The sequence below is a fragment of the Cornus florida genome, unplaced genomic scaffold (assembly GCF_030987335.1).
Source record: "Cornus florida cultivar Cherokee Brave unplaced genomic scaffold, ASM3098733v1 CherokeeBrave_3.0.0_Hap2_Chr07, whole genome shotgun sequence".
NCBI lineage: Eukaryota > Viridiplantae > Streptophyta > Magnoliopsida > Cornales > Cornaceae > Cornus > Cornus florida.
Genome location: NW_026775577.1, coordinates 82,487,787 through 82,559,875, shown reverse-complemented (window position 1 = coordinate 82,559,875; position 72,089 = coordinate 82,487,787). Strand labels below are relative to the sequence as shown.

Below are 72,089 nucleotides of genomic sequence, written 5' to 3'. Positions count from 1 at the left end.
CCATGGGGGGGAGCCGGCTCCCTTGAACAGATACCCCTTCGAGGGTATTTTCGGTATTTATTTTGCCCTTGGGGCCTTAAACAGAGTTTCTGGAAAATAAAGGGGGTTCTAAATACTTAAAAAATTTACCTATTGGGACATTTAAACAGTTGGTTTATGCTAGGGTTTAATTCTAAGGGGCATCATGAATATAAACAATAGTAATGTGTATGCTGTCCGGAAGAAAGGAAGGGAGACGGAAAGGCTAGTTGTTTCCGCAAATTCAATTAACTGATATAACGGATATTGTTGGGATTTTATAGCAATGAGATCTAGGATATATATGAGTCTCAAGAGGTTGGTTGGGTTGTGGTTGTGGTTGACATGTAATTTTAAATATATATAGTTGCATGTTGTACGGAGTGGAGGAAGTTCTAACTATTGGGTTGTTTTCACCAGTAAATGGTCTAGTATATTGTACCATTGGGGACTTATATGAGGTACAGTTTGACTTCTCTGTGTTATACTGTATCAAGCACAGGTTTTAAGTTGGAGGATTAAAAGACGTCATATGATGCAAACATAAATTTTTATGCCGTCGGGGGGTTAAGGAGGTTTGCATTACTAGTCTTTGTTTTAATGATTTAAATGAACTAGTATAAGGTTATGGTTTGGGTTGAATGGTATATTGTGCTCAGTTCATAAGTCTGATAATCATTATACTCTGCTATGGTTGTTAATTGATGAACTGATTTAGTTTCTGTTTTGTCAATTGGATGGATGTGGATAATTTAAATTGTTTAACAGTAATATAACAATTTAACAGGAGTTTTATGATTATAATCATATACTGGATGCATAATAGGATCTTAATAATACCTGTTTTCTATTATGCTGGTTCATGGATATACTTGATATTCTAATGAATGTGCATCACTGGTGGATCATTTGCATTATATGTACCAGTATGGGACGATGACATATCAGGGATGGATTAGATCAAAAAGCTAAGTCCTACCCCTTCATACATACGGAATGGATTAACTAAAATAGTCAAATCCTACATGGATGCATGTCCTATTAACTAAAACAGTTGAACGACATAACGGATGTTTGTTTTATTTTTCTGTATTAGGAAAGAATTTATATATATATTTATGGTACCGTGATACGAGCTTGAGCCTTCTGATCACAGTTAGGGTGCATATATTGCAAAGGTTGAGTAGCTAGATATAGCTAATGTTCCCTGGTAGGTCTAGGTACTTGGCCGCTGAAAAGCGTGTTTTATATGTCACCTTCTACCCAGGCTGAACTATGTTATAGGCTAGTGAGCATCCTATAGTGTGTATATATATATATGGACTATGGTAGATATTGCCGAGCTATCAAGGATGTATCTGCGTATCGGGTTTATATACGTATTGTAGTAGATTGGAACTTGCATGTGGGCCTGACCCACTTCTATTTTTCAGGTATTCGCCAGTACCAGGCTTAGAGTTTGATCGTGTTTATGCAGATACAGACACTCACTCTTCCGGTTACATAAGATTTCCTTTCTATTTTGGTTTTGGATTTTAATTCTGTAAATTTATCTAAAGGTTTGGAATTAGGGGTCCACTAGGTGGATTCCCGAGTTGTACAGATTTAAATTATATTAATTTGTTATTTATGGTTTGAGGATTTTCATTTTAGTTTTCTTTCAGCACATTATTATCTTATTCTTAATTCAGTTTTATTCTTGCTTGTTTACATATTGATTATTTGGTATCCCTCGGATCTGTGCTCGGACTTGATCACCCGTGACTCTAGAAACGAGGGGTATCATAATGCATATCAAGCATCATCATTTTATTATGGACTTGATCACTCTTTTAATCATTCTTATGACTATTGCCCTCTCCCACCATTTTATGATGAACAAACTTCACCACCTTCTGGGTACTCACCCGAATTTCAAGAAAAAGTATTAGTTCTACTTGATGCACTTAATTCACAAACTCAATTTATTCTTTCACATTCTCAAATCTTAACTAAGCTTGAAGCTCAAGTTGAGCAAATTGCAAGTACTCTTTCTCATCAAGAGGATAAGGAAGAGGCAAATGAACAAATGGCAAGAACTTTAATTTATATAGATAAGGATGAGAAGAGTGAAGATGAAGAAGTAGCAAGTGAGCAATTTAAGGAATTGATGATTCCACCAATGGCTAATCCAATAGAGCACAACATGACTAATGAGGACTTTCCTTGTTTTGATCATGATTTTATCCCGGCCTTTGATACTTTAAATAGTGAGGAGATGTTGACCACTAGAGAGGTATGAGAGGAAGAGAAGGAACTTGTTGAACAAATCCTTCCTTCTATTATCTCCAAAGACCCTCTTGAGACATGCCTATTTGAAATGTATAAAAATTGTGGTTTTGACCTTGAAAGCTCCAAAAATGAAATGAACTCTCTAATGGACTCCTTAGTTAACTTGGAAGGTGAGGAGATGGTAATTTTTGAAGAAGAGAAAAAGGATGAAGAGAAGGTGTTTCTTGATATTCCAAATGAGTCTTTGAAAGACATTGACTTGCCAATTCACAAAGGAAGTGATTCTTTAAATACACTTCAAGAGCATAAAAATGAGGCAAGGCCAACTATTATTGATTTTGTTTTTAAGACCATGGATGAAAGCAACGAAATCATCTCTTTTACTTCTTTTCAAGTCATTCTTTTGGAGAATGATTTCATTGTTGTAAGTGAGGCATTAAATGAGAAAATGGAAAAAAAGGGTCAATGAGGATGTTTTATATCCGGTCTTTGATTCTTTCAACTAGTGAGCCGAACCAACATCTTCCTAGATACGTTAAAAACTAGCATTCGTAGAGTTTTCAAATATATTCCTCTCCCAATTATTTTTATTTTTCACTTCTTGCGGCATCTAGATATGTTCCATTGAGCTTCATTGAATATTTCATGCATGTTAGGCATAAGAAAAAAATTATGCTTTAGGAAAAAGTGTCAAAAGTTCCAAAAAAATTTCAAAAATTTTTCTGCCCAGTGCTAATTCGATCGATCAAAAATGTTCTTGATCGATCGAAAATGTTCTCAATTAATCAAAAATTTTCTCGATCGATCGCCAACCACGTCGAAAATTTTCTTGGCCCAGGGGCATCCTTCACAAAATTCTCGATCAATCAAGAATTTTCTCGATTGATCAAAGCATTGATTCAAAAAAAAATCCATATTCTTCAAAGTATCATTCCGTCTAGTATAGTGCATGTTTATTCTCATTTTCATTTCTTTATTTTTCTTTCATTTTGTTTCTTTACATGCTTTCATAAAAAGAAAAATAAAAATATATTTCACCATTGTGCCATTATGTGTAGTCATGCTACTTTCATGTTTTATCTAGAGCTTGATCTCATATCTCTCTTTCATCTTGTGTTATATTGCCTTACAATGCTTGTTTACTTATCTTTATCCCAATGCGATAGTTGATGTGAGTTTGCTAGTGTGGTTATTCAAGTAGGTTGTTGATTTCAAATTTGGGGTGTATTTTTTCCCAATGAATCATTACCGGACTTTATGTCCTTGCCACCACTGTATATTCTTTCCATCTTTTCCATTGTTCTCATTACACATTGAGGACAATGTGCAGTTTAAGTTTGGGGGTAAGGTGACTTTGTTGCATTCTATTTAAAGTTTTGATCTTTAAATGCATGATTGAGATTTGAGATCGATGTTTGCGATGATTTTGTTCTTCTGAGGGCCATGATACTTATAATTTAAAATTTACTTAACTTTTGAGTTTAATACTCTTTCTATGCCTTTTGGAAGTCATTTTGGGGCAATATTTTTCAAAAGATTGACATCTTGCTTACTTTTATGGTCCACATCATCTTGATCTTGTGATTATTTTGAGATTCACTCTAGAGTTCTACACTAGCACAGGCACACACTAGCACTCATTTGTGGGGTACATGCTTTGTTGATTATTTATTTGGTTATATCTCAATTGAGCTAGTAGTGTTTTGAAAGCTTTCATTCTTGACAAAGGTAGATAACAAACCCTTTTCACTAAGTAGTCGAGATTCTAGCCTCATCAAGCATTGAATTTCTCGCGCCGAAAGGTGGAGGGCCCAAACTCTAGGTTGAAAAAAAAAAAAAAAAAGTGAGGACTTCTTACCAAAAGTGAGGAGTATGAAGTGTTAGATGGAGATTGCTTTGATTTGAAACCTAGTTGATTTGAGCTTGTAAGTCCTTAGGGGTGTCTCTACACCTAATGCCCTAAAGCCGTCTGCTTTGGGAGTCATTGACCTAACGCTTGCCTCATGAATCTTCTAGAAAGCTTAAGAGATGATTACATTGCACCATGCTTCCATCTTTGATCCTTGAAAAAGAAAAAAAAAAATCGAGTGAAAAGAATAAGTTCACCTAGTCAAATAAACTTTAATAAAAGGTTCATTCTTTGTCTTGATAATCGGTACTAGATTTGTGTGCTAGCTTAAGGCCGGTTGTGACCATTTCATTAGTTGGCTAAGATAGCAACATATTTGATGTCGGTTCACTTAAAAAGGATTCTAGAGTCGTTTTGATTTGCATGATCATCTTGCTTGATGTGTGGAGGACCATATTTGCTTGCATGTTGTTAAAATTTTGAAGAATTGGTTAGAGATGGTTGAAAAATTGTATACTTGAGGTACTTTTCTCCCAATGCTTGTTTGGAATGTTGGTGCCTCTTAAGTGAGAAAGAGCTTAATGTTTGTGGGTATCATTTCTGGAAACCTTCACAAGACTTCACCCATCTACTAGGGGTAACCTAGGGGTTTAAAAGGCTTATTGCATACGCTAAATGCAATCGTGTTCCCTACGAAAGTGGCGTTATCCTTTTATTGTTTTCTAGTTTATAGTTGTATAGTTGCTTATTTCTTTCTTTGCTTTATAGTTTAGGGGTGTGATAAGTGCTCAAATGTTACACATTTTAGCACCTAATTTAGGATATTTTAGTCCATTCATCTATCTTACTTTCCCGTTTTAGTTCTAAGTTGTGTTTTTGTCCATTTCAGGTTAATAAGGTTCAAACAGGCTAAAAAAAAGCCTACTAGCTCCTTTTTGGAGTCAAGAAGAAAATTCAGAAAAAGTTAGAAAAACTATACTGGACAGTCTTTGATCGATCGAAGAAATTCCCTATCGATTGACAAGATTCTCGATCCATTGAAGTGATACGTCAGCGCCAGCTTAACAATCTGGATAAGGCCAAGAAGATATTTTCATGCCATGTCAACTTCAATTGATCGAAGTAAGTTTCGATCCATCGAAGCCATCTTCAATCCATCGAAGATCCTGCTGGCAGTGAGCTGTTTTAATTCCCAAGCGCATCCGAATTCCACCAACTTTTGTAGCTGCGGGATTGATAAAAGGCCTATTTTCTGACTTGTTCACTACTCTAAGAAACCTATATAAAGGGGGAATTGCACCATTTGTAAAGATTCTGAATTATTTTTTTTTTATTTTTACATTGTAATAGTTAGTTTCTCTTTCTAGAAAAGTTAGAGATTAGGGTTAGAAGAAAAGAGAAAAGTGGAGGCACCAAGAACACATCTTAAGATCTACACGCACTCTCTCTCTAGAATTCAACAAAGAAGAAGAGGAAGAAGATGGAGCCATGTTTGGGGATTACCTTTGAGGGTTTCAAGATCACACCCACCTCCTCCATGATTAGCTAGACTTCTCTTTGGGGCTTAGATGAGCCCCAAGTTTGTAAATCTAAACCATTTTTTTTAACTTTTGGGGGGGATTTATCTTGTGATTAGTGTTTTAGCCTTGTGAATTTAATGAATCTTGGGTTCTCCTTTGATTTATATGGTTAAATACTTCCATCTAATTCTCTATGTAATTACATGTTGTCTTATGTGTGATTATTGAGGAATTAATCTTTACACTAGTTTTTCTATGTTAATTGCATGTCTATGTGCAGTTGATTAAGAATCCAGTGATGGCTATATATGGTTTTCATTGAATGGGTTTGTCAATTAATTTGATGGGTTATGCTTATACTTGATGGGTTGTTCTACAATTTAATTCATGTTTGTAGTTAGGTAGACAATCTATACTTGATTTGATATTTCATGACTTATTATTGCAAATTCTATGATTCTTTAGATTAATGTGTGCTATAATTGTTACTAGTTTGATGGGTCATGCTTAAGATTGATGGGTTGTTCTATACTTAGTTTAATTGTTGGTTAGGTAGACAATTCATACTTGAATTTGATGGTCCATGCTTAATATTGCAATTGGTAGTCACATTTTGTTCACAATAACATTTTCCCTAAATTAGTTGAAAATGAATGGTTTGGTGAACAAGCTTGGTAGCGATTCCAATGCACCCCAAGATCTCACTTTTCATTTCTTAAATCCCTAGCTCAATTTTAGTTTTATTTTAATTACATTTTCATTAATTGTATCTTAGTATAATTAACCAACCTAACCATCATTTGCAATCAATTAATACATTAGAGTCGAAGTTAAAATTCCAACACGTATAATCTCTTGGGACGATCCCTTCTCACTCACACTACATAGTATAGGTGTTAAGCGGTTTATAAATTTAAAGTATGATGCCCACTTGACACTAATTTCCAAACTCAAAGTGTTGTGCATTATTTTGTATACACGCTCGGGTCGGATCAACTTCTACATTAGTTTACATGAAGAACCATTTTTCACCAAAACTGTCAGGAACCCTACTTTATACTAAAACTGAATTTTTACATTTTGATTTAATTGGATTTTAATTTTTTTGTATTTTTTATTGAATCCAAATAGGGGTACTTCCTTATTTACATTGTAAACTTAAAGTAAATGAACATATAAAAATAGTAAAGATATTGTTGTCAATTAGATGACCAAAACAGAGAAATACTCATTTTTTCATTTACCCCATCTAACCGATCAGATTAGCCCATGTAACCGAGAATATGTAACGACCCGATCATTTGCCTTCCTTTCTTTTTTCCTGAAATTTTACGAACGAATTTTTTTCATTTAATTTTCTTTTCTGAGCTCTGTTTCGTTCCGCTTAGTGTCATCTCGAGTGCTCAGAATTGGTTTCTGAGACTCTTTCATGTGGATTGACAACTTCCTTTGAGGACCGAGTCATTTTCGTATTTTTCGTTTTTCGGACACTATGCGCTATTTCGTTTTTTCCCTATTATGTCATTTTCCCTATTTCGTCTTATCTCCGTTTGTCAGTTTTTGGCACAACCTCATTTTTCAAGCTTGGAGTTGGTTTTTGACTTCAAGTATCCTTATCGTGAGTGATTTCCACGAAATACGTATCTTTACTTTTGCAAGAAAGTACTCTGGTTACTCCCGGTGCCCATAGGGGCATGGATGCATAAATCTTTGGAATTAATTTCATTTCTTGGGGTGTTTTTCATAAATATCTTTTGAAGATATTTTATTTCAGGGGCATCTAAGAAAATATCTTTTGGAAGATATTTTCATTCTGGGGCAACTTCGCAGTTAACCCTTTTTGTAGGGGCCATTGTGCAATTAACGAAAGTTATTGCAAAATGTCTCATCTGGAGCCTGGATCCTCGTACGGGATTCATTTTCACTTTTTGTTGACTTATAAATTTATAGAATTCCGTTCTGGTCGTTTTTCTCCAATTTCAGAGTTTCTGGACCCGGTTGCCGCCAAACTTGTTCAGAGCATAACTTTCTGCTCGGGACTCAGTTTTTGACGCCGTTTCTTTTGTTGTTTATATTTTCTTATTTTAAATCTTTTTTATTCACGAAGTTTTTCCGTTTGAGCGCGTTTGCTCAAAATCCACTTTTCTGGACCTGGCGGGGCCTTTTCGGGGTACTTTTTGAGATTTCTATAAATAAGTTGCCCTAATTTTTAAAATCAGACTTTCAGACCTTCTTCCTCCTCTTGGCTGGCAGCTATGGGAGCCCAAGGGGCTGCCTTCACTCTTTCTTCTCCTCTACTTGATTTCCTTGGTAGAAATCCTTTGGCCTTAGCGTTTGTTGTTCCCCTCGTCGTGCTCTACCATTATTCCTTATTAGATTTCATTTTTAACAATTTCTTGAGTTTGGCTTTGAAGTCAAGTTTGGATTTTCATGGGGCTTTCTTCGGATTCATGTAGATCGTGTTGTCCCCGGCATAACCCTTCGATTTCGGCAGATTCAGAGCACTTTTTTTTCAATGGGGATTTGAGGTCTTCATCTCAAATTGAGGTAGGAGGTATTATAGGTTTAATTCTTGTTACATAACATGCTATTGATGCTTATACAATTTGATTGCATGCTTAAATATAAAATCTAGAGATTTTATTATTTGATTTTCTTGTATTGGATTTGATTTTCCCAGTTGCTTATGACTTGTTTTAAACATGTAGCATGGTAATATAATACTCTATAATATGGTCATTGACATATATTAAATTGAGGGAATTTGAACAAGTATTAAAGATTTTATTTAATATTTATCTTGAATAAAATATTAAATCATATAGCCTTAGCTAGCTTAAAATCAATATGTGTTAGTATATTAAATTAGGCCTTTGCATGCTCTCTAACATAGTTGAATTTGAAAGTAATTGGAGGTGTTTTGAAAATTAGTAATTATTAATTAATTTAATTAATTAATTTGCCCCGAGTGCACTATTCACTCTATTTGAATTCCGACTTGATATTCTTGATTTACATGCCATATAGCTTCACATATATTTGATTTAGAATATTCGGTTAGGTTTTGAAACCTTTCATTTAATTAAATTCCTTGTTTAAGATTTAATGCTCATGGTGATATACAACTTGGAATTGAATTGTGGCATGCTAGAAAATTAAGTTTTAATATGATTGTTCACATATATTAAATTGGGATTAATTGTATGAGAATTGTAACTTTTATTTTATATTTAACTTTAGTGAAAGTTTAATTCACATAGTCGTAGATTGAATGAAATAAACTTGTAATGTGATATTACATTAGTTCTTGGCATGTTCTCTAAGATATGTTAAATTGAGAGCATTTGGTTAAGTTTAAAAATCTAGAGATTTTAATTAAAAGAATTAATTAAAATTTATTTTGTGGTCCCATTAGCTTAATTAAGGTTTTAACTTGATATTTGTATTGATCATGACTTGTTTACTTGCATGTATTAATTTGGGACTATTTGAAGTTGTTTTAGAACCTTGGGATATAAATTAGCATGATTTAATAAAAGTTCTACCTTGTTGTTGTATTTAAACTCACGAGTTTATGTTTTCAATATTGAATATATTGTTATCTTGGGTAATGATTTGCACACTTCATATTTAACATCATTCATGCATAGCGTGTAACGAATCGCACACTGAAGATTCGACATTCATCATATCATATTAGTTGTGGATTTAGAGCATATATTGTATAGGTTTCCAAAATTGGTTATGCTTGGTAGATAGTTGATAATCTTGCATATTCCTGTTGATATATGCGTTGTTGCACAACTTGTTGATTTTGGAAACTTGGGGATGTCGTTGTTTGACTATGGCTAGGACGTGGTTCTAGTACGGGGGATAGTCCTTCTATATAGTTTAGTGCGCACATAGGGAGGTTACCCATGGGCTAGTAACCCTAAAGTAACTATGTTGTCGGTCTGATCCGGCGTGACGTCCGAGTATCCACTTTGTTTGATTTCGCATTTCATTTTCAAGTTGATAACTAGATAATGTTGTAACTTGTTGTTTCTTATTTGTTGTTCCATTTTAAGTTACAGGATGTTAACTTTGCGGAATTGTGCTTTATTCATTGTATTGGAAGTTCCAATGTTGGTTAAATTGCATCGATATTGAAAATCGTGTTTTGACGTTCTAATAAAGCTTAGGATTGATCCTATTGATTCATTTATAACATAGACGTTAGGTGGCATGACCCACTTCTGTTGTTTTCATGCTTTAGATTCCAAGCTGATAGCTTTAAGAAATTGTATTTTGTTGCCTTGTATAATATGCTTTTATGTGGTTAGACTGCATTGAAGTTGTAATTTGCATTTTGATTGTTCAGCATGGCCTAGAATGATTCCTTAGACTTATTTAGAACATAGACGTTAGGTGACATGATCACTTTAGTTGTTTCTGTATTCGAGATCGCAAGTTAATACCTTTAAGAACCTATATCTTGTTACTTTGTATAACATGCTTCCATATTGTTTAAATGCCATAGATGATGTGATTTATGCTAGAAACACTCTAAGGTAGCTTGGGATGCTCCCTGAGTCTCATTTCGATATAGACGTTAGGTGGCATGAACCCTATTAACATGTTTCACCTTAAGATGATAAATTTGTAAAATGCTAGGTCGATGCATGCTCATCTCCTACGAGTAGCTTTATGTTACTCACCCTTACGATACTGGGGCATATTTCAGGTACAAGAATCAAAGTTGAGGTCTTCATCATGCTTGGATAGTTTGTGGACTTGGAGACTTCCATTTTTGTGAAGGTTGGCTCGGAATGCCAATTGTAGTCTTATATGTTAAAATATGTAAATTTGATTCCATGTATGTAATGTGTACTTAAGTACACTTCTTTCAATGTATTTAATATGTATGAGACGAGGTCGGAGGCCAATGACATGTATGTTGTATTCTATACAACTTTTTAACCTCATAAAATATTATGAAAACCTTGAAAAATTGCAAGTCATTGCTTCACCATGGTTGCATCGGGTGTGGGAATTCCATTTTCATTCTTTTATAGGATCTTATTAATCTTGTATGAAGTGTGGCCAAGGGCCAAACGGTCATTTAACTCCATTTTACATTTTTGGATTCCATGTTTTCCATTCCAAGTCCATTTTTGCCTTTTTGCCCGTTGGGGGGTCGGATTTTGCATCGGCTATATTTTTAAGTTATGGACCATTGTAGCGTGTCTAAATAGGTAAGTTACTTTTGCGTGCATAGTCGTTTCCAGGCAAAACCTCATCGTTTGTGTTTTGAGCCTCCTACGATTTCATTTTGCGTTTTTGTTGCATATTCTGATCTAGGGGCATTCTAGACCTTTTAATTCAGTTTTATTTTCTTTTTTCAACATTATTGAATAGAAAACGTGATTTTAGGGGGGGTTTCTTTTTTGTGTTTTTCCAGAAAATGTCGTCTTGGTGCCGGAAATCAATCGCAAAGTTCAGCTTTTTGTTTTTTTTAGCAGCTTTTTGGACCTCAATGACCAGATTTCATAGAGGAGCATTTTGGGCATTCTACATTACGTTTTTTTTTAATTCTCTCACAAGTCACGTAGAAAACTCAATTTTGAGGGGGGTTTCTTCTTTGTGTTTTTCCAGAAAAATTCATCTACTAGCCCGTTTTTACTCTCTGTTCTGGTTGTTTCTGGAAAAAAATGCTTGTAGCAGCTTTTTGGGTCCATCTTGACCTAGGCTGTTCAAGGGGCATTTTAGGGACTTTACATTGTATTTTTTTTGGTTTCTTCTGCATAGTCGGGTAGAAATCGTGATTTTAAGGGGGGTTTCTTCTTCGTGTTTTTCCAGAAAAACTCGTTTAAGGGTCCGTTTTTAGCCTCGGTTTTAGGGTCCGTTTTTAGCCTCGGTTTTGGAAAAAAAATTTCATTGGTGCTTGCTGTTCTTACCCGGAAAATAAGTCTAATTTTTTGAAACTTTGAAGCTTCATATTTTCTTCGTCCCGACTCCAAATCAAGTAATTTTTGAGTCTAAGTTTATTAGTTTTTGCTTGTCTATCCAACGGTATTCACGGTTGCATCTAATTCTATCTGAAAAGACTATTTTATCCTTTGTAAAGTACCCTTACCGCACTGATTTTAAACTCAAAGGTTGGTTTTTTTGAAACTTTAACGTTTCATATCTTCTTCATCCGGACTCCGAATCAAGTGATTCTTGAGTCTAGATTCATTAATTTTTCCTAGTCTATCTATTGGTATGCTCAGTTGCATCCAATTTTGTCTAAAAAGACCATTTTACCCCTTGTCAATTACCCTTGCCGCACTGTTTTGAAACCCGAAAGTTGGTTTTTATGAAACTTTGGAGTTTCATATCTTCTTCATCCAGACTCTGAATCAAGTGATTCTTGTGTCTAGATTTGTTTTGCTGTCTTTCCAGTGGTGTGCTCAGTGGCACCCAAATCCACATTTTTTAAAAATAACTATTTTGCCCCTAGGGGCTTATTTGTCATATTTTTAACCTTTTGCTTCCGCATCAGTTTTCATTGAGTTCCACGACCTCATGGAAGATCACTTTGATTTCTTAGAGTCTTGTTTTCTGTGTTCGCTTTCGCTTATCGGATCCGTTATCGGGTCAACCTTCGGTTCATCACAGGACACGCTGGCCTAAAAGAACCAGGGTCGTCACAGAATATGACAAAAACGATGAGATAGCTGATCATCACAAGTTATACATGTGATCAAACAGTTCATTAATCTATCCGATCAGATGGACCCATGTTGTCGATCAGATGAAACATCTATCCGATCACTTGCAGATCTAAGATTTGATTTAACTGATCAGATAAGTCCAAGTGACCACACGGGTGGTACTTGTAATCGATCAAATGGACTAAAATTTTAAATCTGAGAAAATGAATTCATATCATACGGCTATCTTCTTCAAAGGGGTTATAAATACACAATGTTTGTACATTGTGGGCATGCGTTGGAAAGAAATAGAAAAACCTTCTTTAGTATCAAACCGCTTTTGTTCTTTATCTTCTCATCATCTCATACATATCATTCATAGAGTATTGAGCTTCATTTGTATGCATTGATACTCTAGTTCTGAGCTTTGATTTAGATATCAATCTTTGAGAGATATATTCTTGTGCAACAAAATTCTATCTACAATCTATCGTAAAGGTTGGCGTGACCTAATAATTGGTGTGATCCTGCAGAAGTCTAAGAGAGGATTGTTCTCTTAGCAAGAAGAAGTAGAAGCGTTGTGCTTCTTGTACCGGTTTGCCCTTCCACCTGTAAGGAGGTGCCATAGTGGGTTTGGAAAAGTTTCAAGAGGGATCATGAGCTGAGTAGTAGAAGTTACCGAACCTCGCTAAATCGCCGTGTTATTGTTTGCAATCTCTCTTCCCTTATCTCTTTTACAATTGTACTTTAATTGATTATGTCTATATCTTGATTATTGCATAATTGTTATAAGTTATTTATTAGAATTTGCAAATCTATTAAAACCAAAAATTGATCATTGTTTGCCATAGACTCTATTCACCCTCCCTCTAGAGTTAATAATTGTATAACACCTCCTATGGCCGTCTCCGAATCTAAACTCGAAATCGGCCTCAAAAATTCAAAATGCCCGGAATCAAAAACAAAATCAAGGGTTTTGCTCCCCATGGTGTTCCCGTCATATCTCTCTTTTATGGCAACTCGCAAATCTGACATATGCTAGATGAAATCAGGTAAAAACCTCAAGAACACAAAATAAATAAATAAAGGAAAAGAAAAGAAAAGAAAAAGGAAAAGGAAAGGGGGGAGGGGACCTCGGCTGCCAAGTTGAATCCCCTCTTTCTCTCCTAACATATACATACATATATATATATATATATTTACACAGAGCATCAAAAGTCTCCCATGGACTCACAAAAGTTAAAATTGTGAAAATGTCTAAAAATTAGAAAATATTTGAAAAATAATAACGCGAACGGGCCCAAATAAAATATGATGTCTAAAACATCCCTAATTAAATATATAGGTCTTATATATCCTCAAAACAATAAATGCAAAGTGTTGAAAAAAAATTTCGAACATTTAACCAGGTTTGGTCTCGCTTGACCGAACCCGAAAATGATGAAAAAAGAAAATAGTGAAAAATGGAAAAAGGAACAAGGAACAAGTCCTTACATAGCGGCAAAGACTGACCCCCCGGTCAACGAAAGGGTGTGGTGGGAACTCTTGTGGTGATTGTGAAACAAGATGGTGGTGTTGGGGTTGGTTATGGTTAGTGCCAGTGATGGTGGTGGTGATGGTAGTGGGTGGTGGAAGTGAAGGAAAGGATGACATCGACTGACTCTTTGGGCCGCGAAAGAGGTGTGATAGGAGTGGTAGTGGTGATTGTGAAGCACGATGGTGGTGTTAGGCTTGGTTGTGGTGGGTGGTGGTGATGGTGGCGGGTTCGTCAGTGGGAGGCCGGAATAAATTTTTTCTCTCTTTCTTTCTCATACATGTTACCAAAATATTGGGATGTTAGCCTCGTATCACAACATTTTCTTAATGTGCATCATAACTTTCTCCTTATCGGCATTACAATATTTTCGTAAAATGCATCCTAAGTTATCCACACCGACCCGAACAGATGTACCGTCACAAAAGAGAGGATTTTTATCCGTAGGAGCCCATGCAAGAAAGAGGCCTAAACCATACCGAAAACAACAACCCTGCCATATGCAATTTGTTGGCCACTTTGAGTGAAACCAGTTTTCCTTGGCTTCAAAGAGAGAGAGAGAGAGCAGGCACCACAGATCTACCTTATGCATTGCGCCACTTAATATATATATATATATAGGGTAAAATACAGTAACACTCCCTGAGATTTGTCAAAAGGACACTCAGAGAAAAATTTGCCTATTTTGGAACAATGACACCTCTTGAAGTTTGATACATTTACCAAAGTCACCCCAATAGTAATAAATTGACATTTTTACCCTTTAACTTTTATATTGACTAATTTAAATATAGAAATGACCTTTCTAACCTCATATCTATAACAATTTCTTTCCTTCCATTCTCTATATTTTCTCTTCCTCAGCCCCCAACACCAACACACACTGTCACACATATACACACATACTGTCACACATACATAAAAAATGAAAGTGGAGTATTTAAATATTGCTAGGGCTAAATCATAACAAATGTCCTAATGCATCCAACAACTAAAATCCATATTTTGTAGATATAATTTTTCAAGTCTCACAGAATTTGACAAACACTACAGATAGGAGGGATTGGACATAAACATTGAAAAATTTAAAACCAAAGTCAGAAAAATTACATCTATAAAAACAATGGAAATTTCAAAATAACTTGCATCATCAAATCAACCCACCAAGTTATTTGGAGAATTTAATAAACATAAAATGCCCAAAAGTTAAAACTTGGTTTTGCTCAAGGAACACATCAAAGTAATTAGATTTATTAACCGAAAAAAATATCAAGTAATTGATGTATTATTATTTAAATAAGTATGAATGCATCATTTGTGTGACAGTACGTGGGCATATGTGTGACAATGTGTGTTAGTGTTGGGGGTTGAGGAAGAGAAAATAGAGAGAAAAGAAGTAAATAAATTGTTATTGGTATAAGGTTATATAGGTCATTTCAATATTTAAGTTAGTCAATATAAAAGTTAAAGGGTAAAAATATCAATTTATTACCATTGGAGTGTCTTTGATACATATATTAACTTTTAGGGTATCATTGTCCCAAAATAAATAAATTTTTTAGTGTGGTTTTAGCAAACTTTACCGGTGTCACTGTACTTTACATGTGTTGTTGATACCTATTATTTTATTCTTTTTGTATTAAATATCTATAACACCTTAAAATTATCCCATTGAAATTACAGAAAAAATTTATTAGTGCCCCATAACATAGGTTGCTCCCCTAACATAAATTTCTGAGTCCGGAGAGATTCAATTCAATTCATGGGAGGGTGGAGGAAAGTAGGACGCATATTCCACTGTAGACGAGCTTTCCGAGTCCCTCCTCTATTTAGTCGCTTTTTAGTCTGGTAAAATTTGCTTCTTGGATTTTCTGAGTGTTAAATTTTGATGCGATCGATTTGGTACCGCTGAATATCCTTGCATTTCTTTCTTGCCAGATGTGGTAAATTGGTGCACGCAGAAGGTGCCATTTTGTTGATGGAGTTGACGGTTGGTTTCCAATGGTGGGATGCCCATTGAATTAGGGCATTCCATGATGGTATGGTGGAGGCTGTGTAAAATCCACTACTTTCAAATCCATCTAACAACGTATCAGATTGCAAAGTTTGGAGATTCGCTTGAGCATGAATTTGTGCCTGGGGATGGAGATCAGGTTGAGATGGAAGCCACAGCACTCTAGGTATTGTTAGCGCCACATTGCTTAGTTCTTGACATTTGTGGACAGTTTTTAACTATGTAAACTTTTTATTTTTATTATTATTTTATTTATAAAAAAGATCGTTGATTTGAAGCAGACAATATCCACACCAGTTGTTGCTATCTATGTTGTTCGGATAAAGCACAGACTTCATAACTCTCAACTTATGAAGCTTTTCAATGCACCGAGAACATATACATACGTTTGGGTTACAACTTACAAGCCAGCTGGCCATTCCAACACATTAACGACGACGTATTAGGAAAAGAGCTTATATAACAGCAAATACAGCCAATAAAAGAAACCGTTAGTCTATTTTAAGAAAATTCTGACTTGCCAACTATTTAATGTAACTAACTTACAAATAATCATAAAGATTACTTCCATTTTCCATCTTCATCTTGTTCACCATTTCATTCCCCCAGAGTTTCTTCAATTTTTTTTTCCCTAGGAAACTTGAAGGGGAATGAATGTGATCCGTGCAAACATTATTCAAGTAAGTTTAATTAATTTGCCTCTTTTAATATCATTTATGTTTTAGTCTCAATGTTTGTTGTTATATCGTTCAATCCCGTCCATCCCATCAAAATATATATATTTTTGTTTTTAAATTTTTTTGTAAAACCAAGGTTCATTTAATAATTCTAAATGTTTATAATTTTGATAGTGAACATAGGCTGTTTCAAATCCAAGGAATCTAACAAGTTTGGATATAAGAGTTAATTACTTTTTCCTCTTATTAGATGACTCATCTAACCTGTTATAATTGTTGTTTTTTTTTTTTTTCTTCAGAAAAACGTTTGACAGTATCATCCGAAAATGATTACGCGGTTGGTTTTTGTTCTCTTGTTGATCCATTCAACTATAGCAGCTGAGAAAGCAGAGAAACGTACCCAAAAGCTCTCACCTATAGCAGCAGAGAAAGCAGAGCAACATCCCCCCAAGCCCTCATCTACAGCAGAGAAAGATCCCCACAAGCCTTCAAAATGGATGACTCTTGATGGTAAGTAATGTGTATTAATTTCTTGCTATCTTAATTAACTTAACTGCAAGAAATTATCCATTTACTTTCATTTCTCTCTAATTTGAAATTTTTAGAGAATGAAAACTTTAGAATTAGAAGGAAGCCAAAAAGTGGAATTTTCCTTGGGCACAGTAGGAAGAGATATGGGAATAAGATTAGCTAGAGCTAGGCTGGCACAATTTCCGGTGTAGTTCCGACAAAGCCCATTTCAACTTTCAGAGATCCATTCCAGATTGGAATCGACCTCGTGATCAAAGCCCACTAGATCTGCTCGTGACATATGCCCTTTTTGAAACTCAAAATTCATCATTTTGGGTCCCATATCTGCGTTTCCCAATGCTACTAGAAGAACACTGATTTTTTATGGATTTTTGTTGGAGTTTGGAACAAACTCGGATTGTTATAATATTTCTTTGTTAACTTAATTTCACAGTTTTTAGAGTTATTAGGATTGTATTCCCTATTATTTCATATCCGACTTCTGATATTAGGATTGTATCCGACTTCTGATATTAGGATTGTATCCGACTTCTGATCATATCCCTGTGGTGTTAGACTGTGGTGGATTGAGAACGAGGAGTACTCCTTTTCGCTTTGAAAATATGTGGTTACGAGCTGAGGATTTTTAGGGATTTGTGAGGACTTGGTGGGAGGCTATCAGGGTGGATGGTAATCCGAGCTTTATTTTTGCAAAAAAGCTTAAGGGGTTGAAACATGAGATTAAAAGGTGGAATAAGGAGGTGTTTAGGAATTTGGAGTGGAGGAAGAATAGGGCTTTTGCGGAGATTGCTGAGATTGATAGGCGGGAAGGTGTGGGTGGTATTGATGAGGGTCAGAAAAGTAGGAGGTATGTGTGCCAGAAGGAGATTGCTGCGATAGCAGTGGTGGAAAAAATCTCTTGGAGGCAGAAATCTAGAGCCATATGGCTTAAAGAAGGTGATAAGAATACTAAGTTTTTTCATCAGCTTGCTAATGCTCATAGGAGAGGCAATCACATTGGGAGGATTACTATTGATGGGGAGGTTCTGCTTTGGGGGGAGGATGTATGTAGGGGGATTGTCTCTTTTTATCAGGGTTTGTTTACGGAGCCTTATTTATGGAGACCCCGATTTGATGGTCTGCATTTCGACGCTATTTATGAAATTAATAGAGATGGTTTGGAGATTCCGTTTTCTGAAGAGGAAGTGCTGAAATGGTTTTACTATGAGCTTTCTATTGGAGAGTTGGGTGGTGGTTAGGGGAGAGGTGATGGCTACGTTTCATGCCTTCCATATTTAGGGGAGGTTTGAGAACTCTTTGAATGCATCGTTTATTACACTTATTCCTAAGAAGGGGGGAGCTTCAAATGTAAAGGACTTTAGACCTATTAGTTGCTGGGTTGCATTTATAAATTAATAGCTAAAGTTCTAACATTAAGGTTGAGGGTTGTTCTGGATGATATCATTTCGGAATCTTAGAACGCTTTTATAGGTGGGCGTTAGATTCTTGATTCAGCTCTTATTGCTATTGAATGTGTGGACGGTTGAGGAGTGGTCTCCCAGGGGTTCTGTGTAAGCTTGACGTTGAGAAAGCTTATGATCATGTGAATTGGAAGTTCTTGTTGTATTTGATGGATATAATGGGTTTTGGGGATAAATGGAGGTGTTGGATTGAGGCTTGTTTATCTTCAGCCAGATTTTCGGTGATGGTTAATGGGTCTCCGACCTGGTTCTTTGGTAGCTCGCGAGGCTTGCGCTAGGGGGATCTTTTGTCTCCTTTCTTGTTCATTATTGTTATGGAGGCTCTTAGTAGGTTGATGGGGAGAGCGGTGGAGTTGGGTTTTATTAAGGGGTTCAGGGTGGGTGGGGGTGATGTTTCATCATATGGAGGGTGGAAAGGTCCATTTGAAGATGGGTTTCGGCGGGACCCTCACGAAGAGATATCCCACTTATTGTTTGCGGATGACACGTCGGTGTTTTGTGAGGCTGATTTTTCCCAGATGAGGTATCTGAGATCGGTGCTGAGTTGTTTTCAGGCGGTGTCAGGATTGAAAGTGAATGTAGGGAAGAGTGTCTTGATTCCAGTAGTGGAGGTGCAGAATATTGGTGAGTTAGCTTCTGTGCTTGGATGTGGAATCAGTAGCTTTCCGATTACATATTTGGGGTTACCTTTCGGTGTTTCTTCAAGGAATGTGGGTGTTTGGGATCCAGTGATTTAGAGGGTTCAGAGGAGACTTGCAGAGTGGAAGAAGCAGTATTTATCGAAAGGGGGGAAGGTCACTCTTTTGAAAAGCATGCTATCAAGTCTTCCTACTTATTTTTTATCCCTCTTCCGGATACCAGTTGGGCTTCAAGGAGAATTTAAATATCATCTTATTCGGTGGGAGCAGAAATGTCGGCCAATTCAGGCCGGAGGTTTAGGGATAAGGAGGTTGGTGCCATTTAACAATGCTCTTCTTGGCAAGTGGTTGTGGACTAAGAAGCACGGACACGGATACGGGACACGGACACGACACGGCAAATCCAAAAAAATTAGGACTCGGACACGGCGAATAGTATATATATATATATATATATATATATATATATATCAGCATTAATAATTTTAAAAAAAAACACTGATATGTTTAGGTTGGAATATATATATATATCACTGATATGTTAGTATATATATATATCAGCATCTTTAGGACACGGACACGGCGAATTGTGGCATCTTTAGGTTAGTATATATATATATCAGCATCTTTAGGATAGTACAAAACAAAAAATAGAACATATTAGCATTAAAAATTTAAAAAAAAAAAAAAAAAAATTAACATATCAGCATTAAAAATTAAAAAAAAAAAAAAAAAAAATCCAGAAAAGTGTGTTCGAGCCGTGTCTGAGCCGTGTCCGATCTGTCTGAGCCGTGTCCGTGCTGTGTCCAAGCTGTGTCCGAGCCGTGTCCGAGCTGTCTGAGTCGTGTTCGAGCCGTGTCCGAAAATTAAAAAAAATAAAAAAATTCCAGACACTTTTTTTGGCGTGTCCGACACTTGTCGGGGCGTGTCCGACGCGTGTCCGTGTCTGACACGTGTCGGACACGGATTCTTCGCCCATTTTGGAGTGTCCGTGCTTCCTAGGTTGTGGAGATTCGGAGTGGAACGTCATAGGTTGTGGAGGAGGGTTATTTTGTGCCGGTTTGGGGAAGAAACGGGGGGATGGTGTTTGTGTTTGGTGAGGATTCCTGTTGGTGTCAGAGTTTGGAAATTCATTAGGAAAGGTTGGAATGAGTTTTCAAAACACATCAGATTCAGAGTTTAGGAGGGTAGGGATGTGCAGTTTTGGGAGGATATTTGGTGTGGTGATTGTACTCTTGCTTGTGCATTTCCCAGATTGGTTAGAATTGTTGTTAATAGGCATGTTTCGGTTGCTAACTGCTATTGGCTTGATAGCGGGAGGGTTACTCGGGATGTGCGGTTTGTGCGAGCGTTTCAGGATTGGGAGTTGGAGGACATTTGTGGATTGCTAGATCGGTTGTATCGGCATGAGATCCGTGGCAGGGAGAGAGATTCGCTTGTTTGGGTGCCTTCTTTTTGGGGAATGTTTGAAGTGAGATCATATTTCCGATGCTTATCAGATACTACAGGGATTATGTTTCCGTGGAAATTAGTGTGGAGATCTAAGCTGCCACTTAAAGTGGCGTTCTTTACTTGGACAGTGGTGTGAGGCAAGATTTTGACGCTTGATAATTTGAGGCGGTGAAGACAAATCACAGTTAATTGGTGTTGTATGTGCAAGTGCAATGGGGAATCGGTGGATCATCTTCTGTAGCATTGTCCATTGGCTTTGGATTGTTGGTGTCTTTTGCTAGGAATGTTTGGGGTTTCGTGGGTTATGCCTCGATCTACGAGAGGTTTGATGGAGGCTTGGAGAGGGTGCTATGTGGGAGGTCATGCTCGTGGGATTTGGAGGATGGCACCCTTGTGTTTATGGTGGTGTTTGTGGAGGGAGCGGAATAATAGATCCTTTGAAGGACATGAATCATCGATTGCTGTTCTTAAGTCAACTTTTATTTCATCTTTATGTTTTTGGGGTATGGGTAGGTATTGCTCCTCACCGGAGGAGATGACTGATTTTATTTCTTCTTTGGGACCTTAGGCTCCCTTTGTTGTCTGTGGGACAAGTTCCCCTTTTGAATGAATTTGCTTATTTATCAAAAAAAAAAGTATCCCCTATTATTTCTTCAGTTTTTAGAGTTAGTGACAAGTTGGGTTATGTTTAGGTTCCCATCCCAGATAAATAGTATTTTTGTTATTGAGCAAAATTATCATCATTCATCAATAAAAAATCAGTATTCTCTTTGCTGAACTTTGTAAATTCAAAGTTGTTTAATTGCTGACTTTCATAACTACTGTTCTATCACCATTAATTGGTAATCAATTTTTCAGTCTTTTTGATGTCTCTTTTTTTATTTTATTTTTAATTTTTTGTTATGTAAAGAACGGATTAATATTCCTTCAGAAACCCATCCATTCCCTTACAAAACTACATCTCACAAGAATTACAGCCGCTTTTTACCCAATACAATTAGCATCTTGACACAATTTAAACTATCTGAGGTAATGCAATCATCACAAATAACTAAGATATAAAATAAAATAAAATAACATAAAATTGAAAGAAATGACTGAGGCACATAAACTACGCCGAGACTTTGCGAATCTGCAGATCACCCATATGAAGTGCATTGTTATATTGCATGGGAGGTTGCACAAGTAACTGTAAAATTGATGCCATTCCTCAGTGTGTGAAAAAACATTTAACCATTTTTTGCTGATGCATTCATGATCTTTGTACAGCAAAGGTAATCAGTGATGGACCCAGAAAATTATTTGAGGGAGGCGATCTTGAACTACCATAAGATAATTTTTTTTAACTACCATAACAAACAAAAATGATAACTTCTCAATATTCTTTCATAAAATACATATTTATATAAATTTTTTTTAAAAAAGGAGGAAGGAAGAAAGAAAAGCCAAATACATGCATGTCCTTTAAAAAGGCAACTCCAACAGCCCCATAATATGAACCAGAACACTACAATAAATAGTCAACATCCCTAAAACCATGAAAATTACATGAAAAAAAGAAAAAAAACATGAATTACAGAACCAAGAGAAACTCATAGGAACCTCAATTTCCCAAACCCGTGAAAATTCCCAAAATAGCAAAAAAAAAAATCCCCAAACTCATGAACTGATAAACCTCAATCCTTCTTTGGGGAACCCACATAGTTTCCAATGTTCATCTTATCTACTTATAACAAATTCAAATTGAAAACTCTTAAAGGAAATACAATAAAATATATTTGGGAGAAATTTAAAAATGAAATAAAATAAAAGAGAACGAGGGTTGTGTTGCCAACAATTAGGCTCCATTTGACTTGTCAAAATAAAAAAAAATTATGCTCCATTTGATTAGGTAGAGGTAGCAGAAAAGGAAAAGAAAAAGGAAAAAAAAAATTAAAATTTGAAGTCTGGTGTGGAAATGAAATTTTTTGGGAAACTAGGATCCTGCTAGTGGTTGATTTTACTCAAAATGTTTCCTGTATATAAAACACATGAAAATTTTTCTTTCCTGCAAAAGTTGTGCATTTATATTTTAGTTTCCCATTACATCCATATCAGTTGTTTCTCACAGTTTACTGAACTGTAAATTGCTCAGTTTTTATTATCATGGAATAGTAATTCAATTGTTTATATATTTATATGTCTATACAAAATTGATTATAGGTTTGTGAAAATTAGGGTTAGGGGTAATGCTGGGTTTGTCGGGTTTTTTTTTTTTTTTTTTTTTTTGGACTAGTAAATGAGGGTTTGACGAAATGGGTTTGGCGGAGTCTATGGCTCTTAATAGTCTACGTGGAAAGTGTGTGTTTGGGGCCTCCATGGCTATTTGTAAAGTGGTGTTTTTGGCAGATAGAAAAGCGGTTGATACTTTTGGGTGCTCTGAAATGGCTGAGAATGTTTGTGATGAGTTGGTTTCCAATGGGGAGGCTTGTGATGGGGTCACTGTTCATGTGGGTCGAGATGTTCAACTTCGATTGAGCAATGAATCTGCAGCTGTTTTGGTGAAGGAACTGTGGCTCCATAAGGCTCTGAAGGGGCTGAATTGCTTTCTGAAGCTGGGGATGGACAGGGACGAGGACAGGGAGATTGATTCCGAAGGGGTTTTTGGGACCCCGAGGGCTGTTAGTTTGTCGTCTGCTTCAGAGGATGAATGGGATAGGCTTTCGGTGTCCACAAGGGGCAAGGATTTGGGGATTGTTCCTTGGGTGAGCAGTGGGACTCCGGTTGATGAACAACTTCTTCCATTGGCATGATGGGTCCAGAGGGGGAGAGGGGTGAGGGAGCCGATGTTGGGGGAGGGGTGGATGGTACTGCTGAGGTTGAAAGAGAGGAATGGGTGAGGGAGAATGCTGGTTGTGTGGGAAATCTTGTTGGGGTTTTCTATGGTGGCAGGCATAATCAGGCAGTGAGCATGTTTAACGATATTGATTCGAACCAAAAGGTAAGAAGTACGAGGACTCCTGCAGAAAAAAGGGGGAGGGAGATGAGGGGTCTTATTTCCTATGATAATTATGATGGGAAAAATGGAGGATTGAGGGAGAGGGGGAGAGGGAGGAGGAGAGGGAAAGAGAATAATATTATTTCCTTATGAAGTTCCGCATTTTATCTTGGAATGTCCGAGGTCTAAATGATCTGGAGAAAAGGAAGGTGGTGAAGTTAGGGATACGCAAGTGGGGTGCACATGTGGTGTGTTTGCAGGAAATGAAACTTTCGTCAGTGTCGGATAAGGACATCAGGAGCCTTAACGGAGGAAGATTTGTGGATTGGGTTGCTTTGGATGCTTCCAGTGCTGAAGGAGGTATTATTGTTATGTGGGACAAAAGGTGGTCTCCAAGCTAGATGTATTGGTTGGTGTTTTCTCTGTGTCTTGTGCCTTCTCTATGGAGGAGGATGGCTTTCATTGGATCTTTTCGGCTGTTTATGGGCCAAATGACGATGATGTTCACCACCAGTTGTGGGAGGAACTTCTTTTTGTTCAAGATAGGTGGCCTTTTCCTTGGTGTGCAGGAGGGGACTTCAATATCATCCATTCTCCTATGGAAAGATCTTCGGGGGGGTAGGTGGACTCTGGCAATGGAGCAGTTCTCTAAGTTCATTGATGATTGTCAATTGATTGATCTACCTTTGGAGGGAGCTTCCTTTACGTGGTCCAGTGGTAGAGAGGTCCCCACTCTCTCTCGCTTGGATAGATTCCTTGTGTCGGGGGTTGGGAGGAGAAGTTTCCGGATGTTGTCCATGGCCCGTCCTATGTCTGATCATATTCCTTTGGTGTTAGACTATGGTGGGATGAGGAAAAGGAGTTTGCCTTTCAAATTTGAGAATATGTGGCTTAGGGCGGAGGGATTCTTGGAGATGGTTCAGTCTTGGTGCGGAGTTTATGTTGTGGATGGGTCCCTGAGTTTCTCCCTTACCTGTAAGTTGAGGTTCCTTAAGGATGATATCAAGTTATGGAACAGGGATGTCTTTGGTAATTTGGAATGGAGGAAGAATCGTGCTCTTTTAGAGATTGCTTATATTGATCGGAGGGAGGGGTTGGGTTCTCTTGAGGAGGTTTTGAGGCGAAGGAGGAGTGAGTGTCAAGCGGAGATTGTTGAGATTGCTTTTCAGGAGGAGATTTCGTGGAAGCAAAAATCTCGTGCTTTGTGGCTGAAGGAAGGGGATAGAAACACGAAAATTTTCCATCGGCTTGCAAATGCCCATAGAAGGGGCAATCATATTGGAAGGATTGTGGTGGATGGTGAGTTATTGTCTAAGGAAGAGGATATTTGTAAGGGGGTTGCCTCTTTTTTATCAGAATTTGTTCACTGAAACCTCGAATTGGTGTCCTTCCCTTGGAGGGCTTCAGTTTGATGCGATCTCCGGATCAGAGAGTGAGGGGTTAGAAAGGCCCTTTTCTGAAGAAGAAGTCGTGAAGGTGTTGAAGAGTTGTAATGGGGATAAAGCCCCAGGACCCTTGATGGTTTCTCTATGAGGTTTCTTCTTGAAAGTTGGGAGGTGGTTAGGGGAGAGGTGATGAACACTTTCCATGCTTTTCATTCTCAGGGCCGTTTCGAGAAGAGCCTGAATTCAACGTTTATTGCTTTTATTCCTAAGAAGGGGGGAGTGACGGATGTGAAGGACTTTAGACCCATTAGTTTGGTGGGATGCATCTACAAATTAATTGCTAAGGTTTTGGCTTTGAGAATGAGGGAGGTGTTGGATTAGATCATTTCGGACTCCCAAAATGCTTTTGTTGGGGGGTGTCAGATTTTGGATTAGTTCTTATTGCTGGCGAATGTGTTGATTCTAGGTTGTGTAGTGGGGTTCTAGGGTCTTATGCAAGCTAGACATTGAGAAGGCTTATGATCACCTCAGCTGGAGCTTTCTTCTTTCTCTTCTTAAGAGAATGGGTTTTGGGAAGAGATGGAGGAAATGGATTGAGTTCTGCATTTCCAGTGCTAGATTTTCGGTCCTCCTTAATGGTGCTCCAACAGGTTTTTGTGGCAGTTCGAGGGGGTTGAGACAAGGGGATCCGTTGTCCCCCTTTCTTTTCCTGATTGTGATGGAGGTCTCAGTACAATGATGGTAGGGCTGTGGATCTGGGTTTTTTTGAGAGGCTTTAGGGTGGGAAGAGATGTCGTTAGCCAGTTGGAGATCTCACATTTGATGTTTGCTGATGATACCTTGGTTTTTTGCGATGCTAATGATTTCCAGATGAGATTCTTGAGATGCATTTTGATCTAGTTTCAAGTTGTCTTGGGTTTAACGGTGAATGTGGGGAAAAGTGTTTTGGTGCCGGTTAGGGATGTTCTTTAGATCTCAATTTTAGCCGATACTTTTGGTTGCAGCATTGGTTCCTTTCCCATTAGCTATCTGGGACTGCTTTTTGGGGTTGCATCCAGGAGAGTGGGTAACTGGGACTCAGTGGTTGAGAGATTTGAGAAGAGGCTGGTTGGCTGGAAGAAGCAGTATTTATCTAAAGGTGGGAGGATCACTTTGATGAAATGCACCCTCTCGAGTCTTCCTACTTATTTACTATCCATCTTCCAAATTCCTTCTAGTGTGGCCAAGAGAATTGAGAGGTTACAATGGAATTTTCTATGGGGAGGTTAGGGGAAGAGTTCAAGTTCCATTTGGTTAGATGGGAGTGTGTCTGCACTCCAATCTAGATGGGGGGTTTGGGTATGAGAAGATTGGTGCTGTTTAATAGGGCCTTATTGGGGAAATGGCTTTGGAGATTTAGGATTGAGAGGCATAGATTATGGCGGAGGGTGGTTTTGAGCAAATATGGGGAATTGAGAGGGGGATGGTGCTCTGCGGAGATAAGACTTCCAAGTGGAGTGGAGGCATGGAAATTTATTCGGAAGGGTTAGGATGGATTCTCACAACATATCAGGTTTCATGTTTGGGACAGAAGGGGAATCCGCTTCTGGGAGGACATTTGGTGTGGTGATCGTTCTCTTGCCCACTCTTTTCGTAGACTTTTTCGGATTGCTTAATCGTCAAGCTATGGTGGTTGACTGCTATTTCCTTGATAGTGGCAGAATAGTTTGGGATGTTCGATTTTTGACGCATTTTTCAGGATTTTGGAATTGAGGGTGTGTGTGGTTTTTTAGAGCTCCTGTATCGACAAGAAATTAGGGGTATGTTTCCGACCCTTAGGTGTGGCTTCCTTCTTGTTAGGGGCGCTTTAATGTTAGATCTCTTTATAGGTGTCTTTCGGATACTCCAATTCCTCCCTTTCCGTGGAGGGCTATTTGGCATTCTAAGGCTCCGCTCAAAGTGGTGTTTTTTGCATGGACATCCATCTTAGGGAAGATTATGACTCAAGACAACCTAAGGAGAAGGAATCAAATTGTGTTTAACTGGTGCTTTATGTGTAAGAACGATGAGGAAACAGTTAATCATCTTCTTTTGCATTGCCTAGTGGCATGGGATTGTTGGATGTTGATGCTGGGATTATTCGGGTATCAGTGGGTTATGCTGAGGTCTCCCAAATGCTTTATTGAGGCTTGGAAAGGCTGTACAGTGGGGGAGTTAGGGATTTTTGGAAAGTTACACCTTTATGTGTTTGGTGGTGCATTTGGCTTGAAAGAAATAGGAGATCTTTTGAAGGAAAGGAAAATACTATTGGGTCTTTGAAATTCTCCATTATTAGCACCCTTTTTTGTTGGGTTAGTGGGAGAAATTGTAAATCCATAGAGGAGTTTGTTGATTTTTTGGGTTCTTTGAAGGTTTAGAGGCCCTTTGTTCTTTTGTAGCTCTTTTAGGATGCGTTCTCCTTTTGAAAGCTCTTTTATACATTATTTACTTATAAAAATAAAAATAAAAATAAAAATAAAAATTTGTAACGACCCACTCCAGCATATGGTATGATATTGTCCGCTTTCGCCCGGGTCCGCACAGATAATATCATACCATGTGGTGAAGTGAGTCGTTACAAATGGTATTAGAGCCTGACTCAGCACGAAGTGTGGCCGACGGGATGTTAGGCCTCAAGGGGGGTGATTGTGGTGACGGATGCAAGAGGTACTGGAAGGCTATCACACTGGGCGAGTTACAGGTGCACAATCCCACATTGCCTGGGTGTGGAAAGGGGAAGTGCTATAAATGTAGGATTATTGTGCTGACGTATGTGGGCGGGTGTGTCGTGGGAGGGTGCAATAGGCAGTGCAGGGTGAGTTATAGGTGCACAATCCCACATTGCCTGGGTGTGGAAAGGAGAAGTACTATATATGGGGGATTTGTACACTCCTCCAATTGGTACGAGGCCTCTTGGGGTAAAACTCAAGAGCAAAACTGTGCGAGCTCGGGCCCAAAGCAGATAATATCATACCATATGGTGGAGTGGGTCGTTACACTATTGCATGTTTACGTGGGAGTCTATGTGTGTTTGGGGGCAAACAAATATTCACAGTGGTTGTGTTTATGGGACTTCCCTCTAAGTTTGGATTTGTTTAAGTGTGGATTAAAATGTATTAATGTTTGGGAAGGGGTGGTGTTTGGTTACTTATGCTTTGGTTGCTCACTAAAATATTATTATTTTTAATAATTCTTTATTTTACTACTCCGTATTTGTTGTTAAAAATGGAAATAGACAATTGGGTATGAAGAGGACTCATCTAACAAATTTATTTATTTATTTTTTATATTTGAAATCATTAGGGGTTTTGATAAGTGCAATCATTTTCTTTCTACTTTCATACTATCCAAACTAATTAAATAATATTTTTCCACAACTTTCTTGACAAAATTTCATTCTAATCAAATAAATGCATGCTGGAAACTTAATTTCATTTCCCTTCGCTTCACTTCACTTTTAGTTTCCATCATCAAATTCCATCTAACTTAATAGACCCTTAAGATATTCATGGGAGTGAGAGAGAGTGAGAGAGACGTTGATGGGCTACGGTTACCGCTAAGTAGAGGCCTAGGAAGTAAAATTTTGAGAGTGAGCGGGTGAGTTTGAAGACGCAAAACTTAGTGGGAGCGAGTTTATATATGGGAATTTTAGCAAATAATTTGTGGGAGCATCATTGAAATTTTAATAAAATAATAGATGTGAAATGAATATATATATATAAAAAAAAAAAGGGGGGGTGTACGCCTCCACTGTTTCAGGGTATCAACTTAGTGGTTAAATTAACTGTTTGTTTGTTTGTTTGTTTTTTTTTTTCTTAGTTGGTACTCACACACACATGCCTCCACTGAGGCTTGAACCCCTGACCTCCCTTTGGGAAGTAGGGGTCTGGTACCGGTAGGCCATTGGCGTGTTGGTAAATTAACTGTTTGTTTTATTTGTTTTATTATTAATATATTCTTAAACTAAAAGAGGGTAAATTTAAATTATGTTTTTGAATTAATATTAATTGTATTTTTTGATTTACATTGACCAAAAAAAAAAAAAAAAAAAAAAACTGACACACCTACTTTGCAGGGGAGAGTCCTCTTGTAATAGCGCGTGGTGGATACTCAGGGCTTTTTGCAGAAGGGGGTGAGCTTGCATATAAATTTGCACTACAGACGAGCTTGCCCAATGTGATACTGTTCTGTGATCTACAGCTAACAAAAGATGGTAAGGGCGTGTGCCAGTCGGGTGTAAGGCTTGACAATTCAACGATCATAACTCATGTCTTCCCCAATGGACAAAAGTCCTACAATGTTAGTGGACAGGAACTTCGCGGCTGGTTTGCCTTGGATTATACGGCTGAACAACTACTTTCTAATGTCACATGTAAGTCTATATTATTCTTTTCATTATATATTTAATTAAATTGTGTGACATATAGAAAAATTATTTCTTGCTTAACGGATAGCAAGAAATTTATCCATACCATGTATGGTAACTGTTGGATATAATTGTTATATATATATATATATATATTGGTAATTACGTTTTTTACACTTAAATCATATTTAACGTTTACCATGCTTGGTGTGGAGAAGTTTTTTGCTCAGCGGTGAGTAAGAGATCATTACTTGTTATGTATGTATATACACACACATATGTACTGCCATGCGTGTCTCAACAAGAATGTATTTTCCTTTTGAAAATAATATTGGATGTATCCCACATTTTTATACGTGAGTAAGGGATGACATCATCATGACACTCAGATGCATTAGACTTTGGAATGCCCAATCAAGGCTCTTTTGTTTGTTTTGTTTTTTGGATTCCAAGCAGCAAAGGAAGTACATTAATTATTTAAGTTTGTACTCCCTCCATTCCATATTACTTGTCCATCGTTTGCCTTAATAAGGGGACATGCATTGTCCTCTTTTCAAATTACTTTATTGTCCTTTCAAAAGTAAAAGGGTAATTATAGAAGATTTTTGAAAATTTAAAAGGGTAATTATAGAAAGATTGCATTTATTTTGTTTGACTTTTCAAAAGGAACAATTAATTTGGGACATGCTAAAAGGGAAAAATAAACTAAACGGAGAGAGTATATAAATTTCCAAATTTACTTCACTATTCAATGTCATGGGTTTTAAGGGTCCCACATGGGACGGTCTTGTAAAGATGGTATTGTTTGGTGAATTTTTTTTTTCCTAGTTGGTAATCACACACACGCGCCTCCACCGAGGTTCGAACCCCTTACCTCCCTTTGGAAAGTAGGAGCTTGGTACCGCTAGGCTACTGGCCCGTTGGTGTTTGGTGAAGTTTTAGAACTGTGAAAGTAAAAAAGTTATTTTGAGAGATTATAATTATCTAAAAACGGAGTTTTTTTTTTTAACTACGTCTTACAGATTAGGAATTTAGGAGTTAGTGGTTAACGGTTATGCAGTTAGTTTTGGGCCTTCTAGTGGTCTTGACATTCTCAGTTAGGCCTACGTTTATGGACTAACTTTTGGGTCTCTCAGCCCACTCTTGTAATCTCTAATATATTTATACAATTAACTTTTCAAAAGAAAAAAAAGAAAAAGAAAAAAGAAAAGGAAAAGAAACAAAGCTCTTAATGTTTCATTATTATTATTTTTGTTTCTTTTCCTCTTGAGGGCTTTCAAATCATATATACAATTTTTTTTTTTTTTAAACTTGTTATATTCTTCCACAGTGACTCAGAATGTAGGTAGTCGACCATTGGAGTTTGATGGCCTATCGCATATGCTTCCCCTTGAAGCCTTAGGAAAAATTACTAAACAACCAGCAGCAGTGTGGGTGAATGTTCAGGTCGGTCTGTCTCTCTCTCTCTCTATTTTTCTCTCTCTCTCTCTATTTTTCTCTCTCTCTCTCTCCCCTTTAATTACAAGCTGCTCGCATTCTCTAGTACCATACATGTAATCTAAAACTTTCTCAAAATAACTAATAATATATTATCAAAAACACACGTTTAGCTAACTGTGCATATATATATACACACACACACACACACACACACATGGAAATTACAACAAACACACCTAGCTCATTACCCACAACATGATCGCGGGCAGCTCGAACTCTCAACCTTCTTTTTTGAATGGAGAGATCATATCATATCATCTGGACTTAGGCCCTGTTTGGTGATGATGTCATTATCAATTTTCTGCTGCCATTAAAAAAAAAAAAAAAACAAAAGAAAAGAAAACCCCAAAATGAGCTGTCAACTTCTTTATATTTTTGAAAGCACCAATTTGGTGCTGCAGGAAGTTTTCTGTTTTATATTGTATAGTAGTGGCTCAGCTCCGTTTTTCATGAATTGCTCAACAGAATCATTGCCTCCGTTTTTCACAGAAATAACAGCACATCAAAAAGGAGAAAAAAAAAAAAAAACAGTGTTACCAAATAGTCCCCAACATGTTTGATCTTTTTTTTATTATTGTACATCATTCATTTACACGCGTACTAACATACATTTTTGAATTCTGATATGTTGCAGAACAACAAATTCTATACTGACAACAAGCTGGACCCTGCATTATGTGTTCAAGATGCAATGAAATCTATGCCCATACTGTACATTTCGTCTCCGGACATTGGTTTCTTGAAGCACATGAGTGGCAAGTTAGGGAACAACAAACCACCACAAACAAAACTAGTTTTCCGGTTCCTAGAAGGTGGTGCAGTGGAACCCACAACACAAAAACCATATCTTTCCATACTCAAAGATCTTTCTTCCATAAAGTCATTCGCTTCGGGAATTATCATCCCCAAAGAATACATTTGGCCCGTCAATAAAGACCGCTATTTAGAAGCTGCTCCAACTAGTCTGGTAGGCGATGCTCACAAGGAAGGTCTACAAGTGTTCGTTTCTGGATTTGCAAATGACATGATAGGAGCTTTTAATTACAGCTACGATCCAACAGCTGAGTACCTCCAGTTTATTGATAATTCCCACTTTTCAGTTGATGGCTTTATCACTGATTTCCCTTCCACTGCATCCGAATCAATTGGTAGGTACACTAGCTACTATTTTCATTTTTTATGATTAATTAGCTATCTAGTATTTTGTATTTGTATATATTTTCTGTACGTCCCCAATGTACATGTTTCACTTGCTAATAATTGAAAATTACAATCCATTCTCTTGGTTGCAGCATGCTTGGTGAATAACAAAAATGCAAGCAAGCCTGATAAAGGTAAAGTAATTAAAATTACTTACTGATCTAATGTAATCGCATGTGAACTTACCTAGCTCTGAAAATAATTTATATGTACAATGCAATACAATAAAGAGACGTAATGAATTGTAAGAGCTGCCTACCTGCATGCATGCATAGCAGTAGTTCAGTTGTTGATTTTAGGAATATATATGTATATATTTTTTGTTTTAACCAGGAAAAGCTTTAATCATAACACACAACGGAGCGAGTGGGGTTTACTCTGCCTGCACTGATCTGGCTTATGAGCAAGCAGTAGATGATGGGGCACACATAATAGATTGCTCGGTTCAAATGTCAAAAGATGGAGTGCCATTCTGTATGCATTCAGCTGACCTCTCGGGAGACACTACTGCATTGACTAGTTTCACATCTAAATCTGCTATGGTCCCTGAAATTCAAAAACAAAGTGGAATTTTCTCATTTGATCTCACATGGACTGAAATTAAAACCTTGAAGCGTAAACTTCTTCTTCTTCTAAGCCTAGCTAGCTCTCTGAATTAATTCCCTCCCAATTTAATTATTTCATTATACATATTTTATTTATATGATATATATTATTGGATCTTGACTGATGGATTGTCTTAATTTCTCTTTTCAGCTCAAATAAAGCTACCATTCCCACAAGAGGGCTTATTAAGAAATCCAGCAAATAAAAACCAGGGTAAATTTATGACTCTCCCAGAATTTCTGGATTTTTCCAAGAAAACGGCTGTTGAAGGAATCTTAATCAACATACGGGTATATATTAAGCTAGCTTTAATTTGTGTTTGGTCAGCATGTCTTATATAGTGCTTAATTTTCACATTTAATATGAAAATTATATAATATGCATGCCTAGCTATTAAGGGCATTTGAGATCTACTAATTAATTGTTTCAGCTAAAAAAATAAAAAAATAAATGGTATATATATTTTGTGTCTTGAAGTATCATTAATCTAATGCTAGCTTCCACTGTTCTCCCTAAGAATGCTTCGTACTTGGCATCAAAGAAGGGTCTTAGCGTAACTGATGCTGTTGCTTCTGCTTTGAGAAATGCCTCATTTGACAAGGAATCCACCAAACAAGTTTTGATCCAATCCGATGACAGTGCAGTACTATCTAAGTTCAGTAATGTCCCAACTTATAAAAGAGTATTGTCTATCGATAAATCAATAAGTGACGTACCTACGAAAACGGTGGAGGAAATCAAGAAGTTCGCGGATGCAGTTAACCTTCGCAGATCCTCCATCATTACAACTTCCCAATTTTACACCGTCAGTAATACAAGCATTGTTGAGGAAATGCACAAGGCAAATGTATCGGTGTACGTATCTGTATTCAGAAATGAATTTGTTTCATTAGCATTTGATTATTTTGCGGATCCAATGGTGGAGCTGGCTTCTTTCATTATGGCGTTTAAAGTTGATGGGATCATAACAGAGTTTCCAGCAACTGCAACTGCATTCATGAGTAAGTGTAACTAGCTATAAAGCTTTTCATCACTATGAATTCAATGCTTCATTTAGTTTATATGTGAAATTCTATTTCCAACCACGAAGTACATTTTGAAATCTAGAACATGTCATTAAAAAAACTACAAAAGGGAATTAAGTAGGCACAAAACTTGACCAAGTGAGAAATTAGCTTTGCACAATGATCTAGAAGAGTAAGGAACATCTAAATATGCAAATTAATATAGCATAAATAATATTAAAGACTTACATCCTGCCTACATATGAGTGTAGCTATGCGCTTATGGGGAGGGTCAGAAGAGTGCAACCCTCCACAGGCTGTTTTCTTGTTTTAAACCCGTGACCTCTGCAGGTCACAGTGGAGCAACCTTACCGTTGCACCAAGGCTCACCCTCATTGTCATTATAAAATTGTGTACAAGAAAAGTTTCAAAAAATACGTTACAGAATTTTGTACAAGAAAAGCTTCAAAATCCAATGCAAGTAGTACTAAATCATTGAGTAGATTTAGCCACAGATAATGCAATAGTCTATGATTGAATTGAGGAATTCAGTAGCATGATCATTTGTTCTATTACTCTCCTAAAATTGTTACTCGGATCAAGAAGCATCTTAGGTTGGTCAATGGATGTTTGTTGTGGAAGTCCTTTGGTGAACATGTCAGCTAATTATGAAGAAGATATGATGATTTGAACTTCAAATCGACCATCAAAATCCAAGTGTAAACAAAATGATAGTTAACCTCAATTATCTTTAGATAGCACACGAAACTAGTATAATACCATATAAGTAATTGCTGAGGTTGTCACAGTGAACCACCATACTTGACTTGACCAAGACAAGGAGGTCCTTATGAGCGTAAGATAACCAGAGTAATTCAGAAATACTGACAACCAAAGTATTTTGCTTCAGCCCTTGAGCGAGAAAACTTAAGTTATTTCTTCGAACCGGCCCTTGTCATAACATTTTAACATAAGAAGAAGATATACTAGTTAGTGGTTAAGCCGTGAATACTAGTCGGGCTACCAGGCCAATTATCATTTGAATGAGTAATTATGAGGTTTCTTTGGCATAGGTCAAACATCCCAGTGTTAGCTGAGAGAAGAAAGGGTGCTATAACAGCTAGGCTAATAAGAATAGGTTATGGACACTATTTACAAAACCTGGTGCTTGTCAAAGAGCATAAATAGCTTTTTGAAGCTTGGATACATAAGATGGTGACCTTCAATCTACAAAACCTGGTGCTTGTTGCACATAATATCCTCTTCTTAAGAAGACCATACAAAAATAAAATTTTTACATTTGAGCTGCCTGGTTCTGGATTGGCCAATTAAATGATATGGCGACAACAGAGTTCAAATTGGGGCAGTTTAGTAACAGTGATGGATGTGTCACCAAAGTCAATTCCAGGTTCTCGATGAAATCATTTAACCAATAGTCGAGCTTTATCGTTTGGTTTTGTATACCCACTTGCAACTAACTATTTTCATTAGTAGGTGAGAGGAAACCAAGTCCTGGTGGTTTTGTTTCGTAAAGCTTGTTAGAGTTTATTTTTGATTATTAAGGACATTACTGTAATTTTTGCTTGCTTAATATCAATAGGAGAGGTGGTGTGTAGCACCTAATACACACATCAGATTCTCCTCCTTCTCCTTCTCCTCTCTAACCCTTAAACACACTATTATTCACTTTAATTTGGTATCAGAACAAGGTTTTGAATCCAGGAACACGTCCAGAGAAAATTTCTGTAAATAAGCAGGTTGATAGTCAAAGTCCACATGCTGATGTCAGCATGATGTCATGTTGATGTCAGCATTTACAGGTCGAAAACCCTCTCCTGCATTTTCTGATAATTATGGTGGTGTTTGTTCTCCATTCTGAGGTTGTTTGAGTTGACTTTCCATTTTTCGTAACTTTTTCTGAATTTTGGTCCATTTTTTGTTGATCCGTTTTTGTGGGTTTTTTGGCTGCTTCCTTTGCTTCAATCCAACACAGAGGGATGCGTCTGTTGACTTTAAGAGATAATCAATTCAAGAGTACAGTATAAGAAGAAGAAGAAAAAGAAAAGAAAGAGGAGGATATAAAAAGAGAGATGTGGAAAGAGAGAGAGAATGAAAGAATGCTTTTATCCTTCCACCACATTCTATTTATGCTAATAAGTTTCAAAAATTACACATAAGCACCCAACATTATATAAGTAATAACAAATAAGCCCCTGACAACACTCCCCCTCAAGCTTGTGTAAAGATATCTATCATACCCATCTTGACTAACATATTTTGCAAGCAAGTTTTGCTCACACACCTAGTAAAAACAACAGCAACCTGATCATGTCTGTTGACGTATGGAGTCCAAGTCAGCCCAAGCCGAAGCTTTTCCTTGATGAAGTGTCGATCGAATTCAATGTGCTTTGTCCTATCATGTTGAACTGGATTGTGGGCAATGCTAGTAGCAGCCTTGTTGTCACAATAAAACTTCATTGACCCGCGAACAGGATAACCCAACACCCAACATAGTACGTAGCCATAACAACTAACAAACTCCATGTCCCATGGATCTGAACCCAGCCTCTGCACTAGATCTAGCTACTACAGACTGTTTCTTGCTTCGCCATGAAATAAGATTACCTCCAATAGATGTGCAATATCTTGAAGTAGATCGTTGATTTATCGTAGACCCTGCCAATCAGCATCAGTATAGGCTTCAACACACAAGTGGCCATGACGGCCAAACAATATCCCTTTACCAAGTGAACCCTTGAGGTAGCGAAGAACATGATGAGTTGCCTCAAGGTGAGGTATACGTGGAGCATGCATAAATTGACTAATCACACTAACAACATTGGCAATATCCAGGGGCGTGAGAGGTAGTTAAATCAGTCTCCCAACCAGTCGCTGAAATCTTCCCACATCATTTGATGGGTCTCTATCTACACCATTAAACCTATGGTTCTGCTCAGTGGGAATATCAATAGGTCTAGCTTCAAGCTTGCTTGTTCAGCCAACAAATCTAACACATAATTTTGTTGAGAAATGAACACCCATTTCTTCGATTTGCACACCTCAATGCCAAGAAAGTATCTCAATCTCGAATTTTGTCCCCAAGAATGACTTCATTCGATGAATCTTTTCTGGATCATTTCTAGTGATAACAATATCATCGACATATAAAATAAGGGCAGTGGTGCAGCCTTGGTGCTTCTTGATGAAGAGTATGATCTGCTTGACTGTGTGTGTACCCTACTCTTTTCACAGCAGTGCTGAACCTCTCAAACCAAGCACGTGGCGACTGCTTTAACCCATACAAAGCTTTATTTAGCTTGCACACTAAATTCTGACCATTGGCAAGCTTAAACCCTGGTGACATAGTCATATACACCTCTTCCTCCAAGTCACCATGAAGGAAGCATTCTTTACATCTAGCTAATGTAAAGGCCAATTCAAATTAGCTGCCAAAGAAAGAAGGACATGTATAGAGTTCATCTTGGAAACTGGAGCAAATATTTCAAGATAATCAATCCCATAGGTCTGAGTGAAGCCCTTTGCAGCTAACCGGGCTTTCTATCTCTCAATTGTCCCGTCTGCATGATACTTTATTGGGTAGACCCATTTGCAGCCTACTTGTTTCTTACCCCTAGGTAATGGAACAATATCCCAAGTACCATTCTTCTCAAGGGCCTTCATCTCTTCAAGTATGGCTTCTTACGATGGAGTTTGACTGAGAGTATCTGAAACACTAGAAGGAACATAACAGAATAGAGAAGATACACGAAGTGAAAGCACGATATGTTGCAGATAAGGCATCATAGGATATAAACTGAGATATGAGATGTTTTGTACAACTATGAACAGCTTTACGATAGGCAATAGGGACATCAAGATCAACATGAATGCTATTGGGAAAAGAATTAGGAGTATGAATGTCAACTGAGGAATTACTTGGATCGAGGGAGGCTTCTTGGTCCTGGGGTGAGTCAATGACTTGTTTTGCCCTCCTAGTGTAGACAATTAGTTGTTTTCTTGCTGCAAATCATTAGTGTTAGGAGGACTAGACATAGGCACCTTAGTAAGAACCTCCCTCTGAATGAGAACCTCTCCCTGAATGGGAACAGGCAAAGGAAGGGGGCATTCCCTCTGAATGGATGATGGATTCTCTACTTGTATAGTAGTCTCCCCCTGTAGAGAATCTCGAGCAGTGGAAAAAAAAGGAACAGACTCGAAGAATGTAACATCCATGGAGACAAACTAGTGGTAGGGTTATAACACCGATACCCTTTCTGAGTGGCGGAGTATCCAAGAAAGGCACATTGGATTGCCTTAGGGTCCATTTTGACCTTGTGATAATGAATGTGAACATAACAAACACAACCAAACACTTTCGGAGGGACAATAAACAAGGTAGTGTGATGGTGTAAGACAGAGAAGGGGGATTGATAGCCAAGAACCTTAGAAGGCGTGTGATTGATAAGGTATGTTGTTGTTAAGGTTGCATCAGCGCAATAACTTTTAAGCACTCCCATCCCAATTAGAAGAGAACGAGTCACCTCTGTAATGTGACGGTGTTTTCTCTCAGCTACACTGTTCTGATGTGGTGTATTGACACAGGAGGTTTGATGGACAATCTCGTTATCAGCAAAAAAGAAGGCAAGACCACCATACATAAACTTTCCTCCATTATTAGATCGAAGGATTTTGAGGGGATAACCAAACCGAGTACATATCATCTTATGAAAGGTTTTAAAAATGGAATGAACTTCATCTTTGCGTTTCATAAGATAAAGCCAAGTATATCGACTAAAGTTATCAACAAACACAACAAAGTAACAAAGTAGTAGATTCAGGACCCCACACATCAGAATGAACAAGCTACAAGGTTGTACTTTTATTAATACTAGTAGGATAAGAAATACGACATTGTTTGGCAAAACGCATGTTTCACAATTTAACTTAAAAGATTCAACAGAAGCAAACTGGGGCAGCACATGCTTCAAAACAGGAAGAGGTAAATGACCTAGTTTATTATGCCATCGCATTAACAGATCTTTATTGACATTACTAGTCCTAACACTAGATTGATTTGAAACATAATAAGAAGTTGGCCTCGCGTTCAACAAATACATGCCATTGTCCTCACGTCCACTTCCAATCATCTTCCCCGTGTCCAAGTCCTGAAACACATAGTAAGATGGAAAAAGGGTACATTACAATTCAAGCCTTTTGTAATGTGACTGATAGAAAGGAGGTTATTAGTAAACTTTGGGACAAAAAGAATAAAGATAAGGTAAGATAAGGAGAGGCGTAAACAGTGCCCTTCCCCGCAATAGAGGTGAAGGTTCCATTAGCCACTCTAACCTTATCTTTAGAACATAAACTGTATAAAGAAAAATAAGATGCCATACTAGTCATGTGATCAGTGGCTCCTGAATCACTTATCCAGATAAGATAATGTGGAAACCTGATGTGCCGAATGAGAGGTACCTGTCTGAGTAAAGTTAGAGGTGAAAATGGAGGCATTTTGAGCTAGTAGATGTCGAAGAGCATTAAGTTTAGTCTCAGACAAAGAACTCGGTGGCCCTGAGGAGGCATAACCAATAGAAGTAATCTCATGCTCTGCAGTATGTGCCGTAGATAACCCTCTAAATGGACCAGGCCTTGGCCTAGCATTCACATGAGCAGGAACTGGAGTAGGGCGACCACGTAGATTCCAACATGTTTCCCTAGTGTGGCGCATATGCCCACAATGATCACACCTCAACTTGCTCTTGTCATCCTGCTTCACTCCTTTTAGAGGATTGGGTTTGTTCCATTGTTGTATGGCAAGAGCAGACCTCTAAGATAATGGTACTTCTGGCTTAGGCTTAGTGTATACAGGTGCAGACATAGCCTTCATTCTACTCTCCTCAGCCTAAATATACGAAAACACATCTCTAAAAGAAGTAAGGGCTGGATACCTGCCTAACATTTGTACCCTAGCATTTTCGTATCTCGGATGTAGGCCACCTAAGAACTCATAGATTCGATTCCTTTCTACCATAGCACAGAATGATTTAAGATTAGTTTCACAAACAAGTATGTAGTCTTGGTAGTGATCTAACTCTTCCCATTTACCATATAGAGTGTGGTAATATTTAGCAAGAGTTTGGTTTTCCTGCTTGAATCTTGAAATCTATTGTTAAAGTTTATACAGTTTTTGCAAAATTACTAACCTGGGAATGTCTCTTCCACAACCTTCTATAGCTCTTTAGCTGTTTTCACAAACAGAAACCCTTTGCTGTTCTGTGGCTGCATTGACTGCAACAACCACATCATAAGTAGTGCATTATTTGCACTCCACTCTTTGAATTCGGGATCACCCTTGGAGGGATACGTGACAGTCCCTTCGATATGGTCGATCATCATACGATCAGTGATATGCATACGAGCAGATTGAGCCCACTCCATATAGTTCGTCTCATCCAGCCTAATAGTCATAATACAAAAGCTTGGATGGTGATCATTACTACCTCACAACACCGGAGTCAGATTAGGAGAAGACCCAGCTTCTTTTGAAATCACCTCTGAGCTAGACATTTTATCAAACTGTTTCTAGGTATACAATCCTCAAAAACAAAAACAGCAAAAAAATACGCAGAGAACTACCTCTCTAACACAAATACTGCAACTAGAAAGATGGTAGTCTTCTGAGATGCATAAAAAAGCGACCACAGTCACCACACAAACCCTAGAAAACAACAAAGTAGACCATACTAGAATCGTGAATGATGAAGAAAAAGCCGTTGTTGCGGAACCACGCGAACCCAAAAAAACACCGATCGAGATTGCAATCGATCAAAAATAGGTATGTGTGGATGTGATTAACACTACTTCCTTGCAAACAAATCCCATCTTGGAATCTCTTCAAAACCCTTCACACCCACTAAGGTTTACACAAACTTGCCCTAAGGTTTCAACTACACACCTAGAGCTTTACAAACCAGGCTCTAATACCATGTTGACTTTAAGAGATAATCAAATCAAGAGTAAAGTATAAGAAGAAGAAAGAGGAGGAGAGAAAAAGAGAGAGAGATGGGGAAAGAGAGAAAGAATGAAAAAATAATTTCATCCTTCTACCACATTCTATTTATATTAAAAAGTTTCAGAAATTACACATAAGTTCCCAACATTATATAAGTAATAACAAATAAGCCCCTGACAACATCGTCTTGGCTATCTGGATCATTGAATTGAGTTTGGTTGCAAGATTCAGGGTGTTGCATAGTTTTTTAGTAAATCTGGACTAACGCTGGGTGTTTTTCTTCAGCACTGTTCATAGGGGTTTTGCTATTGTTCATGTGAAGCTTCATCTTATTTGATGTGTTTGGACTGGGAGAGACTTAAGTTGTTGATTCTTGGATTATGTATTGAATCTGGAACAATTTATGTGGCTCTAAGGGTTAGTTGAACAGGTCTTCTGCGGTTCCGAAATTGAATCTACGCTGTTTGTTTTTCTTTGCTTCTAAGATTTTTCTTTGGAATTGCAATTCAGTTTCACTGTTGGCTTTTGATTTGAGTCTGGACTAGTAGTTTCAATCCGGTTCTGCTAAGGCATTAGGTTTTAAATCCGGTTCACAATTTTTCATGACGTACTGGGCCTATAATTATCGCAATTTGCACTTGGACCAGCAATTTTTTGACTTTGGAATTCTAGTTTATCCCCATGTTTTTGTCCAAATTTTACTCATGGCTGATGATAAACCAAAATCTTATTTTCGGACTGGTTCTCGTGGTTCCCATGGTGGTGGCCATCCTAGTGGACAACATTACAGGAAGTGTAAACCACTACAACCTTGTGTTTCAGGACATGTAGCTTTTTATTTTGGCTCTCATGGTGCACTCATTACTCAGCAAGCTTATTCATAATTTGCAAACTTTTTTTTCCATCCACCCCCACTGTTTCCACTGCTACCTTGGCTAATTCAGGTAATATTGTATATGTGGCTAAACTTCTCCGTCCTGGGACATTGACTCTGGAACTAGCTCACATATGTCGGGTACGTCATCTCTTTTCTTTGATTTAAATCATATTAATCATCACATTGTTTTAGGTTGTGGTTCTTCTCGACCTGTCCGTCGAAAAGGTGTCCTTCACCCTTCCGATTCGTTATCACTATCTTCCGGTCTCTATGTTCCTAATTTTCCTTTTAATTTGCTTTCTGTAAGTCAATTGAATAAAACGTTAAACTGTTCCATAACTTTTTATTCCACTTTACGTGTCTTTCAAGACCTTAGGACAAAGAAGGTGATTGGTTCGTGACATGAGAAAAACGGGTTATATTATTATGATAAACCTAGGCATGTCTTGTCATCAGCTTTGACAGCTACAGTCTCTCCTTTTCACTGGCACTTTCGTTTCGGTCATCCATCCTTAAGAAAGTCACAATTAGATATTCCTACGTTGAGTCGTACCTCTATTCTAGAGTGTGAAGCTTGTTTTTTGGGTAAGCATCATCGTAGTTCTTTCCCGAGTTGTAGTCAAAGACGCCAGGTTGAGTCCTTTGATTTAGTCCACACGGACATCTGGGGTCCTTATAGAATCGCTAGTTTGAACGGATTCGTTTATTTTGTTTTCTTCATTCATGATTATTGTTTAATGATATGGTTGTTTTTTATGAAAGAAAGATTTGAGTTACCTTGTATTGTTGCTAAATTTTACAATGAAATTCTTACTCAGTTTGGTAAGCGCATTAAAAGTTTATGATTTGATAATACCTTAAGAGTATACACAGTCTATCATGAATTCCTTTTGTGTTGATCGTGGTATCATCCATTAGACTAGTTGTGCTCACACTTCTCAACAGGATGGTGTTGCTCAGCAAAAGTATCGCCATCTGTTGGATGTTTCTCGTACTTTGTTATTCAATATGCAAGTGCGAAAATATTTTTGGGCTAATGCGGTTGTTACAGCTTGTTATCTCATTATCCGTATGCCCTTTACTGATGTGAATAACCAAACTCCTTTTTCTCTTTTATACCCTAGTGTCTCACCTTTTCAACTCACTCCTCGTGTCTTTGGTTGTGTAGCCTTTGTTCATATCTTGGATCCTCGTCGAGACAAACTCTCCCTCGTGCTTGTGAATGTGTTTTTCTTGGATATTCTCATACTCAAGATGGGTATCGTTGTTATAGTCTCGAGTCTCGACGATAGTGTCGATGTTACGTTTTTTTTTAAGTCCCATGCTTTCTTTTCATCATCTGGTGCTTTTGAGGGGGAGCCTTCCTTATATTCTCCTATCCTTACAATGCCATTGGATCCACCTTATAATCTCCTTTATAGATTTATCAGCGATCTCAATCTCGTCCCATTGTTTCTTATACTCAGGACACGACATCTTCTAAACCAGAGGTTCTTATTCCTCCATGTTCCACTTTTTCTACTAATGATTTACCACTTGTGTCATCTTCTCAACCAGAGGTTTTTGTTCCTCTATCTTCCACTTCTGCTATGGATGATTTACCACTTGTCTTACATCGAGGTTATCGTACTTGTACTAGACATCCCATTGCTAATTATGTGTCCTATGATCGTGTTTCCTCCTCCTCGCAGTCTTTTGCTGTTACATTGCCCTCTATCTCTATTCCCTCGTCTTTATCTATGTCTGGATGGAAACATGCTATAGATGAGGAAATGAGTGCTCTTCATAAGAATCAGACTTGTGAGCTTACTGTTTCTTCCTTAAGGGAAACAAACTGTTGGTTGTCATTGGGTTTACACTGTTAAATATCCTTCTGATAGTTCTATTGAGCATTTTAAGGCGCGTTTGGTTGCCAAAGGTTATACACAGACTTATGGAGTTGATTATTTAAAGACTTGTTCTCTTGTAGCCCGTCTTAATTCTATACGGGTTCTTGTTTCTATGGCAGTTCGTTGTTCTTTGCCTTTATATCAGCTTGATATAAAAAATGCATTTCTTTATGTTATCGATTGTGAAAGGCTCTTTATTGTCTAAAGCAGAACCCTCGTGTCTGGTTTGATTGATTTAGTGTTGTGATTATTGAGTTTGGTTTCCGGCGCTTTACTTCAGATCATTTTGCATTTGTTCGCCGCACTTCTATTGGTACCATTGTCTTAATTGTCTATGTTGATGATATTTTCCCTGGGAGTGATTCATTAGGCATTGCAGAATTGAAATGACATTTAGGTCAACAATTTTATACTAAGGACTTGGGTACTCTTCGCTATTTTCTTGGGATTGAAGTTGCTTGTTCTCGTCAAGGCATCTCACTGTCTCAACGAAAATATGTTCTTGATCTTCTGTCTGAGACCGGCCTTTTAGGTGCTCGACCTGTTGATACTCTTATGGACTCTATAGTCAAACTTGATGGTGAACAGGGAGAGTTGTTTGCCGATGCTGGACGATATCGATGCCTAGTTGGAAAATTGATTTATCTTACTGTTACTCATCCTGACATTACTTATGTTGTTGATGTGGTTAGTCAGTACATCCATGCTCCTCGTTGACCTCACTTTGCGGCTGTTTGTCGTATTCTGCCTTATTTGAAGGGTGCACTTAGAAATGGCTTGTTGTATAAACCCTCTTCCTCGTTATTTGTGATTGGGTTTAGTGATGCTGATTGGGTAAGCAGTTACTCTGATAGGCCATCTACATCTGGTTATTGCACTTTTGTTGGTGGTAATCTTGTTACTTGGCGCAGTAAAAAGCAGTCTGTCGTTGCTCTTTCTAGTGCTGAAGCTGAGTATCGTGCTATGGCTTACACCGCCTTTGAGATGTTGTGGGTTTGCTCGCTTCTTCAGGAGATGGGTCATGTGTATTGATGTTCCTACTCCTATGTCGATGCATTGTGACAATCTGGCCGTTATCTTCATTGCCAGCAATCCTTATGAAACCGTTAGCTCGGGGTGCTTTTCAACAATTATGTTTCAAGTTAGGTGTGTAGAACCTAATACACACCAGATTATCCTTTATTCTTCTCTTCTTCTCCTTCTCCGCCCTAACCTTAAAACACACTATTATTCATTTTAACTAAGCTATTTATTCATCTTGTGTATAAATAATCGATTTAAGATCCGTGGTGGCTAGTTGAAAGGTATTAGGTCTTGTGTTGACTACTCTCTGGTAGAAGAGAAAGCCATAGGCATTAGATGATGTCTAGTGAGAAGCACCTTAGGATAATGAGTACGATTCTTGCTGCAGGTTATCATGGAATGAGTGGAGGTTTATTGGAGAAAGATCCCTGTACCTTTAATACTTTGTTATCTGTGCCACCAACCAATTGTATCTTGTCACATAAGTAAAGTGCTTTATTTTAGTAGGTCCTATCACTACGTGTCAGTATCTAATTAGTTGGTGATACCATGTCACTAATACAACCGGTGAAATTAAGTTTTTCTCGGTTTACGGTGGTAGTGAAATAGGTGGAGGGTTGTTTATTAAACTTATTTTAGGTATATAATCAACAAGCCAAGATGTGCTGTAGTAAAACATGCTTCTTGTACTATAGAGGATCCCATCTCATATTGAACATTGTCAAAGTGGTGTGTGGATGAGAGTGAAGATGATGAATAGATGGAGAGGAAGAGGACTTAGTGGAAAGTGATTGTAGAGATACGAGAGATTTAATAAATGTTAGAATGTTTATGTATATATATATTTATGTTGGGTCATTATGTAATTACCCATAGTTGTTAGGATCATTGTGTAATTAGGTAACCTTGTATAATTAGGGTTGTTTGTTTTCCTTTATATAAGCTACTGTAGGCTTAAGGGTGTAAGAGTGAAATATATACAAGAGACATACAGAACCTCTCTCTGTCTCTGTCTCTGTCTCTCTCTCTCTCATTCTCATATGAATTAAAAGATGGTATTAGAGCTATATGAATTTATGGGTGTGGGAAACAACAATTGTGTTGTCCTTGTATGAGATTGGAATCACGATTGGAATCGCGAGTGTGTTGTTGGTGTCTTCGCCGGAAGTTCTGGTCGCCGGCAGGTTGAGAGCATCATTCGTCGTCGTCAGATCTGAAGCCTCCTTCGTTGTCGTCAGATCTGAAGCCCTGTTGGCCGCTTGTGTTGTTTCCGCTTCGGTCGTCAGCAAGCTCGCCGACATCCATCGCTGTTATTTGTAGAGGTGAGGCTTCATCAATTCGTCTTTTCTCTTGGTTGGAAGTTGCAGAGGTGGTGTCGCTGATTTTCGCCGTCGCCGCTGCGTGCTTGCCGGCGTCTGTCAGTGGGTGAAGAAGAACAACCGTGTTTGGCTACGCGGTTATGCTATTCCAACCCTGGTTTACTAAAACCGGGATAGCAGAGACCCGGTTTTGATCCAGCCCTGTTTACCCTGATCCGGCCCGATTACCAAGATCCGGCCCGACTGCCTATTTTGCAATTTTTTCCCAGGTTCAATTTTTTTTTTTTTTTTTTTGTTATCTTCTCCATGGCTGCCAGTTCAGACCTGTTATCTTCTACGTCCTTCAATCCTCCCATGACTTCAGTCAAGCTTAATGGCAAAAATTACATTTTATGGGCAAGTCAGTAGCCATTTTCCTGAAAGCCAAAGGCTTTGGCACTCATTTGGTTAAGGATAAACCCAAAGACAGTGATGCTAATTTCAGTTCATGGGAACAAAGGGATGCTCAAATCATTTCTTTAATGCTGAATTGTATTGAACCTCATATTAGCTCCAACTTGTTGTATCTGGACACTGCCAAGGAGATATGGACTCGACTCCAACAGTTATATTCAGATACTGGTAATACAACCAGAATTTATGAGTATGAGGTGTGTAGACATTTTTTTGACCTCCAGCAAGGGACTCACAGTTTAGAAGAATACCTCTCACGGGCAATGGGACTTTGTGAAGAAATGAACTTGTATCAACCCATCACCTCTGGTGTGAGAAGCATGTAACAACAACGTGAGGATTTTAATGTTGTTCGTGTTCTCACAGGATTGTCACAAGAGTATGAACCTGTTCGTGCACAGATTTTGGGTAGCCCTGCACTTCCCTCTCTTCCTGGTATGTTATCCAAACTCCAGCGTGCTACTTTATCTAGTGGCGTTTCCGGGAGTGCTTCAAGTGGTGCCACTGTTCCTCCTAGCAGTGAACGTTCTGCCTTAGTTGTGAACCAGGGTGGTTTTCAGTCTTCTCGTGGCGGTGGTGGTCGTTTTACTCGTGGTCGTGGCAGAGGCAGAGAATCAAAACTTTGCACTCATTGCGGTCTTACTAATCACACTGTCAATTACTATTGGGATCTTCATGGGAAACCACCACCTTCTTCCTATGCACATCAAGTGGCTTCTAATGATGGGGATTCTTCTTTCTCTGCCACACCCACTGCTCCACATGTGGCTGTTGAGACTGCTATGGTCACGATTCCCCGCGATGAGTATGCTCAGTTTCTATCTCAACAACGGCCTTCTACCTCATCTTCCATGGGGTCCCTTGCCTAATCAGGTAGTGCTCCTGCATGTCTTTTGTCCTCTAGTCAGAGTTCCTGGATTCTTGACTCTGGCGCATCCGATCACATGACTGGTAGTTCTCATCTGTTATCTGATTTTCAGTCTGTTTCTTCCTCTCAAAGTGTTACTCTTGCTAATGGATCATCAACTAAAGTTTTGGGTTTGGGAACTATTCATCTACCTCCTCTATGTCCCTCTCCTCTGTGTTATATGTTCCTCAATTCCCTTATAATTTGTTGTCCATTAGTAAGCTTACTAAATCTTTTAATTATTCCGTTACATTTTATCCCACATGTTGTCTTTTTTAGGATCTCAAGACGAAGAAGAGGATTGGTACGGGACATGAAGTAGGTGGCTTGTATTACTTCAATCTTGCACCATCTCCCACGGCTCTTTAATCATTTTTGTCTTCTTTCCGGTGGCACTGTCGTCTCGGCCACCCATCATTATCAGTTTTGCAGCGTCAAGTCCCCGGTCTTAGTCGTATCGAGTCCTTGTCTTGTGAAACATGTCAGCTTAATAAGCATTGTCGTGTATCTTTCAAACCGAGACATAATAATCGTGTTGCTAGTCCTTTCCAGTTAGTTCATTCAGATGTATGGGGACCAATAAAACATATTTCTGTTAATGGATTTCGTTATTTTGTGACTTTTGTGGATGATCATTCTCGGATGACTTGGTTGTTTTTAATGAAAAATCGTTCTGAGTTGTTCTCTATTTTTCAAATATTCGCAAAGAAATAAAAACTCAATTTGGGTGTTCCATAAAAGTTTTACGTACTGACAATGCCAAAGAATATTTCTCGAATCCTTTTGAGACTTATTTTCATGCTAAAGGCATCATTCATCAATCATCTTGTACTTATACTCTGCAACAAAACGGAGTAGCTGAACGTAAAATTCGTCATCTCCTAGAATTCTGTCGTGCCCTTTTATTTCATATGCATGTTCCTAAATGATTTTGGAGTGATGTTGTTCTAACGGCCTATCATCTTATTAATCGGATGCCCTCGTCAGTGTTAAACGGTAAATCTCCTCATTCTGTTCTATTTTCCGACTCAGCTTCGTTTAATCTTACTCCGCGGGTCTTTGGATGTGTGTGTTATGTCCATAACCTTGGACCCGGTCTTGATAAACTCGATCCTCGTGCCACTAAGTGTGTTTTTCTTGGGTAGTCTTGCACTCAGAAGGGCTATCGTTGTTACAGTCCTCATTTTCAACGCTATTTCACTAGTGCTGATGTCACATTTTCTGAGTTTCTCCCTTATTTTTCTGATTCTACTACTCCTCTCGATATTACTTTTGAGCCACCTATGCCAATGGTTCCCTCTCCGTTTCCTGCTTCCGCACCTCCTCGCTCTGTTGTTCCATTGCAGGTTTATACTCGACGACCTCGACCGCTTACTTCGCTCCCTCCATCTCCTTCAGAGTCTTCGGATCCGACGCCTTTAACGGATGATTTGCCTATTGCTCTCCGTAAAGGTATTCGGTCGTGTGTTACTACACATCCCATTTCTAACTTTGTCTCTTACCGTCATATTTCATCTTCTTTATCTTGTTTTTTATCCAGAGTGTCTGCTACTTTTGTTCCCAAGACTTTGCAGGATGCTCTCTCTGATTCGGGTTGGCGACAGGCCATGGTAGATGAAATGAATGCCCTTCACTGTAATCGAACATAGGATCTTGTTCCTTTACCTCCGGGCTCCAAAACGGTTGGTTGTTAGTGGGTTTATACAGTTAAATACCTTCACGATGGGTCTATTGAGCGGTTGAAGGCTCGTCTAGTGGCAAAGGGGTACACTCAGACTTATGGTGTTGATTATGATGAGACTTTTTCCCCTGTTGTTAAGATTTATTTTATTCGGGTACTTATTTCCATTGCTGCCAATTGTAATTGGCCGTTGTTTCAATTGGATGTCAAAAATGCCTTCTTACATGGTGACTTGGTTGAAGAAGTTTATATGGAGCAACCACTTGGGTTTATTGCTTAGGGGGAGTATCGTCACACTGTTTGTCGCCTTAAAAAGGCCCTGTATGGATTGAAACAATCTCCACGGGCTTGGTTTGGAAAATTCTCTGAGGCGGCATTAGAATTTGGCCTTAACAGATGCCAGACCGATCATTCGGTATTTCACCTGCGCACTAAAGCTGGCTTCATTTTTCTTGTGGTATAAGTAGATGATATTGTGATCACAGGTGATGATTCTGAAGGCATTGCTAAGTTGAAGTTGTTTCTGCAAAATCGATTCTACACTAAAGACTTGGGTAAACTTAGGTACTTCTTGGGTATTGAAGTTGCTAGATCCAAGAAGGGTATAAGTTTATCTCAACGCAAATATGTGTTGGACTTGCTAGAAGACACGAGTATGGTAGGTGGTCGTCCAGTTGATGCTCTTATGGATTCCAATACAAAACTTGTGTCTGATGAGGGTGATCTATTTAATGACCCAGGTAGATTTCGTCGCCTTGTTGGGAAATTAATTTATTTCACTATCACTCGACCTGATATTTCATATGCAGTTAGTGTTGTAAGTCAGTTCATAGAAGCTCCTAGAATGCCACATTGGATTGCTATTCTTCGGATTATCCGATATCTCAAGCAAGCTCTAGGTTTTGGGTTACTATATAAATCAAATGGTCATCTCAGGGTGGAAGGTTTTACAGATGCTGACTGGGTTGGTTCTCCTTCAGATAGGAGATCTACTACAGGCAACTGCACATTTGTAGGAGGAAATCTTATTACATGGAAAAGTAGGAAGCAAACGGTGGTAGCTCGATCTAGTGCTGAAGCTGAGTATAGGGCAATGGCTCATACCACTAGTGAGTTGACATGGATATAACATTTTCTAAAAGAACTTGGGTTAACAGTTGAAGCTCCTACTCCATTGTTCTGTGATAATCAAGCAGCTGTTCACATTGCATCGAATCCTGTATTTCATGAGAGGACCAAACTTATTGAGGTTGATTGTCACTTCATTCGGGAAAGAATATTAAGTGGGAGCATTTCTACTCCATTTGTGAAGTGTGAAGATCAACTAGCTGATATGTTTACCAAAGCATTAGGTCATAACCGGTTAAGGATTATCTATTCCAAGCTGGGATTATTTGATATATATTATCCAGCTTGAGGGGGAGTGTTAGAATGTTTATGTATATATATATTTATGTTGGGTCATTATGTAATTACCCATAGTTGTTAGGATCATTGTGTAATTAGGTAACCTTGTATAATTAGGGTTGTTTGTTTTCCTTTATATAAACCACTGTAGGCTTAAGGGTGTAAGAGTGAAATATATACAAGAGACATAAAAACCTGTCTCTCTCTCTCTCTCTCTCTCTCTCTCTCTCATATGAATTAGAACAATAAATATAGGTAAATTTACAATTGATAGAGAAGCAATAGAAAATGAGGAATTGTCTCCATTAGAATTAATGGAAAAGTTTCTCCATTGAGACAATATGATGAACAGATTTTTCCAACTGTAAGATCAAGACAAAGATAACTGTTTTGTTCAATCAAAACAGAAGCTGCAAGTCTTGTAGGCCAAAATTAACATAGTGGAGGCTCTCATAACAAGCTTGCAAAGCAATAATGTGAGCAGAGTTAGCAGCATTCCTATTCAACCTAGCAGTTGTCAGTCTAAATGCTCCAAACCATCGATGTAAACACACTTTCTGCGGAACTTGGATCTCAATGAAGCACCAGAAATAGCAGCAAACCAGTCCATCAAATCCAAGAAAGAAGGAAAGGTCTAAAAGAAACGCCAACCACATACCATGACCAGAGTTCCAAGAGTCATCCCCTTTGAAATAGTTATGATACACTGAAGAAAAATCAATCCCCTTTTAGGCAATTGCAAAAAGTAGGAATAGCATTATGCAACACAAAAACTACAATGAAAAAGAACTAGGGTCTGCTCCATTCCAAACTACTTGAAACCAGTGAACTCTATTGCTTGAGGCTTTGCATTTAATTTTAAACAGATTTTAAGTTGAATCTGCCATGCTTCCTAAGGATAGAATATAAGCAATCACAGTAGAAGACAAAGGATGCCAAGTATTATCAAGAATGATGGTTTGAAGAAAAGAGTGCTTAGGCAAACCAGAGTGAAGCCAGACTTATGAACAAATCTATGTACCAAATTCATACCATCAGCCCAAGATCCAGGAATAACTGAAAGCAATCACCCCTACCAATCTGAAAATGGATATGAGATAACTAAAAGTCCTTCACAGCAAGTAGACTCCTCCAGATGATAACATCAGTTGATGTGGCCTTGTAATTCCAAAATAAACCTCCTATCATACTTGTATCTAAATCAAGCTACCCAAAGAGCCAATTTACCCTGCAAAATAGTTCAAAGTAAGTACATTTAAAAGCTAAATTGACATCAGAGATCCTTCTAAGACCAAATCATCCTTCTGCTTTAGGCAAAAATTACATTGGATTAAAAAAAATCTCTTACCGAAAAAGAAAATACATTGGACCATTTAAGATGATGTAGTTTTTTCCTTACCTGATGTAGACCTCTGAATAAAATTCCCCGATCTTAGAATCAATCAAATTCATTACTTTAGAGGGAATATTATAAACTGAAGACCAGTAATGCCACCCATAGGAAAAGTGAATAGTTCATATCAACTCCACTCTACTAACTAAAGAGAGATGAAGGCGTCCTGCTTCTTTTGATAGAGTGAAGAATCAAAGGAAGAGCAAGATAAGTCAGAAGGACAGGTCCATTCTTGAACTTCAAAATGGTCAAAACAGTTTTGCTTCTTCTAACTGATTTTGAAAATCAAATTTGAGTCCTCAAATTTGATCTTCAAACCCGTAGTGACTTGGAATGATTGAAAAGATCCAAAAGAGTTTTAGCATTAGATACACTAGCCTGTAAATAGACAACTAGATTATCTGCAAAATAGAAATGAGACAGTTTCTGAACCACCTTAGTGGCTTCTTTACTCAGTTGCAGCTCACCTTTACTGATCTTCCCCTCCATTAACTGACAAAAGTACTGTCACTAAATAAAAGAGACTTATGTTTCAAACAAGCAAAGCACTAACAGCTGAAGATATGTAAGGATGAATAATCAGGTGGAGTCTGAACTCTGAACTAGGATTTCATGAGGTAATTTCCCCAGGAAAAATGCTTCAAACTAATAGGTTTTTGGCAATCAAGATTGAAAGAGCAAGGATATTCCCAATTTGTAATTTGTTATAGTTGGTGTTTGTGTTTTGCCATGCCATTAGTTTTGGAGGCACCTGAGCCCCTAAGGTATTTATGGTTTGTTACCTAGGTGTCTGATACATCAGAGTACATAGGGTTGAATACAGAGGGAAAGGGAGGTTAAATAGGTCTTATAGATACTTCTTTTTTTGTGAATGTGTGGTAATTACTCTCCTTGTTGATAAATGCACTTCTTTTTTTACTTTTCTTAAATTAATATATATATATATATATATATATATGTATATGTATATATATATCCCTATTAGTTGACACTTATTATGAGTTTAGAACACTAATGTCATTTTATATTAAGGCGCTTGTTTCGACGTAAAATATCTTCCTCAGAAAATATTTTCTATGTAAAAAATTTTCAGGTAAAATATATATCTATATATATATATATATATATATATATATATATATATATATATATATATTATTTTTCAGTGTTTGGCAAAGGTTCCAAAAAAAAAATTTCCTTAATTTTTTTTATTACATTTTTAATAAAATATTTTACTTGAATTTTGGACAATCAAACACCAATATATTTTCTAAAAAATATTTTACATCCAAACTAATGGAGCCTTAAAGTTGATTGCTTTTGTCAATAAAGGTAGTGGGAAAATCATCTCGTTTGTGAATATTTAACTTTTTCAGTTATACTCATTCCTTCTTCATTTTTTTTAAAGTAATGCTTTACTGAATACATCAATTATGTTGTAATATGCAGAAAGCCCATGTGTGAATAATCATGATGCAAAGCTTCCATACTCCATCTTGACTGTAAAGCCTGGTGACTTGATCCACCTGGTTAGGCGTGGAGCATCGGCACCTGCATCTGCCCCGGCATCCCTCGAAGTTAAAGACGTTGTTCATCCACCACTGCCTCCCATTTCCAATGTCTCTGCTGCATCTTCTTCTTCTTCTTCTTCTTCTTCTAATGCACCTGCTCCAGCCCCTCAACAAAGTGGTGGCATGGCAAATGTAGCAAATGTGGGTATTGGTCTTGTAGCAATTGTGGTCCTTAGTTTGCCTTCTATGGGATGCTAAACATTTAATGGTTTGGTTGTGTGAAAATTTATGTCAATCTTTTTGTATTTTACAGCTAATACTGGACTTTGTCTTTAACATCCATGAGTTTGTATAATAGTAAATCTGAGTAATCAGCTCATAGAAGAGTGCTAATATATAAATCAGACATTTTAGTCACGACAACTGCATAATTAAGACAATATAAGCGGAAGTGATACATGAAATTTATCTTAGTTAACAGATCTAGAGGGGTGAATAGGTCTAGTTTTATCTTGTGATATTTACTTAGTTTTTAGTAATTTAAACCACAGTTAACTAAACCAACAGAGTCACAGAGCTAAATAAAGAGCAAAACTAAAAAATTATGGTGCAACATACAAGGCCTCTCCAAGCGAATTTTTGTGAAGCTTGACAGGGTCTTTGTTAATAAAGAGTGGCTTGGTATATTTACTGGGATCCAAGGTGAGTTATTCCACTGCTAAATCCTCTGATCATTATGGTCTTGTAGTTAATATATCCAGGGATTTTTCGAGTGGACCGAAGCCTTTCAAAATGCTGAAATTATGGTGTATGCAAGGTTGTGTGACTGATATTGTTGAACAAGCATGGGTTGGTGAAGTCTCAGGGTCTCCTCTACACAGATTGCTTAACAAATTGAGGAATGTGAAGAAGGATATAAAAGATTGGAATAAAAATTGCTATGGGGATGTGGGGGACAGATTATCTCAGACAAAACAGCGGTTAGAAGACATTCAAATGAACCTCTTATAGGATTCTTCAAGGGAGATCTGTGATTTGGAACATAAGCTAGAGATGATTATCATGCTGCCCTCTCTGACCAAGAAATTCTATTAGCTCAAGAGCCTAGAATTTTGTGGCTAAGTGACAATGACAGATGCTCATCTTATTTTTATCATAAGGTCAAGCAACACAGGAACTTTAATGCTATCACTTGTCTTGAACAAGATAATGGTCATACTACCTCTGATATGGATGAGATTAAAGCACGTTTTGTCAGCACTTCCAAAATCTGTTTCACAAGAAGAACACAGATCAGTTTTGTGTTAATCCAAGGAAGGTTTTGGTTCAAGAGGATGTTTTGATTCTTGATAGAGAGGTCACTTCTGAGGAAATTAAAGTTGTGGTAATGAATTTTAATCATGATAAAGCCCCTAAACCAGATGGTTTTCCAGCTAGATTCGATTAGACATATTGGGATATTGTTGATAAGGATGTGGTAGCAGTTGTACAGTATTTCTTCTCTACTACAAATTACCTGTGGGGGTGAGTGGCTGTTTTCTTACCCTATTCCCTAGGAAAGGTAACTCCTAAGGTTGGTGAATATAGACCCATTGCACTCTGCAACTTAATTTAAAAGATTATCACCAAAATTTTGGTGAGTAGACTTGCTCAAGTTCTTCCTGATGTGTCGGGGTTGGAGTAGTGTGCTTTTATAAAAGGTAGGAAGATACAAGATGCATTAACCATGGCTACTGAATTTCTTAAAGATTTTGGCAGCAAACTTCATCCCTCAATGGCCATGAAGATTGATCTCATGAAGGCATACGACTTGGTTTCCTGGGAATTTCTCGTCTTTATTTTGCAAAAGTATGGCTTCAGTGAGGTATGGATTAGATGGATCAATGCTATTCTTCATTCAACTAGGTATTCAGTGTTGATAAATGGTTCCCAGGGTTTTTTCAACCAAGAAGAGGGCTTTGACAGGGATGTCCCTTATCCCCACTATTATTCACACTTGTTACAGAGCATCTGTCTCAACTTCTTTAAGCTGAGGTGCAGAATGGAAGGCTTAAGGTCTCACACACAGTCAGGAAAGACAATTCACAGTTGTGTCACATGTTTTTTGCTAGTGATTTGTTAGTCACTTGTGCTGCTTCTATCTCCAAGGCCAAAGCTCTTAACAAGTTTCAGAATTTTGAAGAATCCACTGGCTTGAAAGTAAGTCAACAGAAGAGCTGTGTGGTGTTCTCCAAGGCAGTTAGAAGGAAAACAAATATTTTGCAGGTTCTTCAATGCAAAGAAGAGCAACTACCCCTCACTTACTTGGGTCTTCCTTTATGCAATACAGGCCTAAAGAAGACTAATTGCAGTCTTAATTGACAAGGTAAATCAGAAGATTACAGGCTGGAGTACTAAACTTCTTTTTGTTGCAGGGAAGGTTGAACTTCGAAGGACTGTAATCACACCTCTGGTCTTCTACTGGTGTAGTATTTATACTTAACCTATTACAACAATCAATCTCATTCCGAGGATATGCAGAAACTTACTTTGGGGGAGTACAAACCATGCCAAAAAGCTTCATCTATTAAGTTGGGATCTTTTTCTAAAACAACGACAGAAGAAAGGTTCGGGATTAGGAAAACAACTGATATTCAAATTGCTGCAAAATGCTCTTTAGCTTGGGATTACATCCTTAGTAAGGACAGATTGTGGGTTCCTTGGTTTAAAATGAAATATGGCTAGTCATTATCCTATTGGAATGCTGTTCCAATATTATCCCATTCATGTGTTTGGAAATCAATTCTCTCTGTTAGGGAGATAATGCTACAACATTCCAGTTACACCATTGGAGATGGCCAAAAGATTTACCTGTTTTTAGACCCTTGGTGTAATGGTCAAACACTTCTTCAGAAGTTTGGACATAGATTTGCTAGAAGTCTACACCTGCCCAGAAATGCTAAATTGGAATGTCTGCAACAGAATGGTGTTTGGAATTGGTCTTTATTGCAGGAAGAAAGTTTTGAGAATTTAAGGCAGTTTCAGCAAACTATTCCCATACATAATGGATCTGATACTATTCAATGGAATGGTGGGAAGTTCAATTTCAAGAGAGCTTGGCAGGTTTGAGGGTGGAATATGAACAAGTTGGGTGGTCTAAATTGTGTTGGGGCAAGGTTAGACCAAGATGGTCAGTGAATGCTATTTTTCCTATGTTAGGCAGGCTACCTTCAATGGTCAACTTGAAGAGGAGGAAAATTCAGCTAGCTGCAAGATGTTCCATCTGTTTGCAAGGAGAAGACTCTAGAGATCACATTTTTCTGCTTTGCCCGTTTGCTAGATCCATTTGGCAGTGGATTGGTGAGGTTCTTGGTTGGGATTTAGAGATGATTGCTGGTTTTTTGGGTTTCTGGGATCTGGTATCAAGGTTTAGTCAAGAGCAGCATACAAAGTTTCATAAGAGCCTGTTCATTGCCATTATTTGGGGGATATATGGAAGGAGAGGAATGCCAGATTACATGGGAACTGCTCTTGTTCCCCTGAGGCTGTAGCTAGACACATGTTTTATGAAGTTCTTGATGTTCATCAATTATCAATCTCTGAGCTTTTATAGAGTCCTTCAGGTCACTATCCTTAGTTTGTATTGGAAGTGGGTTTTATCATTACGTGTTATTTTACTCTTGTTATATTATAAGGGTACGCCCTCTGTGCACCTGTAATTCTTGATCTTTTGCTATAATACCATACTAATTATGAAAAAAAGAAAAAAAAAAGAAAAAAAGATCTAAGTTGAAATAAGCATATCTGACCAAAAGAAAGCTCTTATTCTTATTTTTTATTTTTAGAAGACTAAAGTTGAGTCTCAAAACCTTCTTTAGAAGACTCAAGGTGAGTCTATGCATAACCCCTTCTGCAGTTGCATCTCTAGGGTTATACTTTGTTTTTTTTTTTTTTTGTCCTCTATTTTGCATACATTTCTCCATCTTTGTGATGTTCCGATTTTTTCCGACTTTTTCAATTTTTCTGTATTGCCGAGCACCGTTTGGCATGCCGTGTGAGTCTCAAGAGTTGATTAGTGAATTTATTTGAGTTAAGAACTCTTAGAAATGTATTCCAAGTCATTTTGACATTTTTGGATTTTCTGTCTAAGAGGTCCCATGTGGGCCCTACGTCAGGATTTTTCATGCTAGGGGCTATTTTTCGGGTTCAGTGCATTCCATATTTTATTATTTGGAGTATATCTATGTGATGGTGTGTTTAATTATACATTAGTGGCATATTATATGGTGTATATGCATTTAAGGGCATTTTTTTACTTTTGTGATCAAAGGTGGGACTCAATGACTTAACCATCACATGTATTAGTGGCCAAGTGTAGAATTTCTGCATTTCTTTCCTCCTCTAAAACTGTGGACTCCTCTCTCTCTCTCTCTCTAAAAACCTTATGTTAAAGCCTCTATTTCACCCCTTTTCCTTTAGATTTGATCTTTGCCATTGAAGGCGAAGTTGTAGAGCTCAACGAGAGCTTTGTTTTGATCGAGTAAAGTTCCATTTGCATGACATTGGTGAAGATGCAAGAAATCTCCTTCTTTATTATAGAAATTTTTTCTTACACTACAAACAATCCGCCTCTTTGTTCTTCTCTCACTTTTATTTATAGAAATTTACATTTTGCCCTAATTTCTTATATTTTTCCTTCCAAGTCGGAGGTTGATGGGCCTTCTTCCTCTGTGTGATGGTTCATCTACCCAAATTGTAACGACCCGCCCCACCACATGGTATGATATTGTCCGCTTTGGGCCTGAGCCCGCACGGTTTTGCTCTTGGGCTTTATCCCAAAAGGCCTCATACCAATTGGAGATGACACACTTACATATAAGCACTTCACCTTTCCTCTACCCAGGCGATGTGGGACTGTGCACCCGTAGCTCGCCAGTGTGGTAGCCTGATAGTGTCTCTCGGAGCCGCCCACAGCACACCAGCCCACAAGGTCCTCACAATCCACCCCCCTTGGAGGCCCGACGTCCCCGTCGGCACACTTTCGGCTGGGTCAGGCTCTGATACCATTTGTATCGACCCGCCCCACCACATGGTATGATATTATCCGCTTTGGGCCTAAGCCCGCAAGGTTTTGCTCTTGGGCTTTACCCCAAAAGGCTTTATATCAATTGGAGATGACACACTTACATATAAGCACTTCACCTTTCCTCTACCCAGACGATGTGGGACTGTGCACCCGTAGCTCGCCAGTGTGGTAGCCTGATAGTGTCTCTCGCACCCGCCCACAGCACACCAGCCCACAGGGTCATCACAATCCACCCCCTTTGGAGGCCCGACATCCCCGTCGGCACACTTTCGGCTGGGTCAGGCTCTGATACCATTTGTAACGACCCGCCCCACCACATGGTATGATATTATCCGCTTTGGGCCTAAGTCCGCACGGTTTTGCTCTTGGGCTTTACCCCAAAAGGCTTCATACCAATTGGAGATGACACACTTACATATAAGCACTTCACCTTTCCTCTACCCAGGCGATGTGGGACTGTGCACCCGTAGCTCGCCAGTGTGGTAGCCTGATAGTGTCTCTCGCACCCCCCCACAGTATACTAGCCCATAGGGTCATCACAATCCACCCCCCTTGGAGGCCAGACGTCCCCGTCGGCACACTTTCGGCTGGGTCAGGCTCTGATACGATTTGTAATGACCCGCCCCACCACATGGTATGATATTATCTGCTTTGGGCCTAAGCCCGCACGGTTTTGCTCTTGGGCTTTACCCCAAAAGACTTCATACCAATTGGAGATGACACACTTACATATAAGCACTTCACCTTTCCTCTACCCAGGCGATGTGGGACTGTGCACCCGTAGCTCGCCAGTGTGGTAGCCTGATAGTGTTTCTCGCACCCGCCCATAGCACACCAGCCCACAGGGTCATCACAATCCACCCCCCTTGGAGGCCCGACGTCCCCGTCGGCACACTTTCGGCTGGGTCAGGCTCTGATACCATTTGTAACGACCTGCCCCACCACATGGTATGATATTATCTGCTTTGGGCCTGAGCCTGCACGATTTTGCTCTTGGGCTTTACCCCAAAAGGCTTCATACCAATTGGAGATGACACACTTATATATAAGCACTTCACCTTTCCTCTACCCAGGCGATGTGGGACTGTGCACCCGTAGCTCGCCAGTATAGTAGCCTGACAGTGTCTCTTGCACCCGCCTATGGCACACCCGCCCACAAATTCATCACAATCCACCCCCCTTGGAGGCCCGATGTCCCCGTCGGCACACTTCCGGCTGGGTCAGGCTCTGATACCAAACTGTCGCGCCCAAAAAATTCTAACATAAGAACCCTTGTTTTATACTAAAATCTAGTACGTGACTCACATCATACATTCACCATAATCCATGATTAAATCAATAAGAAAACATTTTATTTAAAAATCTTACAATCCAAAGGAGATTTATTACATCCACCAACGTACTAAGTGAATCTTATTACAAAATGTTTGCTAAGAAACAATAATAAAACCAAAATGTGGAAAAATCCGGAAAATCTCCATCTTAAGCCTCCTTTGCAAGCTAAATCCATGTGCACTTGAAAATGATAAAGGGGTGAGCTCACAAGCTCAGCAAGAAATTGCTAAACACTATCATCGTTCAGCAAGTCAATCCTTACTTAAAATCCGTATATATATATGCATGTATAAGTGACTACGAAATATCTACTAATCATCGTCATTCTATAACATTAACTCAAATTGTGAATTTGTAACACATCTAGAATTTAAATTACTAAAATTCCACTTACCTCACATGAGCCCCTTGCTCCCCTCAACCGGTTGGCTTTCTAATGCCATTACCTCACATGAGCCCTTGGCTCCACTCCAAATAAATGGTGTGAATTGCATAGTCCCTGACTTCCAAATACACACATGTGGCTGGGTTGTAAGTCTACTCACTCAGATGGCCCCTGACCACGTCCATATACTAAGGGCACCTTTAACCCAATGGCCATAACAAAAGAGTATTTCACTCCCGAAGATAGTCCCTGACTGCACTCAACAAACTCATCATTGTATAAGTCCCTCCAACCTGTTTAATCACATTAATTAAAACACTAATTATATTTAAATAATTTCTACTCATAATTTTATGAGTTCATCTAACACCTTAAATAATAATTAATTAATTAATACCGACATACCAACTTATAGTCCTAATTACAATAAGTTGTAACTTAACTCTAAATTCTAACCTCAGTATCATTAAATTTGTATACTGCCCACCAATACTGACCAATTCATAGTCTATCATCAAAACAAAGTCATCCTTAAATTTCTAATTCTAATGACTCCAAAATGTACCATAAACTATGGCTTAAAGAAGAGTTATATATATATATATATATATATATATATATATATATATATATATATATATATATCAGTGGCTATTTTAATTCATGACATGCAAAACCTCAAAACCCATTTACTGCCAACCACCACCTTCATCTTAGTCTATATCTAATTCATTCATTACTCCAGTTAATCCCGTACCCATCATCACATACATTCAACCCATTAGTTAAAATAACTTGCATTTCATGAGCTTTTTCTACACACCTACTGACATAGGTATATATATATATATATATATCCCAGGTGCATAAGGAGCCCAGTTCGAGAGGCAAAAATACGGATAGATGGTAGCATCATTCTGGCGTGAGCATGCAAGGATACTCTTATTTTAAAATCCTTTAATTCTGACTTTTGAATTGCTTGTCAGTGGAAGTATCAATCATGCAGCTTCTACAAAAATCACATCCTAGTAGTGACCTACAATAGATTAATTTAATCCCACCAATTATTATGTACACATGTCTAGACCATATATATCCATCTGTACAGATCCATCCCAGTTTGAATATATAAGATCCACATAGTTCAAATAACACTATTCATACCTATTATATAATTATCCCAGATTATCCAATGAATTCAACTAAAATCATACACTGGCATTCTCTTATATACATGAAAAATTGAGAGATTCTATAACCAATCATTTTGATATACTCATAATCCGATCAAAGAAAACACCAATACCTGAATAAAATAAATCATTCTAATTCACATATAAAGTAACTATCAACTGAAATATAATCAAATTCTAATAAATTAGTAACTCCATGTGTAATCTTCATATATAAGTCTAATTAAACATAATTATCATAAGTTCTATAATTATATCATAGATAATCATCTTACTATCAAATCACATAATTATATGTAGGATATAAGCAAGAATTAACTTGCCTGACAATGGAATCTGCTTAAGCCTCTTCGTTACTCACAGGATAGTATTGCGCCTCTTCGTTATTCACAGAATAGTATTGCACGTAAAAAAAAAATAATGCCGATACACCAAGTCTAGATATATATCTAGTAATTGAGTTCTATAAGGACTCTTTTAAAAAAATCAAACTAAACCGATAGCCTGATATCTCTCAAATTTCATTATACGATAACCCTCATATCCTTCATAATTCCACATAGATATATATTATATGGATAAAACATGAATTCAAAAATAAAAATAAATATATATATACAATATATATCTGGGTGTTATACAAATAGAGGCCAGATTTTGCTATCTTAGACTTTGGAAGTACTGTGTAACGACCCAAACCCGTGGGTCCAATAATCGGGTCCTTAGCTGAACTCGAGGTCACCTAAGGGCATCAACGTCAATCTACATAAGACACCTTCAGTGCACATCAATAACTCATTTCATACGCTAATGAACTATAAAAAAGTGAGGGAATAACTCCATAGATGGTGGAACAAGAGTACTGGAGGGCTTGCATTTCGGTCGGCCGAAATGCACAATTAGTCGACCGGTTGTGGCCCAAAAACTTATGAGGCTACTGGAAATGTCGGTCGACCGAAGTGCCCATTTCGGTTGACTGAAATGGTCCTGTGAGCTGAAGTTTTGCCACTGGGCTACAACAAGTGAGATAGTGAATAATGGCCTATATTGAAGTTTTGCAAACTGCTAAACCTGTTCTAACACCCTGTGAAAATGATATACTACATCCCATGGTTATAAACATCAACATTTTACCACAATGCAACTTCATTAATCCCACTCAAAAAAGAACTAATGCATGGTCTTTACAATTAGCCCAATTTACATCAAAATAGAGTCAAAGGCTCGTAGTTACATTACATGGCCAAACTATACAAACTTAATACATTTTCAAGATGGTGATCTACAAAAGGATGGGCTCAAAATACAAAATGGTAGCAAAACACATTTCTAATCTCTTCAAGCTTGTGGTGGATTGTCATCCGCCACCTCCTTTTTGTGACTGAAAAAAGGTTAATATAAAGGGGTGAACACAATGACTCAGTAGGAGGTGCCTAAGACACACCTCTTGAGACCCCGTGAATCCAAACAATGAATAGAAAATAAGAAAGCAGGATCATGCTATACCGGGGGAAAACTTAGCAACAAAATCAACAGTCCAAGTCATAAATGAACTATATCTGCTGTGCAATAGGATGCAATGTCATGCAATGTCGCTCCCTATTTACAAAACCTTTTTCCGTCATCATTTCCAAACTGTTAGTGAGACCCAGCCCATGGCAACTCCATGGCTGCACGAGAGGAGGATTGTGTAATGTTTCCAATTTTTACTATTTTCCTTTTTTTGGAATTTTTTGATTTTTCAAGGGCATTTTGGTCTTTTCACGTTTTGCGTGCCAAACACCGTGGGGTGTGCTGGTTGTGTCTTAGAGTTGGTTGGGGGTATTCTATTGAGTTTAGGACTCTTGGAAATGCACTGGTTGCCATTTCGGCATTTTTTCATTTTTCAGGTCTCATTCATTTTATTTTAATGTGTTTCATGTGGATTTTATTTGGTTTGTATGCATATGTGTGTGTGTGGTGGAAAAGGAAAAGAAAAGTAAAAAAAATGGATTTTATTAGTGGTGGAACCCACCACTAATTCATTTAAGTGGCCAAGAGACCACTTTTGGCCTCATTTTTCCTCTCTTTCCCATAAGCTCTATCTTTTCGTTCTCTTTTTCTTTTTATTTTATTCTCAATTTTCAAACTTTAATTAATCTCCAACCGTTAGGAGATTTTTGGTGCCGTTTGCGGCAAATCGGAGAGCTCAGTGAGATTTACGTGTTGATATATGCAATTTCATCTTTGGCTAACCATTGGGATTTCGAAACTCTAGGGCTAAATTTGGGAATTTTTCGTCATTTGGAGGTAGGGGTTCCTAATTCACAATTACTTACTCCTTTGTGAATTATTTTCTTTAATTTGTTGCCTAGCATGCTATATTGTATTGATTTCCTCTAAAATGATTGTTTTGTTGTAAATGGAGTATGTGATTATGTACTTTAGTTAATATTACATGGACTAGCATGCTTGTATGATGAAGAATTCATGCCTTATATGCTTACTTTGTTGACTTATTGTTAAATATAAGTATGTTGTATTTCTTTGGAATATCTTGCAAAGCTTGCTAAGTGTTTAAGTTTGAAGTAGTTGTGGAATGATAAGTATTGGCATGGCATGAATTGACATGATGCATTTTTGCATAAACATCGGGAAGAAAATGGGAAGTTGACTTTGAAAGAAATGAAAATGGGGTTTTTGGGAAAATAAGTTTTGAAGTGGTTTTTGCGAAAACCCAGTCGCCTAGGGGTTACCAAGGGCCGTGGTGTTAGTGAAGCCTAGAGGGGACTAAGGAAATTTCCTTAGCGTGGTTGAGTTACCTGGCCCCAAATGACGCCACGGGGTTACCATGGGTCAGGGACAGTAGGCAATCCTCCTCTCGTGTCGTCACGGGGTCACCATGGGATGGGTTTCACTAACGGTTTGGAAATGATGACGGAAATGGTTTTTGGAAATAGGGAGTGACATTACATGGCATTACATCCCATTTCATGGCATATTCATTTATGACTTGTATTAATAATGTGGTATTGTGCTTATTTTCTCCCCGGCATAGCATGATCCCGACCATTTTATTTTTCCTTCATTGTATGGATTCACGGGGTCTCAAGAGGTGTGCTTTAGGCACCTCCTACTGAGCTTATGCTCACCCCTTCATTTTAACATTTTCCAAGACATAGAAAAGAAGTAGCGGACGATAATCCACCACCGCCTTAGCTTGGATTAGAAGACTACTTTTGGCTATCGCTTGTAGTTAGATTCAATTTTGTAAAGTCTTGTGAGACATGCATATTTTTTTGTAACTTGTGGTTTTGTAACATAACTTCATGAAAGTGTGTGTTATAAATTTGATACAATATTGATACAACTCATGTAGATCATCTTGGATCATGTAATGGTTATGTAAAACTTGGATTTCAATTGAATGGAATGTAGAAAGTCATTTTACACTTGTTGAAACAAGTTTAGATCCATTTTCACAACTCTTGCATGGACCATTTTGCACTTTTACAATTTTCATCAATCCAATAGCTGAACCACGGCTCGCAGAGCCATTTCGGTCGACCGAAATGGGTACTTTGGTTGACCGACTCTTTCAATAGCCTTGGGACTTTCTTTTTGGTTCATTTCGATCGACCGATTCAAGGGCCACTCCTGAAGCCATTTCGGCCGACCAAAGCTCTATTTCGGTCGACTGAAATGAGGCTGTTTTTGTACCTTTGATCCTCCTTTGGTTTTGAATAACCCCAAGCCATGGAATTATTATTTAAAGCCGTTTTGAAGCTCGTTTAAGATGTAATGATGATGTGTTGACCCTAGACATGAGTTGGATTGACTTAGGTGACCTCGGGTTCGGGTAAGGACCCGGTTAACGGTTCGGACCCATGGGTTCAGGTCGTTACAAAGTTGGTATCAGAGCGATGGTTCAAAAACCATTAGGACGACGGGTAGAGGCCTACCTAGGATTGCATGGGAAGTTGAGTTGCATGCTTATATGCTTATGTGTTAAGATATTTAATTGTTTGAAAAACATGTTTAACTATTTAATTGCTGGTGTGTCGTCGATCATCAAAGCACAAAAGTGGTGTATGAAATAATGTGAAGTGTGTCCAAGTTTGAATTTACAGAATGCCACTACCACTACTAACTATTAATGTAACTAGAGTAAGTAGTGATCGTCCTAAGGAAAAAAAAGCGTATTTTTGTTTGGAATCAATATTGGATTAGTAGGTCGAATGATCAAAAGATGGTTTGGTGGTTGAATTAGGCTACAATTTAAACTAAATAGATACAATGTAAAACAACTAAAGTAATATGAGGTGTAGAGAATATAAGAGAGGAGTCTTGGGATATAAAGTTCACCACTAAGCATTACTTTCCTAGACATTCAATATTTGATGAATTAGGGGGATTATGTGTTGTAAATGAAAATGTGTGTCATTAATTGAATATCAAGCATGGGTGGCCAAGTAAGCTTACATTGTCTAGTCAATCTAGTGAATAGCACAACATATCAAATTAAGCCATTAATCCTTCCATAAGTCCACAATTAATGCACACTCATTAAATTAGAGAAATATACTACTTGCATTCATAAGCATGGAACATCAAACAGCAAGCATGGATTGTCCACCTATCTAAGAAAGTAATGCAATTACACTACAACTAAGCTAGTGATATGGAAATTAAACTAAGGAGGTGGCACAATCCATCAAGAAATAAATATGAACCATCAAACAAACCACAAGAGTAATCTATTTAAGCACTATACCTTGATCATCACTAGATTCATAATATCAACACACATAGACATGCATCAATGTCATAAAATCTAGAAATAAACACATGAACATTCATTCCAGCATACATAGACATATGGATAGAATTAAATGATCAATTGGAAGTAATAAACTACATAAATCATTGTAGAAACAAGATTCATATATATATATATATATATATATATATATAAGATGTCAAGATAAGAATTACAACACAAATCCCTATTAATTACAAAACATCAAAGTCTAGGAGGCATGCTTAGGGCTATCTCTAGCCCCAAAAGAATGGTCTAGCCACTCATTGATGTTGTCATCCAACCCTCAAGGGCTATCTCTATGGTAGAAATCATCCTCCTCCTCTTGTGTTCTTGGTAGAAACCTTAAATAAGTGGAAGAACTTTCCCAAAATATATATTTCTCTCCCTAATCTCTATCCTCTTGCAAAAACTAATCCACCTCTCTATTTTTTTTTTTTTTTTACTCAAAATAGCCAAAATCCTTATATAGGTAGCTCAAATGTCACACCCAATGGTCAAACCTCGTGCACTAGGACCTCTAAATGATTGCACCACAAGAATACCTTTTATTTGGCCGGAACTCTGTTTTTCACGCACTTGAGGCAGTTCGATCAATTACAAGGTTGCTTGGATCGATTGAACTATGGCAGCGCATTTTTTGGATAATGACAAGGCTAAGATATTTTTGGAAAAAGGATAAAAGTGGCAGGTGAGGATAAGATCAAAAGTGTTCAATCGGTCGAAGGAAAGGTTGGATCGATTGAAAAGGAAATTTTCCTAAGATAAGGACAAAAGGCTGGATCCATCATGGCATGGTAGGAACGATCACAATGTGATCTATCGGAGCTTGGTTCGATCGATCGAAGAAGGCTTCTTCACCACTTTGCTTCCACTTTGCTTATTTCTTCCACTAAGCTTGAGATTGCTTCTTTAAATGCTCTAATTTAGCTAAATTGACTTATTTTGGGGATAAGTGCCTGAAAAGGGAAATAACATAAAATTAAACTAAAACAGGAAAATAAGATAGAATAAGGTCCTAGAATGTTCAAGCTTAAGGGGTTTAAATGCGTACTTTTTAACGCTTATCATACCCCCAAACTTAAATATTGCTAGTCCCTAGCAATGAACTATAAAGAAAATAAAGAAATAAACAACTAAACAACTATGAATTAGAAAACAATAAATGGATAACGCCACTTTCGTAGGGAACACGATTTCACTTAACACATGCAACAAGCCTTTTTAACCCCTAGGTAACCCCTAGTAGACGAGTGAAGTCTCGTGAGGGTTTCCAAAAATGATACCCACAAACATTAAGCTCTTTTAAACAAGTATTGGGAGAAAACTACCTTAAGTATGCAATTTTTTAACCATTTCTAAGCCATCTCCCAAAATTTCAACATCAAGCAAGCAAATATGGCCCTCCACACATCAAGATAATGATTATGCAAATCAAAACAAGTCTAGAATCATTTTTAAGTGAACCGGTATCAAATATGTTGCTATTTAAGCCAACTAAAGAAATGATCACATTCGGACTCAAGCTAGCACACAAATCTAGTACCGATCATCAAAACAAAGAATGAATCTTTTATTAAAGCTTTATTCATCTAGGTGCACTTATTCTTTTCACTCGATATATATATATATTTCTAATCCTAAGGATTATATATGGAAGAATAGTGCAATGCGTTGATCTATTAAGTTTTCTAGCGATCCATGAGGTCGAGCGTTAGGTCAATGACTCCCAAACTGGACGGTTTTAGGGTATTAGGTGTTTAAACACCCCTAAGGACTTACAAGCTCAAATTAACTAAGTTACAAGTCAAAACAACCTCCATCTAATTATTTCCTACTTCTCACCTTTTGGGAGAAGTCCTCACTTTTTTATTGTTTGCTTTTGCAACAACTTATTTTTTATTTATTTATTTTTTTTTTTTGAATTATTAACCTAGAGTTTGGGCCCTCCACCTTTCGGTGCGAGAAATTCAGTGCTTGATGAGGCTAGAATCACGGCTACTTAGTGAAAAGGGGTTATTATCCACCTTTATCAAGAATGAAAGCTTTTAATGCACTACTAGCTTAATTGGGATATAACCAAATCAATAATCAACAAAGCATGTACCCCACAAATGAATGCTAGTGTGCGCTGGTGCTAGTGTAGAATCATATAGTGAATCTCAAAAAAATCACAAAATCAAGATGATGTGGACCACAAGTGCAAGCATGATATCAGTCTTTCCAAAAATTTACTCCTAAATGGCATCCACAAAGCATACAAGGAGTATTGGACTTTCAAGTTAAGCAATTTTTAAATTTTATGTAATATATTCCTCAAAAGATCAAAATCATAGCTAGTCATGGACCAATCATAGAAAATCCCTCAAATACACAAGTTATGCTCAAAATCTTGAATTGAATGCAAAGAACACACATTACCCCCCTAAACTTAAACTTCACAATGTCCTTAATGTGCAAAGAGAACAAAAGAAAGAGGAAAGAGTATACCAGTGTAGCTATGGCAATGAATGGTCAAGGCATAAGTATTCGAATTGGGTGGTATAACCCCCCCAAACTTAGGATTAACTGTGGTCCTGAAAAGATGGCACTGGAATAAAACCTCATCAAATAACAAATGGGATAATAATGGTGCACAATGGGCATCTAAGTGCAAGTGGGAAAGTAAATGAAAGAGAGAGAGGTATAAGGGCGGTCCTGAAAAATATGGGCAGCACTCTCTCACTGAAGTCACTGGGATGCACCTGATAATAGAGTTAATCATCAATAGATATATCAATATAAGAACCTGATATCCAAAATATCATGAACAAAAATAAAATAAAAATAGTATAAGGTATGGTATAATAATCGGGCCAACAGACTAACTGCAAAAATGGAATAACAATATTAAAGTATTAGAGTATAAGAACACAGGTATATATATGAGATAAAAAGAGAGAGAGGTCAGGCAGATGAAGATGGTCTGGTAGGGCATGAACCTCGGATATATCTAGAAGTGTCTTACAGCGGTGACATGACATCCGTGCGAAGAATGGTCACATCTGCTCGGAGGGAGACGACTGCATCCTCCAGTGCCTGGATACACTCCCCTAAGCTGGGCGTTTGAGCCTGAGTGTCAGGAATGACTGGATCATCCCGACGTGGCAATATGGAGTCATCAAGAGACTGGTGCTCATCTTGGCTCTGCTCTTGAGAATGATGTGGTGACCTCACTGGAGGCTTTTGCTCTAGGTCAATATCCATGAAAGCTCTCTCTGCCACCGGTGTCTGTGCCGCATTCTCTGCCGCTGGATTTGCTGCTGTTACTGCCTCCTCCTCTTCTGCTGCCGCATCCTCTGCCGCTTGGGTTGCCTCTACCTCTAGACTCTTAATAAGATCATTGTAGCTCTTATTCTAGTCTTTCTTGCCATAATGGCAAGCCCCAGTCTCAATGTGCTCCTCCGGGTGAAATGGATAGTGCTGGTCACGGAGGATCTGTGTAATCAAATGTACAAAGGGGAGGAACTTGGTCCGCTTCAGTTAGCTTTTGTTGATGTAATTGGTATATAGCTTCATCATGACACTCCAGTAAAGTGTAGGAACTGAAAACCAATGCCTTGTATAAATGGCATATAAAGCTGCAAGGAAATCTGCTTGTCTCTGAATCTTGTAGCCCACCATAAAAACATTTTAGAATAAAACCGAATCGAAGAACCACATGCTGTCACTCAAGTAGGTCCGAGTGGTATAAGTGTCTGTGGCAATAATGGTGCCATGAAGAGCTGTGGTCATTTCTGTAAATGACGGCCTTTATAAAATCGAGGAATCTATGCCTGAAGGGCAGACATGTGGGCACTGAGATGATGTCGCCAAATTCTCGACAGTAACGCGGATGAGATGCCCATCAATGGTAGTCTGCAACTCGGCTAGGTTACTCGGAGCTGGCTGGAGGTTCTAGTAGAACAATCGAACAAGCCTCAAGTAAATTGGATTGGCCATTAGGGCCAAAATGGGAGAAAGATGGTGGCGGTAGATCTCATCATAAGACCACTTGGTCGTGATCGACCGTACAAAGAACTCCTTATTGAATATAGATTTATACGCTACTGAAAGGCGTGCATATCTCTAAGCCACCTTGTCTCGGACCATGCCAGGATGTGCCGGTGGTGGTACTGGAATAGGTGAAGGAGGTGGTGTGGGCTCAGCCTCTTGTGATGATGAAAACGAAGAAAAGGAGGAAGATGAGTGCTCGGGCTAATCAGGAGCTGGCTCCTCTATCCATTGCTGCACTTAGCGGTCATAGGTTCGGTTAGCCGTGGTCTTAAACCTATTCATGGCCTGCAAAAAGAAGAACACTTGCAATTGTAGTCAGTAATAGGAAATAGTACATGAGATATAGAATTGAAAGCACAAAAGATAGAAACATGCTTATCAAATTAAGATAGACAACTCTAAATATAAGCACATGAAACTATCTATGCAAGTGGTAATGTAGCCAAGTATAGACAATGAATGATCAAATATGTGAAACATGCTAGACATGACAGGCAAAGAATGCAACCAATGTGGAAAACACAGGTATTGGGCATAAATATAATAGCATGGACATAAGAGAGAGTATAGGAGCATCAATTATGCAAAACTGTGAAGTTTGAACGATCATAGAAAAATATGATCGATCCAAATTGGATAGATCATGACATGTATTCGCTTGATCGTACCCTGATTGATCAGGGCACTGGTGTGATCGATCGAACTTGCTGAGAAATAAAAAGTCACCTGTTTATGATGTGGAAGACACTGGGCGCATCCTAATGGTCACTTCAAGGCTCGTGACCCCCTATACACCTCAACAATGCAAATATGGTCACTTAAAACGGCACGTGACCCCTGAACCAAATTCGGAAACAAAAATGATATATCCATATATATACATATATATACACATGCTTGAAATTCTAAAATGGAAACAAAATCAATCATTAAAAGCTTGAATCTAAGCATGGTAACAAGAATAAACATGAATCAACATCAAAAAATTAAAAATGGAAACTTAAACGTACCGAAATCTGAGAAGAGAGATGAAGAGAGAAGAGAGATGAGATCGGAGATGGAGGATATGGAGCTTTGGGGTTGTTGGAGTCTCGCCAGAGATGAGAAAGATGAAGAAGGGCATCGGGAGAGGGAGAGAGGCTTTGGATTGATGCAATGAACATGACCCTTGGGTCATTTTTTAAAAACTAGTCCTGACATGTGTGATCGATCACATGGTCCAATGGATCGATCAAACATGGATTGATCATGAAGGTGCTCAGATCGATCGAACCTACAAAACGATAAAGTATTTTTGAAAAATTTTTGAATTTTGAAAATTTAAAATCTTTTTGGATTTTTTGAAAAATATTATTATTTTTTTAAAAAAACTTTAAATTTTGAAATTTGAAAAGTCAAAGTCAACTGAAGGAAAAACAAGGAATTCTGATCGATCGGAGGATGATCGATTAAAACTCGATCGATCCAAGATGTGAAAACCTGCAGACAACTTCGAACGATACACAGAGAGGTGATATTTTCAGAGATTCAAAAATTTTCTAAGTATAGATTGAGATTGATTAAAGGGAAAACTGGATCGGTTAAAAGAACTTGGAATGATCGGAGAGAAAGTTCGAACGATACACAAAGACCTGAAATATGTAGAGGATCTTCGCACAATGGAACAGAGAGATGAGAATATGCAGAGATGATGTTCGATTGATTGAATATCTCTTGCAATTGATCGAACAGGCACTAAATTCCTAATTTGAAGATGAAAGAGCATGCATTCCCCATCAAAGTCTCAACCAACATGTATAATCCCAGATTGTATCTATACGACGCAAGAAAAGAAAAGAAAATAGAAATGAGGGAGGAATATGGTTAGAAACCCTACGAAGCACTAATGTTGAACGTCTTTAGTAAGACGTTGGGCTCTTTTAGCCCGGATCAAAGATCTTAGTGTGCATCCCCTACTTAATGAGGTGAAAAGAACTTTGAACCCCACCCAACAAACTATTCCCTAAGGAACTTGTTGGATTTGATTCAAGTGGAATTATGGTCCTTGATCAACAAAATCCTTGGGCTTCCATGCCCTTTTAACACTTGACTTTAAAACACTTCCTTTTGAAA

The 72,089-nt window shown here is 38.0% G+C and overlaps 1 protein-coding gene across 3 annotated transcripts; it reads left to right on the top strand.

The window, feature by feature from the left end:
• The first annotated feature begins 15,550 nt into the window (after window positions 1-15,550).
• Window positions 15,551-53,583, top strand: LOC132267347 (glycerophosphodiester phosphodiesterase GDPDL7-like). Of its 3 annotated transcripts, XM_059768505.1 has the most exons (11): window positions 15,551-15,714; window positions 15,805-16,046; window positions 16,857-17,067; window positions 29,094-29,390; window positions 30,715-30,830; window positions 31,519-32,032; window positions 32,177-32,218; window positions 32,418-32,699; window positions 32,841-32,980; window positions 33,208-33,691; window positions 53,105-53,583. In XM_059768505.1, the coding sequence occupies exons 3-11, from the start codon at window positions 16,884-16,886 to the stop codon at window positions 53,422-53,424; spliced, it is 2,379 nt and encodes a 792-aa protein (XP_059624488.1). In that variant the 5' UTR covers window positions 15,551-15,714; window positions 15,805-16,046; window positions 16,857-16,883; the 3' UTR covers window positions 53,425-53,583. The 3 variants fall into 3 exon arrangements, with proteins under 3 accessions (XP_059624488.1, XP_059624487.1, XP_059624489.1); XM_059768504.1 differs by having other exon boundaries at window positions 15,551-16,046; XM_059768506.1 differs by lacking the exons at window positions 15,551-15,714; window positions 15,805-16,046 and adding an exon at window positions 16,179-16,560.
• Window positions 53,584-72,089: the final 18,506 nt, after the last annotated feature.

Excerpts from the sequence above, each read along its gene's own strand:
- LOC132267347 (XM_059768505.1), top strand. The coding sequence starts at position 16,884 with ATGATTACGCGGTTGGTTTTTGTTCTCTTGTTGATCCATTCAACTATA. Across the intron at positions 32,981-33,207 it reads GAATCTTAATCAACATACGG|AATGCTTCGTACTTGGCATC; the intron begins GTATATATTAAG and ends GTTCTCCCTAAG. Across the intron at positions 33,692-53,104 it reads AACTGCAACTGCATTCATGA|AAAGCCCATGTGTGAATAAT; the intron begins GTAAGTGTAACT and ends TGTAATATGCAG.